We start from the raw sequence: 72,089 nt of genomic DNA on the forward strand, positions 1-72,089 counted from the left end.
TGCTGGCGCTAAGACCACACTCAATGAGCTGAATATGGCCATAAACAAACAGTAAAACCCTCATCCAGAGGCGGCGCTCCTAGTGTCCGGGGACTTTAATGCAGGGAAACTTAAATCTGCTTTACCTCATTTCTACCAGCATGTTAAATGTGCAACCAGAGGGGGGAAAAAAGCTCTAGACCACCTTTACTCCACACAAAGGCATGCATACAAAGCTCTCCTTCACCCTCCATTTGGCAAATCTGACCATAATTCTATCCTCCTGATTCCTGCTTACAAGAAAAAAATTAAAGCAGGAAGCAACAGTGACTCAGTCAACAAAAAAGTGGTCAGATGAAGCAGATGCTAAGCTACAGGACTGTTTTGGCTGGCTTCATCAATAAGTGCATCGATGACGTCGTCCCCACAGTGACTGTATGTACATACCCCAACCAGAAGCCATGGATTACTGGCAATATCCACAGTGAGCTAAAGGATAGAGCTGCAACTTTCAAGGAGCGGGACTCTAACACGGAAGCTTATAAGAAATCCTGCTATGCCCTCCAACAAACCATCAAACAGGCAAAGCGTCAATACAGACAGGACTAAGATTGAATCGTACTACACCGGTTCCGAAACTCGTCCGATGTGGCAGGGCTTGCAAACTATCAAAGACTACTAAGGGAAGCACAGCCAAGAGCTGACCAATGACGCGAGCCTACCAGGCAAGCTAAAATACTTCTATGCTCGTTTCGAGGCAAGTAACACTGAAACATGCATGAGAGCATCAGCTGTTCCGGACAACTGTGTGATCATGCTCTCCGCAGCCGATGTGAGTAAGACCTTTAAACAGGTCAAAATTCACAAGGCTGCAAGGCCAGACGGATTACCAGGACGTGTACAAACTGGAAAGTGTCTTCACTGATATTTTCAACCTCTCCCTGTCTGAGTCTGTAATGCCAACATGTTTCAAGCAAACCACCATAGTCCCTATGCCAAAAAACACTAAGGTGCCTAAATGACTACCGACCAATAGCACTCACGTCTGTAGCCATGAAGTGCTTTGAAAGGCTGGTCATGGCTCACATCAACACCATTATCCAAGAAACCCTAGGCTGTAACGGCTTTCTTCTTCCTCCTTCTCTGACGAAGAGGTGGAATAAGGATCGGACCAAAATGCAACGTGGTTCGTTCGATACATATTTAATTATGACGAAACACGAACAATACAAAACAACAAACGTCGAAAAACCAAAACAGCCCTGACTGGTGCAACAAACACAGAGACAGGAACAATCACCCACAAACACACAGTGAAACCCAGGCTACCTAAATATGGTTCCCAATCAGAGACAACGATAATCACCTGACTCTGATTGAGAACCGCCTCAGGCAGCCATAGACTAATCTATACACCCCACACAACCCCAAGACGAAACACACTACAAATAAACCCATGTCACACCCTGGCCTGACTCAATAAATGAATATAACATAATAAATATAGACCAGGGCGTGACATAGGCCCACTCCAATTTCCATACCGTCCCAACAGATCCACAGATGATGCAATCTCTATTGCACTCCACACTGCCCTTTCCCACCTGGACAAAATAAACACCTATGTGAGAATGCTATTCATTGACTACAGCTCAGCTTTCAACACCATAGTGCCCTCAAAGCTGGAACTAAACACCTCCCTCTGCAACTGGATCCTGGACTTCCTGATGGGCCGCCCCAATATGATAAGGGTAGGTAACAACACATCCACCATGCTGATCCTCAACACGGGGCCCCTCAGGGGTGCGTGCTCAGTCCCCTCCTGTACTCCTTGTTCACAAATGACTGCATGGCCAAGGACGACTTCAACACCATCATTATCAGCGGTAGGCCTGAGAGCTTCAAGTTCCTTGGCGTCCACATCACCAACAAACTAACATGGTTCAAGCACACCAAGGCAGTCGTGAAGAGGGTACGACAAAACCTATTCCCCCTCAGGAGACTGAAAAGTTTTGGCATGGGTCCTCAGATCCTTAAAAGGATCTACAGCTGCACCATCGAGAGCATCCTGACGGGTTGCATCACTGCCTGGTATGGCAACAGCTCGGTCTCCGACTGCAAGGCATCAGTACATCACTGGGGCTAAGCTTCCTGCCATCCAGGACTTCTATACCAGGCGGTGTCAGAGGAAGGCCCTAAAAATGGTCAAAGACTCCAGCCACCCTAGTCATAGACTGTTCTCTCTACTAAGGCACTGCAAGCGGGACCGGAGCACCAAGTCTAGGTCCAAGAACCTTCTAAACAACTTCTACGCCCAAGCTATAAGACTCCTGAATATCTAATCAAATGGCTAACCATACTATTAGCATTGCCCCCCCTCCCCCCTCTTTTACGCTGCTGCTACTCTCTGTTATTATCTATGCATAGTCACTTTAATAACTGTACCTACATGTACATATTACCTCAATTACCTCGACTAATCGGTGCACTCGCACATTGACTCTGTACCGGTACCCCCTGTATATAGCATCGCTAAAACTGCATTGTTGGTTAAGGGGTTGTATGTAGGCATTTCAATGTAAGGTCTAAACCTGTTGTATTCGGTGCATGTGACAAATAAAATTTGATTTGGTAACTTGTGGAATAGACACTGGATGGAATGCAGTTTTAACCAATCAGCATTCAGGATTAGACCCACCCGTTGTATAAAAGGTTGTAATGATGTCATTTCAACTAGTTATCATTCCATCTACCACCAATGTGTATGACATGGGTAACCAACAACATACTTTGTTAATGTACAGTGTCTATTTTGTATACAGCAGTTTTGTGTGTCTTAGACAATTTTCCCCTCGGGGACATTGAAGTTCATCCTATTTGTCCTATCCTATGTCACTGCCCACAGAATTAGTTCAGCAGCATTGTACCATTTGTCCAGGTTAAAATATCTGTGTTTTGTGTGGAAGAAATGATAAACACATTTTGGAATTGTACTAAAACATGTAAATCCCACTCTAATGGTACATGACATAGCAGGCTTAGAGCTCGATGCATCTGGCATCAGATTGATCCAACTCTCCTGAAGTGAAGTCCTTAGGTAGCGTGAGTGAGCATCATCAAACCTGCATGTCAGTTTCCATGCTATGTGAGCGTTATCTCTTAAAATGGATTTACTACTGTGACATTGACAAGTCCCCATAAATCAGTAGTTATTTCCTATCAGCCTTTTTTTTGTTATTTAACTAGGCATGTCACTTAAGAACAAATTCTTATTTTCAATGACGGCCGAGGAACAGTGGGTTAACTGCCTTGTTCAGGGGCCAAAAGACAGATTTTTACCTTGTCAGCTCGAGGATTTGATCTTGCAACGTTTTGGTTACTGGTCCAACGCTCTAACCACTAGGCTACCTGCCGCCTTGATACATACCTCTGAATGAATGTGCCAGTAAAATAAGTAGGCCTCCTATGGTAGCATGGTACTACTATATGTCTGCAATCTTCTTATCTTGGTATGGATAATTCCATATGGATTCTGTCAGTGTTTCCCTACATGGAGGTCCCGCCAGTGAAAGCCTACAATAGCATCTGGAAACACTCACTTCGTTTAACTGGTAGGTCAGAGGAACATTTGACAAGCTATGGGAACCCAAAAACATTTCAGGACTAATGGATGAGGTTCGACTGAACCTTAGAGAGGGTTTCTCAGGTACACTACATTAGCAGAAGTCTGTGGACACCTGCTCATCGAACATCTCATTCCAAAACCATGGGCATTAATATGGAGTTGGTCCCTCCCCTTTGCTTCTATAACAGCCTCTATAACAAACTGTTGCCACACAGTTGGGAAGCACAGAATCATCTAGAATGTCATTGTATGGTGTAGCACTAAGATTTCCCTTTGCTGGAACTAAGGGGCCAAGCCAGAACCATGAAAAACTGCCCCAGACCATTATTAATTACCCCCAAACTTTACAGTTGGCACTATGCATTAGGGCAGGTAGCATTCTCCTAGCATCTGCCAAACCCATATTCGTCCGTCGGATTACCATATGGTGAAGCGTGATTCATCACTCCAGAGAACGCGTTTCCACTGCTCCAGACTCCAATGGCGGCGAGCTTTACAACACTCCAGCTGACACTTGGCATTGTGCATGGTGATGTTAAGCTTGTGTTTGGTTGCTCACTTCAGCACTCTGCTGTCACGTTCTGTGAGCTTGTGTGGCCTACCACTTTGTGGCTGAGTCGTTGTTGCTCCTACACATTTCCACTTCACAATAACAGCACTTACAGTTGACGGGGCACTCTAGCAGAGCAGAAAATTGACAAACGGACTTGTTCGAAAGGTGGCATCCTATGATGGTGCCACGTTGAAAGTCACTGAGCTCTTTAGTAAGGCTATTCTACTGCCATTGTTTGTCTACGTAGATTGCATGGCTGTGTGCTCGATTGTATACACCTGTCAGCAACGGGTGTGGCTGAAATAGTCAAATCCACTCATTTGAAGGGGTGTCCACATACTTTTGTATATATAGTGTATGGTAGGGCTAGCCTGAGAATATACCTGTCTGTGATGAAGAGATTACCAACACAAGACCATTGAAATATACTTATTTCATATTTTTTATTTTACACAACATAACAACACAGCAGATGTTGTTTCTATGTACAGTTTTTTTGTGCCTTTAAACAAAGGCAATATCAATGTCATTGAAAAGAAAGCTTGAATTTGTCTTGAAAAAATATCAATTTAAGAAGAGGCCAAGTAACAAGTCTTTGATAGTTTTTTTTGTATTGTCTCTATATGCAGGAAATGTTATTTCCTTGTAATAGAAAGGCTTTTTGTGAAATCGCTCTTGTTCCTCTCGATCCCACATCCTGTTTCAGGGACAGCTGAATTCCTGTTGGTACTCCTGGCAAAAGGACAACTGTTATGCAAAGGTAAGGCACCAATGCTTTTCTCTTGCCACAACTTTAACAGTGGGACTATGTAATGTATAAGTGGACAGGTATGTTGGTTTTCTTTTTCTCAATGTTTTCCTTTTTCGTTTCTTTGTTGTATGGGTATGAAAACACTGCTGAGCTCTGGGCTCCGAGCCCTCCTGGAGATTTTCTCCATCGGAGGAAAGCAGGGATGCAATTCTGATTCCTACAAGGCAAGCATCCATTTTATTGTTGGTCTTTGAAAATAAAAGTAAACTGAAACCCGAGGAGAAAAAAAAGAAAATGGTTCAAAAACAGATTTCCCAACTCTCACACACACACACACACACACACACACACACACACACACACACACACACACACACACACACACACACACACACACACACACACACACACACACACACACACACACACACACACACACACACACACGTCACACAGTGCTTTCTAGAATCCACTCTGAACTGGAAAAGGTGGCCTTCACACTGTCTATATCTTCCTGTTGAAGTACAATCTCGTTCATGGACATACTCCGATTAGACCACATATTCCCAAATTGTGTTGTCCCAACATAGCAGTGGTGCTTGGACGAGTCCTCGTTTAGAGAGTACCTACGTTTGGCCCTCACCCCTTCCACCGGTAAGGTCAGGTACTTGGAAGAGGGTCTGGGGTGTGCACGTCTCAATATGGGGGTGTCCTTGACACTCGAAAAGGGTAGGGTGGAGTGGAATACTGGGGCGCACGGCTGCTCCAGAGCCGTGGAGTTGTTGCGGTTGGTATTCTGGGTCTCAGCGTTGGGGAGGGCCTCTATATTGGGCTCAGGGGTGGCAGCAGCAGCGTAGGGCTTTGGTGCAGGCTTGCGCTTTGGCTTCAGAGACCCTGAGGATCCAGGTGTGTTCCAGCTTTGGGTCACCTGGGACGTAGCAGTAGAACAGTCTGGGAGAGAGGTCTCGGACGAGTGCGTTAGCGTGTCTGACGCGTGGCCAACAGCCTTTAGACATCCTCCACCCCCTCCGTCTGACCCTCCCATGGCCTGCTTGGACACAGAGGGTGTGACAGTGCACCCCTGAGACTGCGCCCCGTTGGTCTGTGAGTGGACGTTGGTGACAAGGGTGCCTTTGCCCGAGTTAGTGGTGTTGCAGACCTTGTAGCGAATCATGAGGATGATGATGAAGACGAGGACAGAGGCCACGATGATGCCACCGATGATGATGATCATGGTGCCTCCCAGGAACTGGGACTGCATGAAGTGACAGCGCAGGTACTCAGACTCGGTGGTGAACTGGACACAGCCCACCACGCGGGTGGCGGTGAGTGAGGTGATACCGTCGTCATAGATGGCCAGAACACACAGGTCGTATGACGTCCCAGCAGCCAGGTTGTTGACTAGGAAGTTTTTGCTTGTGGGGGGAATCATTCTGAGAGGAGAGAAGGACAAAGGAAAGATATGTCAATGTGGATTTAAATGAAATGTGTTATAAAGACAATTCATGTCATTAATGCATACTCTTTTCTTACCAATTGTTAAAATGTACTTCTGTTTCTGGCAAGCAATTTCATATAGTCTTAAAACAATGCTAGTTGCTGCATTTGATAAATATTGTTATATAATATCTCATTATCCCAAAACTACAAGGCTAATAAAAATGAATATATTTTTGGAGAGCAATGAAACATAAAATGTTCAAAGACAACATAAACAACCTCAAGATGTTACAGCATTGTGTGTGCAATATTCCTGTATAACATTAGACAGCATACATTGACTAGGTGAATGCTAATGTTATTTATATTCCTGAATATTGTTTGACCTCTAATGTTGTCTTTGCCATTGTGGTGTTTTTTTATTTGGAAGAAAGTGGCCAAGAAAGCAGCATTTATTGGTGGCTAGCTGTGTTATTATCTCTCTTATTAAAGTTGGCCTCGCTATGTCTGCCTAGGACTGTTCACTCTAAGAACCAGCAAGGACTCATTTAATGAACAACGCTCTCAGGCCTGTCCATTCCTTCCCTCTTTTTTAACCATCTTCTGACAAATATTTGGAGAATTTAATGTTCTTAAATAACTGCCATAAAATTCTGAACAGTTAACACATTGATACATTCTAGAAATGGCTGACAAATGGAAAGACTAAGCCAGTCATGGTCTTTTTCGAGTGAAGAGATATCCATTTTTACATTTACATTTTAGTCATTTAGCAGACGCTCTTATCCAGAATGACTTACAGTAGCGAGTGTATACATATTCATCACTATACAAAAATGAGTTACAACAACATTACTTGGCAGAGATTGTCATTGTCATTTAAAAATGCTTAGCTTTATCGATCTTTCAAACTGTGACAGTCACAGAATAACCAGTAAATACTGTATTTATTTTCCCTTTCTTTGTTGTTTATGATTTTGCGATGGTCAAAACCACATGGAACTGACTGCATTGCCAAAGAAATTCAAGTAATTGAATCCTTTCATACAGAAGGCTTAGCTTATGGCAGGCACGTAACGTGGCTCTCTACCAGTAGAGTATGGTACATTGTCAAGAAAATTACTGTGCAGCTATTAAAATGTAAAAGATAAAAACAATGGCACCCAAAAAGTAAACAACACTTCCACTGATTCATTTACTATTAACATTTGCTGAGCCTGAGGTTGTCAAACCAAGATAATGTAGGCTGACTTCACATGCAGGTTGACATCCTTGACATCAACCAACAGTCATCGGGCAATGTGCACAGCACATCTCCATCCAGCCATGTCATCGAAATCTACAGCTAATGGAAAGTTTTTCTTATTTTAGTTTAAAAATATTTAAAATCACATGAGACACAGACGAGACATAATTTTAACAAAATTGCTATGTTAGCCTGGGTGTGTTTATTGGACAATAACAAGGAAATTGGGACCATTTAATTTGAATGAAGCTGTTTCTTTTATGCCTTAAGCACATCGGAGCCAGGTATTACCTGCCCCACAGGACTTTTTACTGGCTAAAATGGCCCAAGTTAGAGTGCTTTAAAAGAGGCTCATTCTCCTGATTTGTGTGCACATAAAAGCTTGCTGTACAATTTGCTTGATGCCCACATTTTTTAATCACCCCCCCATTGAGTAATAAATATGCTTGAAAGGAAAATGACTGTGTGCAGGTGAAACAACCAGAGGAGCAACTTTGGTTTTAGAAGTGGGGGGGGCATAATTATAATTTTTTCATCCAGTAAGTTAAACACTCCAAATAGCCTACCGAACTGCTCGGAGGTGTCCGCATGGTCCTAAATCATACCGTTGCCTCATTTTGTATCATATTCCAATTCTAAAACTTGGGGGGACAAAAATTCAATTTCAGAATGTGGGGGGGACATGTCCTCCCTGTCTCCAGTGAAAGTTGTGCCCCTGGAAATAACTATAGAGAAAACTGTAGTAAAACCGAAATGGCCTGTGCTTGTGGGATATATAGACAGGAGACATGCTATTCAAAAGGTCAATGTGATCCTTCATATACACACAAGAACACAAACTCAGTACTAGTGAGAGGGAAACATTTGATGTTGTAGTTGTGTGAAGCTTTAAATAAGTTATTTTTAAGACTATGTTAGTGGAAAATGAGGTTCAATGCAGAACCTGAAGATACGCTAATGTTAGAAACCCTTTAAAAAGAAGCCTGGTGTTGCCACTCCCAACTCTCTGAGGATAGATGCTGCAGGTGGCCATTACACGCCCTATGCTCAAAAGATATAGGACTGGTTTCCATTCATGCCTCTACAGGCAAAGAGAGCAAAGGGATGGATCCTTCCCTATTAGATCAACATAAAAAAGTGACAGATGTATTTGTTAATGAACCGCAGATGGTTTCTTCCTGCCCATTGGAATTCTCCAACTACATAAATCCATGTACTGCATGTGCCCATTGCAATTCCAGTTAGTTGTAGTTGTTGAGACTGAAATAGCCATTTTACTGAGGACCTTCAAAATTCAATAATATCCTATTTACATCACAGAGAAAACAGGCTGGTTATGTGCTGCTTCACGATGCAGAGTTCAGCTCATCTTAATCTATATGAAATCATGACTGAGAGACTGCTGTCTTTCTTTGATCCCACTGCCACACAGCCCGCCTGCTCTGAGCCAATGCGGGGATGTGAGTTTTGCTTTGCAGGGGTTTTACTAATTAATTTTCAAGGATTACAAAGGATCTAAAACAGATGTAATAACATTGGGATTTGGTTTTTGTAATTCCACTCTCATGTATTTTTTGAAAATATTTGTATGTTTACTCAATTCTGTTGTGCAAATACAATCGCTCACTGTACAACAGCCTAACATCAAATGTAATAGATTACAATCCCACAAATCTAGCATGAGCTACTAGCTAAACAGCTTTAAATCTCAGATTTTGGCTACCGTAATTGCAATTGAATATTGGTTGATTTTAAAGATGTTGAAAGCCTATAAAAAACATTTTGGGTTTGCATGGTGTGTGAATGTGATTGAGAAAAAATATATATTATGCACAGATGAATCTCCATGAAAACATCTCTGAACCAATACTATAAGTGCACTTGATTGAAATGAAATCACCACGAATTTCATACACAAATCCGGTCAATAAAATTACCAAGAGGGGATTGAACGGAACCTACCTGTAAACGAGAGAGTCATCATAACTGCCATTGTACTGAATCTGGAACATCCGGATCCCAGGTATATTCCTCTGGAAGTTGAACTTGATCAGCGCAGTGGAGGACGTGGCCTCGGCGATGACCACCCGTTTATCTGTGCTAGTTTTGGTGTCTCCAGTGTGGTTGCTGCCGTTGGCCCCAGCCCTGGTGGATGTGGAGATGTCCGAGGAGCCAGGGTCAGGCTCCTGGATGTTGTTGGTGCTGTTGGAGATGTGTGGGAGTTTGATAATCAGCAGCTCCACAGTCTGATGTGCCTCACCTGCCGGGTTGGACGAGATGCAGGTGAAGGATCCTGTGTCCTTCACTGTGCTGATCAGAATATCCAGGCTGCCGTTGGTGTACACAAGCGTTCGGGAGGAGTTTGCCACCAGCTTCCCCTCTGGGGAGATCCAGTGTATGGCAGGCTCAGGGTCCCCCCGGGCCTTGCACCTCAAGACCACCCTCTGGCCTTCCAGCACCCGCATCTCATGGGAATGCCGGGTGATGAGAGGAGGTTCACACAGGAACTCCTCCTCAGGTATAGACCAGAAGTAGCGTCCGGAGAGATGCTGCGGTGAGGCGCATGTCTCCAGATCATCCTCTCGGCTCAGGCGCCTCAGCCACAGCAGCTCACAGTTGCAGTGCAGTGGGTTCCCACCAAAGCTCAGCGCGAACGAGGGAGAGTTCATGATCCCAGACGTGGCCAAAACCTGGGCCCGCTGGAACAGAGGATCAGGAGGGAGTTTCTGTAACTTATTAGAGGTCACGTCCAAGCGGTTGAGCTTTTGGAGAAGAGAGAAGGTCCCCTCAGGAATGTAGTCGATCATGTTGTGGTCAAGGCTGAGGGTGGCAAGGCTGGTCATCCTCTGGATAGCTTCCCAGGGGATGGACTCCAGGTTGTTGTAGGACAGGTCCAGCTCCTCCAGGGCCAGCAGGTCATTGAAGGCCCCCAGGTGGATCAAAGTCAGCTGGTTGTTGTTGAGGATGAGGTGGTGCAGTTTGGACATGCCGCTGAAGGTGTCATTGGCTATCCGGGTTAGACGGTTGCTGTTCAGGTGCAAGGCGCGGAGGTTCTCCAGGTCAGCAAATGCATGCGGCGTGATGAAGCTAATGGTATTCCTGGACAGGGTAAGGTCCTGCAGCCTGGTCATGTTGGCAAAGTCTTTCCTTTTGATGCTGGTGACAAAGTTGTCGGCCAGCCGCAGCTCCACAGTGTGCCTGTCAATGTTCGGGGGGGCAAAGAGGAGCCCTTTTTTGGCACAGAGGGTTGCGAGGTTGGGAGATAGTATTTGACAGACACAGCGCTTCGGACAGATCTGGGCCTTCACTGCTATTCCGATAACCAACAGACAGACCAGCAGTTTTTCCATTGTAAGTCAGGTTCAAACACCTGCAACATAAGACAGAGAGAGGGAGAGAAAAATAGATAATTTATCATCTGAGCTGGATTATTTCATTCATTTCATGACACCAGCAGTGACACTGACAGCCTGAGTCAAAGATGCTCTGATACTTAGTTATATTTCACCTCAGTCTTGAACATCCATTTGTATAATGTGTCCATTTAGTAGGACAATACCCAGGAGTCAAAACTTGTTGAAATGACACCAGTATAACTAGAAATTGATTGAGGTCAGTACAAATTGTTGAAAGTACATCAGTACAACTAGAAATTACATCAGTACAACTAGAAAGTGGTTGAAATGACATTAGTACATCTATAAACTGGTTGAAATGATGTCAATACAACAAAAAATGGGTTAAATAACGTCAGTACAACTATAAACTGGTTAAATAACGTCAGTACAACTATAAACTGGTTAAATAACGTCAGTACAACTATAAACTGGTTAAATAACGTCAGTACAACTATAAACTGGCTAAATAACGTCAGTACAACTATAAACTGGTTAGATAACGTCGGTACAACTATAAACTGGTTAAATAACGTCAGTACAACTATAAACTGGCTAAATAACGTCAGTACAACTATAAACTGGTTAAATAACGTCAGTACAACTATAAACTGGTTAAATAACATCAGTACAACTATAAACTGGTTAAATAATGTCAGTACAACTATAAACTGGTTAAATAACGCCAGTACAACTATAAACTGGTTAAATAACGTCAGTACAACTATAAACTGGTTAAATAACGTCAGTACAACTATAAACTGGTTAAATAACGTCAGTACAACTATAAACTGGTTAAATAACGTCAGTACAACTATAAACTGGTTAAATAACATCAGTACAACTATAAACTGGTTAAATAACGTTGGTACAACTATAAACTGGTTAAACAACATCAGTACAACTATAAACTGGTTAAATAACATCAGTACAACTATAAACTGGCTAAATATTCGAACAGAAAGAAGAAATGTGTGTTTACATGAATCACTAGCCTGTCCATACACTATAGTTCCGAACAGAGCTGTTTACTTTTAAACACATCCCCTGCTGCTCTGCTCTCTACCCCCAGAGTGAGTAATGTTATCCCTGTGTTGGGGTCACTCACTCAGCATTAGAAGTGTGTGGGGTTGCCGAACAGAGGAGCTGTTTCATCTTGCTTAAGCCTGTTCTGTGGACTGCAGCAGACACATCTAGCACATGACCTTGATATGCGGGAAGGTATCACCGCCGTAATTACACTGAGGAAAGTATGGAATGACAAGATAAGTGTCTCGCTACTCTCTCAGCCTGGCTGGCTGCCTGCCTGGCTACCTGGCTGGCTGCCTGGATACCTGGCTGCCTGCATGGCTGCCTGCATGGCTGCCTGACTGGCTACCTGGTTGCCTGCTTGGCTGCCTGACTGGCTGCCTGGTTGCCTGCTTATCTGGCTGCTGTCTGCCTAGCTACAAAGGAAGGATGATGGGCAAATTAAATAAAGTCAATGTGATGAGGTGTGAAAAATTCTGACAGGAGAATTTAATTTCGTGCCATAGAGTGAATGGGATCATGTCAACTTAACGGTCTATCATCATAGTCAGCCAGACCATACTTGACACTGACACATGCCAAAACCACAGGCCTGTATGATGTATGAACATATGATTACCTCACATTTGGAAAAGGCCTCATTTAGCCTATCACATGATCTGGGATGATACATTATGTCATTTTTATGAAGGAGAAGAGGTACTCGTCACATGACAGGCTACTAAATGTAGGTAAAGAGCCAATATCTGCATCCAAAATAGCACCCTACTGTCCCTATTCCCTATATAGTGAAATACTTTTAACCAGGGTCCATAGTGCACTGTATAGGAAATATGGTGCTATCGGGGACACAGTGAATCACATGACATGCATGTCCAGTGAACTTGCATGGCAGCCTGTGTGATTTTCTAATTTTGTAGTTTTGTCTCCAGAGCACACAGGAAGGTCATACCACCACAGGGTAATGAAAGCAACACTGCTGCCCACTCACAGAGCAGACAGCAGGATCATGTTCATTACCACACTGTAATTCTTTACCATCGATTTTCCTTTCCAGGCTATACATACTGTTGTTTGTGTGTGCATGAGGGACTAGAAAGAACGAGGATGAGGGAGGGAAAAGGAGGAGGAGAGAAATAGGAGATCATAAGGGAGAGAGTGCGCTCTCCCTCTCTCCCTCTCCCTCTGCAGTCTGTATTGCATATACAGATCTGCAGTGGAACATTAAATATTTGATTCATAGCTCGGTAGATCTGATTCACAAGCCTGGATAAGGGCCTTCACAACAATATACAAGACGTGATGCATCATGGTTAACATGTGATGCTTAAGGAAGTGAATTGCCATGGTCAGTGGTGTAAAGTACTTAAGTAAAAATACTTTAAAGTACTACTACTTAAGTAGTTTTTTGGAGTAACTGTACTTTACTTTAGAATTTATACTTTTGACTACTTTTACTTTTACTTCACTACATTCCTAAAGAAAATTATGTGATTTTTACGCCATACATTTTCCCTGACACCCAAAATAACTAGTTACAATTTGAATGCTTAGCAGTAAAGGGAAAATTCCAATTCACATACTTATCAAGAAAATGTCCCTGGTCATCCCTACTGCCTCTGATCTGGTGGAATCACTAAACATGGCTGTCAAAAAAAAGGAAATTGTGCCATCTTGTTTGATAAATATAAGGAATTTGATGTGTAGAATGTACTTTTACTTTGTACTTTTACTCAATTATGACAATTGAGTACCTTTTCCACCACTGTACTTAAGTACATTTAAAATCTGATACGTTTAGACTTTTACTCAAGTCATTTTTTACTGGGTTACTTTCACTTTTAATTGAGTCATTTTATATTAAGGTATCTTTACTTTTACTGAAGTATGACAATTTAATACTTATTTCACCTCTGGCCATGCTGGAATGCCAGGACAAACGGAATGTGCCGTTTAAGGTTTAGCTTGCTTTCATAATTCAATATCCATGAACAAGGACCTACAATATCAATACAATATCATCTAAATCCTCTAGCTAAATCACAAGTCTAAGAAAGACAGGGAATATGTACAGTAGGGGAATGGCCCATCAATCAACACATTTTCTACATGCTTTGGATTGAAAACAAAGAATGTCACAACTATGCAAATATACCCATGCATATAAATTAGAAGCTGTTTTTACTGAGGCTAAAACCTTAATGCAATCTCTCAGTGACAGCCACGAGTGGTGGTTTAAAAATAGCATTGATACACAGAGAGACTGCAGAGAACCTTAAAAAAGCACTGTTTGATGATTCCCCATAAAATCAGATATGAGAATAGCAGTTAAAGTAGGAACTTTGAGACTAATGGCCTGACTCCCTGCAGAGACACAGTACATACACTCCTGTTTGCTCTGTAAGTCCCAAATAGCATCATTTTCCCTATTTAGGCACTACTTTTGACCAAGGCTTGTAGGGCTCTGGCCAAAAATAGTGCACAATATAAGGAACAGAGTTCCATTTAGGACACAGCCTCGTAACTGTGTCACTGGAAACCAACCAGGACTATTTTCAAACTGAGGAGACTGTGTGGCATATAGCCAGCGATACAGCCAGGAATGATTGCTAGTATAGCAGTTGTAATGAGGTAGTTGAGCTGAGCACACTATGACTCCCCGATCAACGTTGAGGAGTATGCCAAGATCATTCTTGGACACACAAACAGTATTGTAACATGTTCATGACATCTACTAGATACAGCACCTTGCAAAAGTATTCACCCCCCTTGGCGTTTTTCCTATTTTGTTGCATTACAACCTGCAATTTAAATGGATTTTTATTTGGATTTCATGTAATGGACATACACAAAATAGTCCAAATTGGTGAAGTGAAATGGAAAAAAATGGAAATGGAAAAGTGGTGCCGACATATGTATTCACCCCCTTTGCTATGAAGCCTCTAAATACGATTTGGTGCAACCAATTACCTTCAGAATTCCCATAATTAGTTAAATAAAGTCCACCTGTGTGCAATCTAGGTGTCACGTGATCTGTCACATGATCTCAGTATATATACACAACTGTTCTAAAAGGCCCCAGAGTCTGCAACACCACTAAGCAAAGGTCACCACCAAGCAAGAGGCACCATGAAGACTAAGGAGCTCTCCAAACAGGTCAGGGACAAAGTTGTGGAGAAGTACAGATCAGGGTTGGGATATAAAAAAATATCCGAAACTTTGAACTCCCACGGAGCACCATTAAATCCATTATTAAAAAATGGAAAGAATATGGCACCACAACAAACCTGCCAAGAGAGGGCCGCCCACCAAAACTCACAAACCAGGCAAGGAGGGCATTAATCAGAGAGGCAACAAAGAGACCAAAGAAAACCCTGAAGGAGCTGCAAAGCTCCGCAGCGTAGATTGGAGTATCTGTCCAAAGGACCATTTTAAGAAGTACACTCCACAGAACTGGGCTTTACAGAAGAGTGGCCAGTAAAAAAACATTGCTTAATGAAGAAAATAAGCAAACATTTGGTTTTTGCCAAAAATAATGTGGGAGACTCCCCAAACACATGGAAGAAGGTACTCTGGTCAGATGAAACTAAATTTGAGCTTTTTGGCCATCAAGGAAAAAGCTATGTCTGGCACAAACCCAACACCTCTCTTCACCCCGAGAACACTATCTCCACAGTGAAGCATGGTGGTGGCAGCATCATGCTGTGGGGATTTTTTTCATCAGCAGGGACTGGGACACTGGTCAGAATTGAAGGAATGATGGATGGCGCTAAATACAAGGATAATCATGGGGGAAACCTGTTTTTGTCTTCCAGATATTTGACTTTGAGGGGGTGAATAGTTATGCACGCTCAAGTTTTCAGTTTATTTGTCTATGTCTTGTTTGTTTCACAAAAAAAATATTTTGCATCTTCAAAGTGGTAGGCATGTTGTGTAAATCAAATGATACAAACCTCCCCAAAATTTACTTTAATTCCAGGTTGTAAGGCAACAAAATAGGAAAAATGCCAAGGGGGGTGAATACTTTCGCAAGGCACTGTATTGATGAGAGAGAGAGAGCAAGAGAGAGGAGTATGACATTGTATGATTTGTCCTTGATGCAAGTGGAGGCAGGATTATTCAACGAAGATGGGTATTCTTTATGTATGCAAGTCACATACTCAAATGCAATGCTCTGCTAGCAGGATGTTTGTTGTTTGTTTACGTATAAGCAAATTATAGGGTGTTACAGAATCCAGAATAGGAAATGCTGGAGAATTGAAAACATAACATTATCGCCTTTCTTTCATGATGGAACATTATGTGTTTGTCCCGAATGTGCAATTAACCACAAGAGTGTCAATGCAATTACTGCATTATTATTACATTCAACCAAAGTTCAGGAAGTTCATGCTAATTTATAGTCTGAAAGGGTCCTTTATTTAACACAGATTGAGGCAGATTTGAAAGGCATGTTTTACCTACTTTCAATTACTTCCATCTCATATTAAACTAGGAAACATCTGAACAAAAGTAGTATTCAGAATGGTCAAGTTCCAATTTATTACACAGCCAGACAATAACCTTTCATAACTGTGTAAAATAAAAATGCTCTTCTGTTTTACAGCATGCCTGCCTTCAGCCTTCTAACTAAACTACAGTGTTCATATTAAGAGCATTCTGCATTGCAAGACCACAATAACTATGGCTTATGAAATTAACTCTAGCACAGCACAGCACTCAAAAGACAAGCAACAATGGCTAGTTACTAATAATCATATTCACCTACACAGTCACACTCAATATTAAGGACAAGGTGAAGTTGTGCAAGAGGTACCGTTCTGTTTCTGTATCCTGTTCATCAATAAAACAATTGGCTGACTGACTGTGCAGTGGAGGGCAAACAAAACTTCAGGGGGAGCATTGGGGGAGCGATGTGTGGAAGACACTCCACCCGATGAATTATGCATATAGCCAAAAGATGAACACTCCTCTATAATTCACACTGATCAAATTTAACACACAACGCAAACATGAATATTTTAAGTCCTCTAAAAGGGGATGTTTCCATCACATTCAAAATCTGATCCTAAATGTTTAAGATATGTCAACACACGTGCAGGTGGTCTGGTGTACACAGAAAAGGGGGATGAGGAGAAGGATGAACGAGCCCTGTGGCTTGGCAGCTGGCCCTCAGGACAGTGAGAGCATTGACATGAATGTCAACTGGAATTAGGCTGCTATTGTGTCACGGTCCCTAAAATAACCACAGTCAAATCACATGAAGATGTTGATGTTTAACCTGGAATAACCCACATTGTTTTCATCACACACCAATTGCTCAATACATTTATTTTCGAAGTGTTATGGATATTTACCTCTAACCTCAATGTAACCGAAGCATAACCTGAAACCCCTAATAGCCCCTTAACCACTAACCCCTAACTACTAACTGTAAACCTTATCATAACCCCTAACCACTAACCCATAACTATAAACCTTATCATAACCCCTAACCACTAACCCCTAACTGTAAACCTTATCATAACCCCTAACCACTAACTGTAAACCTTATCCTAACCCCTAACCCATAACCACTAACCGCTAACCACTAACCACTAACTGTAAACCTTATCATAACCCATAATCCCTAACCCTTAACCCCTAATTGCTAATCACTAACTGTAAACCTTATCATAACCCCTAACCACTAACTGTAAACCTTATCATAACCCCTAACCACTAACCCATAACTGTAAACCTTATCATAACCCCTAACCACTAACTGTAAACCTTATCATAACCCCTAACCACTAACTGTAAACCTTATCATAACCCCTAACTGTAATGGCGTTCTTCGTTTGTCGAAAGAAAGTCGGACCGAAATGCAGCGTGTTGGTTACTCATGTTTTTTAATGAAACAAATGAATCGCGGTACATAAAATAACTGATATAAATGAATAACAACAAAACGGAACGTGAAACCTAATTACAGCCTATCTGGTGAAACTACACAGAGACAGGAACAATCATCCACGAAATACACAGTGAAACCCAGGCTACCTAAATACGGTTCCCAATCAGAGACAACGAGAATCACCTGACTCTGATTGAGAACCGCCTCAGGCAGCCAAGCCTATGCAACACCCCTACTCAGCCGCAATCCCAATAACTACAAAACCCCAACACGAAATACAACAACATAAACCCATGTCACACCCTGGCCTGACCAACTAATTAACGAAAACACAAAATACTAAGACCAAGGCGTGACACTAACCACTAACTGTAAACCTTATCATAACCCCTAACCACTAACTGTAAACCTTATCATAACCCCTAACCACTAACTGTAAACCTTATCATAACCCATAACCCTTAACCCCTAACCCCTGACTGTAAACTTTATCATAACTCCTAACCCCTATCCACTAACCCCTAACCGTAAACCTTATCATAACCGTTAATACATATAGAAGCCAATGCAAATATAGTCACCTTTCTAATAAATGCTCTTAAAAACCGTGGAGCAGTAGAGATACCTCGAAGGGAATCACATGGTGACGGGGTGCTAAAGGGTTCTCACAGTATCTCAGCTTGGCAGCCCTGCTGTGTACAGACTAGAGTCTCTGAGTGCAGGCCAGCATATACATGCTCTACTCTACTCTGGTCTGACATTTGGCATGGTAGCTTCTGTTAAACTGCAGTCATACTATTAACCCTCAGTGAGTGCTACCCAGAAAGGAGAGCAAGAGGAAAAAGAGAGGGAGTGATGGAGAGACAGAGCAAGACAGACAGACACAAAGAGACAGAAAGAGGGGGGGGGGGGGTGCTGAAGAGAGGTGGTTAATTTCCCAGAGAAAGAGTGATAGAGGAGGGTGTTACAAGGATCAGGGCAACACGGTGGCTTCATACTGTACTAACAGCCCACTTACATATTGATGTGTCTGTCTGCCTGTCTGCCTGTCTGTCTGTCTCTCTTTCTCTTTCAGTCTCTCTCTGTCTTTCTCTGTTTCCCTCTCTCTCTCGCTCTCTCTCTTTCTATCTACTCAGAAAGAGAGAGAGAGTGGGGTGGACAGTGTATGGATGCTTTTTTTATCGTAATAAAAGTGGTTGGCCTCAAAACAGAACATGTGCATGTGAGCATGCACATACACAGATGTACACATAGTAACATACACAAAATCACACATGCACATTGAGATAGTAGCTAGTCGCCATGTCTCCAATATGAATATACCTATCAAAACAATACATTCTAAATGATTTGTATGCATGCCCTGTGGTGGTATGTTTTCTCACCAATATGCACTGTTCCCGGCTTTGGCTTTTGTTGTAGTCATAGCAAGACATAATGAAGCTGCTGAGCAAGACTAGAAAAGTCTGATTCATTCTTTCCCCGAACAAATTACATAGTCATTTCTTTCAGTTTTGTTTGGAGAAACATTTGCATTTGCTATTTTTGATTGTCTCTCTGCATGGCGTTGACATCTTCTTGCATTGCAAAGTAGAATAGTATGAGGTGCTAAGAAAATATTTCCAAAGTGAACATAGCTTCAAGCTGCTTCTACACTGCTTATGGCTTCTAAAGCGCTACAGTATATACTGAGTGTACAAAACATTAGGAACACCTGCTCTTTCCAGGACAGATTGAACCTATGCTCCCTTATTGATGTCACCTGTTAATTACACTTCAATCAGTACAGATGAAGGGGAGGAGACAGCTTACAGAGCCAATTGAGACATGGATTGTGTATGTGTGCCAATCAGAGGGTGAATGGGAAATATAATAGTAATATATCCCATTTAGCAGACGCTTTTGTCCAAAGCGACTTACAAGTCGGCTGGGGCCACTACTTTTACATATGGGTGGCCCCAGCGGGAATCGAACCCACGACGCTTGGCGTTGCAAGCGCCATGCTCTACCGACTGAGCCACACAGGACAGACAAAAGATGTAAGTGCCTTTGAACGGGGAATGGTAGTAGGTGCCAGGTGAACCGGTTTGAGTGTGACAAGAACTGCAACATTGTTGGGTTTTTCATGATCAACATCTTCCCATCTGTATTTAAAAAAAAACAATTAAATAGGCAAGCCAGTTAAGAAGAAATTCTTATTTACAATGATGGCCTACCCCGGGCCAAACCCTGACACTTCTGGGCCAATTGTGCGCCACCCTATGGGACTCCAAATCACAGCCGGATGTGATACAGCCTAGATTTGAACCAGGGACTGTAGTGACGCTTCTTACACTGAGATGCAGTGCCTTAGACCACTGCGCCACTCGGGAGCAAGGCAAGGCTCCCGAGTGTGTCCACCAGTATCAAGAATGGCTCACCATCCAAGGAACATCCAGCCAACTTGACACAGCTGTGGGAAGCATTCGATTCAACATTGGTGCGCATCTCTGTGGAACACTTTGTAAAGTCCATGCCCCAACAAATTGAGGCTGTTCTTAGGGCAAAATGGGGTGCAACTCACTATAAGGAAGGTGTTCCTAATGTTTTATACACTCAATGTATGTTTTGTCTATTTTCAAACAGCTGAAGACGTAGCTTTACTTAGGTGAGGACTTTAGGGATGAAAATACTTCTTTTCTCAGCGATAAATGGCGGTGGCAGCATTTCCACAGAATATCTCACATAAATCACCATCTTAAAGAGGAAACATGAGCTGAAACCCAGCGCTGCATGCTGCAAAGGCTGTTCCCCCAAGAGCCAGGCAGCAGCATCCGCCACTGTGCTGTATAAAGCAGCAACAGCCTCTCCCTGCCCTGTTCCCTCAGAGACTTTCATCACAAGGAGACAATGGAGTGTTCTGGAAGGAAGGCGCTCTGAGTCACAGACTCTCTTTTACCTCTCTCTCGCCATCTCTCTTTCCATATTTGCTAGTTTAAATATACAATTGTTGTCTTGTCAGCTATTTGTGATGGTAAGTTGGGGGGTAAAAAAGTTTTAAAAATACATTGTCGACAGTATACCCATATCTTATTTCATTCGCACCACTTCCCTCTTCTCTGCAGCAATGCTTGAAAAACTTCAATAACAAGAGAGGAACAACACTGTTCAGCATGAGTAACAGCATGTGTGTGTGTGTGTGTGTGTGTGTGTGTGTGTGTGTGTGTGTGTGTGTGTGTGTGTGTGTGTGTGTGTGTGTGTGTGTGTGTGTGTGTGTGCGTGCGTGCGTGCGTGCGTGCGTGCGTGCGTGTGTGTGTGCAGGCCGACGTGCAGGCATGTGTTTATGTGCAAGCGTGAGTGTGTGTGTACGCGAGTGTGTACATGTGTACATGCATGGGTGCATGTGTGAACCTGTTTGCCTGTTCACTCAGGCCTTTTTAATTGTAAAGGAATATAAATCCAGCGCTGCATGGAATGAGATACATATTAATAAACAGGCTGAAGCAGCTCATGACACTGTGACAAAGCTTATCGAGCTACCGACCTGATTTCCCATGGTTCCTTAGACATGTTGTTTACTGGTCACTGAATCGCAGGTTACCATCCAGGACAGTTGAACCTGTCCCCTTCCCCCTGCCTGTGTTTCACAAAGGAGAATATGTGTGAGTGTGTTGGTGCATGCGTATGTGTGTCTGTGTGTGTGGGCATGGGGTGATGTGTAGCTGTTGTGTGGTCCAAGGCCTCCAGCAATAGACGCGCGTCAGTGGAGGAGCCGGAGGCCCCAGCATCCCATCAGGCTTTGCTGGGGAGAGAACCACCAGCGGGCCCATATGCTAAGCGGACGGCATGGTGGAGAGCCGTGGAGAGGGCAAGAGTAACAGGCTGCGTATATACAGTATAGCTGGCCTCCACCAGGCCCAATGAGCAGTCAGGCCTCCCTAAGTCCATCTTTCATCTCCCCAGGAGAGCACAGCCCCCCTGCTACAAACCCTCAGTCTGGTGGGTCTGATCAGAACAGACTGACACCACGCTGCAAGTGTTCGAGCCCGGGAGGAAGGAGCTCTCAGTGGGTGATAATGACGAGGAGAGGGGGTTCCAGAAAACTGCTGCCTCAAATCACTACTAGCCTCTGTGAACCCTGTGCTTTGAACAGTGTTGGGGGAACGAGGGTCAACGGCAGCTTTGATCTGAGTCGTGACCATGTCCAGAACACTCCAACTGAGAAGCAGGTGGTGAATAGATGGGTAGCCGCGAGGGTAATGGGTTCAAATACCTCGTCTTCCCTCTACCTGTCTCTTTTCACCTCTGCACCTTACGCTTAATTACATGCACTGTAAGCCTGTAAGATACTCTCCCTGAACTGTTCTTGGGTGAAGTTGAAATAATGGCACCAAGCTGAGCTGAGTAGCCAGCAGAAAACATCCATGGATAGGATGATCTGATGTGGGGATCTGGATGAAGACCCAGATGAGATGAGAGGAGGAGCGGATAGAGATGGAAGGCAGCCTCCAGCTTCCAGGCAGGCAGGCTGCTTAGATGGGCCGATAATGTGCTGAGTAGCTTCCCACTGGCCCCAGGCCTACTTATCGCCAATCACACAACCCTATCTCCTGACAATTAAACAAGACAGAATCCATGCCCAGAGCCTGGGACTAAGCCAGGAACTGACTGGCTGAATTGGATGTGAGAAGCCTACAGTACAGTAAGTAGTATGGTCTTTTGGCAAATTCCACTGTGGTTGCACATGCAGTATGAATGCTATTCACTGTGAGATTATGTTGAAGGTATTTTTTTCCCCCACTGACGGACACCGTACGTCTGACTGCAAAGGGATCCATTTCATTTTGTAACATGGTATAAGCAGCTTTTTTTATATATCCCGCTTTCAGAGAAGTGATATCAATTGCCCTGGATTTGTAATGACTAGCATGGAAAAACAGCTTAGCTCGCCATTATCATTACTAAAACAAATCCATTAGCAGTTTATATGATGACATCACACATATTAAACCACAATGGAGACATTTGTAAAGTAGCTATGCCTTATTACCAAATGATAAATCAATAATTAAGTATAAATTATTTCAATTTCAATTTTGTTACAGTCTCACATCTGGTTCAAATCCAGGCTGTATCAGATCCGTTTGTGATTTGGAGGCGGCGCACATCCGGGTTTGGCCCAGCGTCGTCCGGGTTTGGCCCAGCGTCGTCCGGGTTTGGCCCAGCGTCGTCCGGGTTTGGCCCAGCGTCGTCCGGGTTTGGCCCAGCGTCGTCTGGGTTTGGCCGGGGTAGAGGCCTTCATTGGAAATAAGAATTTGTTCTTAACTGACTTGCCTAGTTAAATAAAGGTTGAATAAAATAAAAAAATGCCAGCTTGCCTTTTACTTTGTTTTCTACTCATGCGACTAATGCCACACCTTTTCAAACATCATATTATGTTCACTGTCCTCTCCTAACATCAGACAAAAGATCCAAAGTCACAATTTGCATTCACCATCTTTGTATCTCCCCCAGGATTATGTGCCACACCATCTTCTAATAGTCTGTCAATGCGGTTTTCTGCTACAACCGACCAAACATTTGATGCAAGCTACAGTAACTTACCGCGAACCTCGCTAAGCATGGTTGGATTATATAACAATCACTAGTGAAAAATTACAACATTTGAACCCTAAAATTGAGCTTAAACATTATGTATCATTGTTATGTTAGGGCCGAGGTGGGACCAAGTAACTAACTATTAAGTCCCATGGTCCAAGTCTCAAGTCGAGTCCCAAGTAGGATGGGTCAAGTAAAGTCCAAGTCGTGCCTTCTAAGAGCAAGTCTAGTCGAGTCCCAAGTAGAATGGGTCAAGTAAAGTCCAAGTCGTGCCTTCTAAGAGCAAGTCTAGTCGAGTCCCAAGTAGAATGGGTCAAGTAAAGTCCAAGTCGTGCCTTCTAAGAGCAAGTCTAGTCGAGTCCCAAGTAGAATGGGTCAAGTAAAGTCCAAGTCGTGCCTTCTAAGAGCAAGTCTAGTCGAGTCCCAAGTAGAATGGGTCAAGTAAAGTCCAAGTCGTGCCTTCTAAGAGCAAGTCTAGTCGAGTCCCAAGTAGAATGGGTCAAGTAAAGTCCAAGTCGTGCCTTCTAAGAGCAAGTCTAGTCGAGTCACAAGACAAGTAAAGTCCAAGTCGTGCCTTCTAAGAGCAAGTCTAGTTGAGTCACAAGTCTCAAGACAAGTTTAAAAAAAGTCCATATATGCAATGACTTGTTCAATTACAAATCTTGTTCAACTACAAATCTTAGTCTATTTATTGGGGCTACTAGACAGCCCTTTGCACTATTTCATTTTTTTGGAGCTGCATATTTCTTTATGGTAATTCTCTCTCCCTACAATTTGATGTTTTTTCGAACTGGTTTGATTGACAGTTTTCTGGTCCAAACAGAGGACCTAGTGTGTGTTTCACGAGCCAATCTTTTGCGATGCTGTGGCGATTGTCTCTGGCTGCATGGAGAGTAATCGGCAGGAGACTGTGCCACAAAACGAGTGACAAAACATGACAATACTTGGCCAGATAAAATTATCAGTCTCAAGTCAAAGACGAGTCCCGAGTCTTGTGGTCCAAGTCAAGTCTCAAGTTATTTTATTTTATATCAAGTCATCAAATTTAAGACTCAAGTCAGACTTGTGTCCAAGTCATGTGACTCGAGACCACACTGTGCTAGGGAGGACAATGATAGAGTTGTCTATAACACTATGCATGTCCTGCTGCACAAACATAAAATGGCATGAGAATAATGTAACACAACATGTTATCTATACAGACTTAAACTTAATCTCCCCAAAGCTCCAAGAAAGGGGAGTACTTTTTCATTATGCTCTGAAATGAGTAATGGCTTTGGCATTTGAAGAAAATACAAAAACTCCCGATCCGGTCAAGTGCCACTCTCCTTTACAGAGTAAAAACTTTCTGAAGTTACATGATCTATGAGTAAACCTTGCCAGGTAAATGTTCCCTTACATTTTCTCTATGTGGATTCCCAGCGGAGATTAAATTCTATGTTGTGATCAATAAACTTAATCTCATCACCTGCCCATGCTAGCAGAAGTATAATTTCACCACCACGGAAGTGCTGCCGATCTGTGGCTATTATTCTTTCCCTTGTCATCTCCGGCTACATTGGGGAAAACGACCTCGTACATGAGACGGACAGGAACACCCCTGAGACGCTTCATAAGTGTGTGCGTGCGTGTCTGCCTGTGTGTAGTGTATGTGTGGAGCCTTCACACGTGAAACTGTGAAGAGCTGTGCTTTCCAACGCTGTATACATCCTCAATGTGCCTGAAACCATAGGCATGTAATACAACACACAGCTGCTACACATGTATGACTATTGCCTCTCTCTCTGTGTGCAGCACCTGGTTAAAAAGAGAAAACAGCCCAGCCAGTCGTACCACTGAATAATTCAAACAGTGTAGAAAAGACAGCACACTCTATACAAGATCAGGAGCCCTGTGCAATTAAAGAGACATGAATAATGCAAAAACAAATAAGCACTTAGAAATGCATGGAAACTCTTTCATGAAGGGTGGTGGGGATCGTGAAGCAATTAAATGTGTCCATTAATTTTGGATTCGTTTTTGTTATAGATGAGGTGGGCAGGCTGATGACCCTTAACAGACGCAGCAGACAGAACGTTATGCTTATGTAACGATGTGTGTGCACTCTGCCATGCATGCAGAACACCTCTGAAATTATGTTCCGTAGTGCACATTGTGTGTGTCTTTGTGTTCCCTCCCTCCAACCATCCCTTCAACCCTCCCTCCATCCCTTCCACTCTCCATCCCTCCCTCCATCCCTTCAAACCTCCCTCCATCCCTTCCACTCTCCATCCCCTCAACTCTCCATCCCTTCAACCCTCCCTCCCTCCATCCCTTCCACTCTCCCTCCCTCCATCCCTTCCACTCTCCCTCCCTCCATCCCTTCAACCCTCCCTCCCTCCATCCCTTCCACTCTCCCTCCATCCCTTCAACTCTCCATCCCTCCCTTCAACCCTTCCACTCTCCAGCTCTTCATCCCTCCCTCCATCCCTTCCACTCTCCATCCCTTCATCCCTCCCTCCATCCCTTCCACTCTCCATCCCTTCATCCCTCCCTCCATCCCTTCCACTCTCCATCCCTTCATCCCTCCCTTCAACCCTCCCTCCATCCCTCCCTTCAACCCTCCATCTCTCCCTTCATCCCTCCCTACAACCATCCCTCCCACCATCCCTCCCTCCCTCTCTCCCTTCGTCAATCTATTTGTTAATTTTTTCTAGTAAAATCTGTAAATCCTCTTGTCTGAGAAAAATAGGATGTGCGTTTGCTGCACGGCAAAGTCATGAGAATAACTTATAGCTTAATAGCTTAACCCCAAATCTTTCAACGTAGCGGGCCATCTACTGAGACCATCTGTCTGTTTGTGGTGCTAGTGTAGAGAGGAGGGCACACAGACACACACACACTCGCTTCCTGTCCTGTTCTCTCTCAAAAACACCCACTTCCTCCAGCCTGGCCTGTCTACCATGACGCCAGGGATATGAACATAAAACGTGCTACAGATGGACGGGTCCAGAGTTCAGAGTTATTTCTACAGTTAGACTGGCAGCAGCACATATATAGTGGCTGTGGTTCTGCTGCTCTCATGAAACTTGTATGGGATCCAGAAAGAGAAAAATGACCTAATTCCTGTAGCCTCATTATGAGACGAGACAAAGCAGACTGATTGTTGCATGAATATAGGATTTGTTATTATAGCCAGGTGGTAGACCATGATGTCTGTTGAATGTGCTGTTTGTTTGTTTTCCCAAGACTTATTCCAAGACGGTACTATACCAAGCAGCAAAGGTGCCTCATTTCCAACTGGGGGCAGCAGCCTCGGCCTAGGCCTAATCTGTCACGCCCTGGTCGAAGTATATTGTGTTTGTCTTTATTTATTTGGTCAGGCCAGGGTGTGACATGGGTTTATTGTGGTGTGTTTTGTCTTGGGGTTTTGTTAGGTATTGGGTGTGTGGCTTAGTGGGGGTATCTAGCGTAGTCTATGGCTGTCTGGAGTGGTTCTCAATCAGAGGCAGGTGTTTATCGTTGTCTCTGATTGGGAACCATATTTAGGCAGCCATATTCTTTGAGTGTTTCGTGGGTGATTGTTCCTGTCTCTGTGTTTGTTGTCACCAGATAGGCTGTATAGGTTTTCACGGTCCGTTTGTTGTTTTTGTATAGTTCATTTTTCATTCGTCATTAAACATGTCTCAAAAATACCACGCTGCATTTTGGTCCGCTTCTCCTTCGACAGACGAGAACCGTTACATAATCATTTATACTGGGTGGTTCGAGCACTGAATGCTGATTGGCTGAAAGCCATGGTATATCAGATTGTATACCATGGGTAAGACAAAACATTTATTTGTAAGAGCTGTATCCAGGCACTGCGTCATACATAAGAACAGCCCTTATCTGTGGTATATTGGCCATATACCACACCCCTTTGGGCCTTATTGCTTAGTATAAGATTCCTGTACTATACATTTGGATAAACACAGCTGTATGTATATCAGGCACACAGCTCGGGCACCCATGCATACCCCACAAGACATGCCACCAAACGTCTCTTCACAATCCCCAAGTCAAGAACAGACTATGGGAGGCACACAGTACTACATAGAGCCATGACTACATGGAACTCTATTCCACATCAGATAACTGATGCAAGCATTTCAGTACACTCGCAATAACATCTGCTAACCACGTGTACGTGACCAATAAAATGTGTTTTGATTTTGATCAGATTTTAAAAACAGATAAAAATACACCTTATAGAACAGTGGGACTGTGAAGAGACACACACAGGCACAGACACACATACACATGATAAGACACGCACCCTACACACACGTTCACCTTTATTTTGTATTGTAGATACTGTATGTGATGGTAGAGTAGTGGCCTGAGGGAACACATTTTTATACTAGAAAAATGAAATGGTAGCCTACTCTGCTGACATGGACAAACAGATAGGTTTTATTTATGTTGTCTGATACATATAATAGGCCTATGAAAAGGGGAGACACAAATACAATATGACGTTGGTCTCACCTGGAGGAGGAAATGATTGTCCAAAAACAAACAAAGGTGGCACTGACCCAATGAAAAAGATTATGCACACTCACCGGGGATATGGCCGCTGCTCTCTGCTAGTGCTAATATGATAGGCTACTGTTTGCTCAATTAAGTTAAGAATTTGTATAGCTAAAAGACAGATTCGAGTCTTTTCATTGTCATCTCTTTACAGCAATAGCCATTTGCTTTCCAAACAGTTTTTCCGCGATTGTATTTTAAATATTGTGATATGCCTGCCTCCCTGCTTTTCATTGACAATCTCAACTCAACAATCATCTATTTGGTATTTGCAAAGTGCGCTGCCTAAATGCTGGGCCCTTCTGACATTAGGCTATGCGATTTAAAATTATTCAAAGCTTTTTTTTGTGGAAGCTAATAATCCTCTGTGGCCAAATCATGCTTTCTGGTGTAGGAGCCTACTTGTTATGATTTTATTTATCTGTGTATAGACAGGAGTAAGCTAATTAAGCTTTATATTATTGTTTTGGCAATTTAATTAAATCTACTTTAGGGAAAGTTTAGCTTCCCCTAGCCTTATGGACACACACTATGCATCCTTTTAATGTAGCATAAACACAACCAGTCATGATGTTTTCATCTGATTGTCAGACAATCACTTAACAAAGGCGCTCCTGTAGACTACCTACGCACTCACAAAATAATTTCAGCATCCAAACCCCAACAGTGCAATGTGCATCCCGCAATTTGTTGAATGGAAAGAGACATCTGTTAGGAAACCTAGGTGTATTGTAATGACATTCTGTGATTGTCAATAGGCCTGCACTTGTAGCCTGATTTGATGCATCCACTGTTGTCCACATGCACCTCGGTCTAGGCCACTCATCTCCACCTTGTCCAGGAGCGTCTCAGCCACTCATCTCCACCTTGTCCAGGAGCGTCTCAGCCACTCATCTCCACCTTGTCCAGGAGCGTCTCAGCCACTCATCTCCACCTTGTCCAGGAGCGTCTCAGCCACTCATCTCCACCTTGTCCAGGAGCGTCTCAGCCACTCATCTCCACCTTGTCCAGGAGCGTCTCAGCCACTCATCTCCACCTTGTCCAGGAGCGTCTCAGCCACTCATCTCCACCTTGTCCAGGAGCGTCTCAGCCACTCATCTCCACCTTGACAAAGTGTAAGTGTTCTCCTCAAACCACAACATGGGGGCATGTTGTACTAATTGTGATAGGCTCATGTTTTACCGGTATGGCTTACTCCCACTATTTATTTTGCACACATTGTATGCAGAATGCATCTACAGTATGAGGCAGCTACAAGCAATTACACGGCACTGACTGACAAAACCTACTGCTTTTTGACTTAGTGAGATTAGGTCAAGACATAATATTCATAGATGTGTTGTTACTAATCTATGACTTTGGCTTGCAGAAATGCATCGAACGGCTTTTCAACATCATGTTTTATAATTCAATAATGATGTGCAACTGCAACCATTACGATTCTATTTGTCATTGATTTGTCTTTGATCCAATGGCAGGCATACTGTATAGCCTTTACCTGATGCCCCTGACTTTTTATTCCACTCACATTTCACTTCCTGTATTGATTCCACATTTAGGGATTAATGCAGGGCCTAATGGGCAACCACTCCAAATCTCTCTCCTCCTCCATTTGTGTGTCCACTGCCTAGCAGCAGGAGGCATACAAAGCAATCATATACAGATATAGAATCTTAATTTGATTGCCCTGTTGCAGGACAACTTTCCTGCAATGCATGATATTTTAAAATGTGTGGTTTATTTGAGGTTTAAAAAGGCTTCTGAAGTTTGTCATATCTACTATCTTGATTTGTATCAAATGTATCAACCCCTAGAAAAAATGTCCATGAATTATAATCCACATAATAATTCACATGTTCTGATTGGCTCAAATTAAGTTCCAACATCTGTATCACACCTAGGCATACAATCAGTCTATAGTTGACCCTGGATCTGCTGATACAAGGTGATCACACCTATAATCAGTCTATGGCTGTTCCTTGACCTGTTGATTGAATGCTATCACACCTATAATCAGTCGAATTTGTCTACAGGCTATAGCTCTCCTTTCCAGCTGATGTTGTTTTGGTTAAATCTCAATCTCAGTGCTTTCAGGTCAACTCAGATGTTTTTCTGTCTGAGCAACTGTTGCAAGGGCAAGGCATAATAATACCATGTCATTTCCAAACAGAAGCAGCTACTTATAGAAATCCTAACGGAATGGCATGGTTTGTTCATAATGATAGAAGCAGGTTTGAATATATTATGCTAAGAATGCAGTTTTTAGTGAACAGTGATAATCAGTGTCAGGGGCTCAACAGCAAAAAATTCAAAACAGGCTGCTAAAATCATCCCGATTAAATCCTGATTAAAAGGAAGATGCAGTTTAGCGTTATTAGAAGCTGACTTTAGGACCATGCGGACACCTGGGACCGGAGGGAAAGCTGTTAGTATGGTTGGCTGGCTTTTTGGCGAGCGTGTCGACATTAGCTGCAGGGAACAGTGCAACTCTTCCTCGAAACAGTGCAGAGGTAAAGATGGCTGTGGTACATGGCGTTGGCTAGGTAACTGCTGTTTAACTTGACATGAAACTAAACTAGAGGTTTAATCCCGGTGCTGAGCTCATGCGTAGCAGCTAATCCTTGTATGACATGTGTTTGTAGAATGTTAAGTCCCTTATTGACTGAGGTAAATAAAGCTACAGCAACAAGGTGTTAATGGCTGGAGTCCATTTTGCTGTTCTCCAAATTGCATGTAGAGTTTCTTAAATTGTGTAGAAATGCAGTAAATGAGCTCCCCTGTGTGTAGAAATGCAATAAAAAAATCATCCCCTGTTACTTTGGCACACCTGAGGCTTAGCTGAAATTATACTCTTGATCAGTGTATATTCACAGCAAAGGAGAATATGGAAATGTATCAGTTCACTGTTTGCCATAGTGACATCAATGACTGTCTAGCTAGCCTAACGGATACATCCATCCAGACAGACGAGCCGATGCCCTGTCCTTGAGACCAGACATGTCTGCTCTGGAAGCACATCCACAAACCGTCTATCAATGGGGGAAAAAACTGTCCTAAGTGTGGCCGCTGCCCCTGGGGGGGGTAACCGCGGGGAGTGCAGATGGAAGCAGAATACACCCCTCATTTAAGTGGGCCTATCTAATCCTGCTGTTCTACTCTCCTCTCCTGGTTGGAAACTATTTCAGCCATTCAGCGATAGGCCATGTCTGACATCTCATCTCAGACATCAATCTCTCTCCTCTCTCTAGTCTCCTCAACTCTCTCCATAACAAAGTTTTGCTGCCAGGTGGAAGGCTGCCAGGTGGGAGCCTCAAAAGAGTCTCTAAAGAGATGCAGGCTATTGAACAGGACATGGTGGGTCTCTGTGATCTATCTAGCTGGTGGAAGTGGTCTTCATGTTCTGAATTCTGATTCTAGAAGTCCATTCAGTGACTGCATGGCTGCTCTCTCAGCTTTCTCTTGGCTATCTACCTCAACTTTGTACGTCATTGACACACATCCCATTCTTCTGCTGAGAAGTAGGCCATCATATATGTTACCTTAGCACCCAGACGGAATGCTAGAGATGTCCCAACAAGGAGGGGAGCCAGAGTTGGAGCTCTGTTTAGCAGAGCAGAGCTGTAGGGGTTTGTGCCAAGGTCTAGATCAGTCATGGAGATCATATGATTAAACAAACCCTGGATTCAATTTTGTGGACAACATGCAGCTCTGTGTATATTTAACTCACTTAGCTATCTACAATAGTATTTCCCCAGTCCAACAGAGTTTTCTGTTGTAGTGTTGAGGTCAGGTCCCATATTAGCCTAGCATGCAATGCCTGACTGTTATAGGGCAGCTGTCATTGACTCACCACACAGAGTCATTGAGAGGTCATTCCACTCGCCTCTCAAAATACATTACTTTCTACCTGCCTCAAGCAAGCGCAACCTCTGATTCTACAGTCTGTGCCTGTGCTATCTCTGCCGGCCATCTTCACAACTTCATGGGCTTAATTCAAAGTGTACAATCCCCCATACAACAGCCTATGCTACATAGCCCTTCAAAGGACAGAGGTGGGCAGATACCATGCTCTCACAGAAAGATAAGATAGTGATAGATAACAACAGGCACAGCTACAGTATTACACGATTCTAATCAGAAATATTTGATGTTATAGCGAGGTTCTGTGTGCTGTGTGTTTTCTTTTTAATTCTCAAGATGAGAAAACATCAGCCACAGTGCGAAAGCCATACAGTGTCAGCTATAGGTAGCTGGTTTGTTTCCAAACTACATTACTGGGGTTAATTGGATCTGTGTGTGATGTCACCCTATTTCACTTTGCACTACAGCGGAGGCTACTGGCTGAGCAAGGCAAGCATTGTGATCTAAGGCTGAATCATAAACACAAACTACAAAGAATTCATGACCTGTATTGATTTTAATATAGAGGCACATTAATTCAAGCTCAGAGTTAAGTTCTCAACAAATGTTTTACCTTCGGAGACATATTTTTGGCTGCCATGTTGGGTATCTCTGTGTGTGAAGTAGAGAGGCGTGATAATTAATAAGGACTGTCTTTAATGGCCCTCTGGTCACTTATGATGTACGATGTGCATCCTGTTCGGGTTACACAGCCTGAATATGTATGAAAAGCCATAAAATGTCATGACAGATTACCCACTCCCACCGCAGTGTACTGTGCCTTGGCGTGTCTTTGAAAATGCAAGAAAAAATACAATCTGCAGTTGTGTAACTCCCATAAAACATGTTATACTGTGTATGCTAAGATCCAACACATCCTATTATTATAAATTCAGGAGAGAAAAAACAAAGGTTCTGTTTAGAATGTGTCCACAATGCATTAAAATGCAGCAAGGTAAATCCATTAGGAATTTCAAACACTACGATTTTTTAGCTTGATGGTGTTCATGCAATGTCTACAAGACCTACTACAATATGCTTTCTGTCAATTCCCATGCTAGAGGCAAAGCTACTGAGATATTTCTGTATTTAACTGAGAGTTGGGAGAGTTTAAAACTCGAACTCCTCAAATCTAAGAAATATTGTCCTTGCGTATCACAGTCTTGGGCCTGAGCAGTGTTAAATGTGCTAAAAGGTTGTTCTGGCGTGTACAGGCAGCCACAGCTCTATATCTCTGCAAGCTTGGCGCATAACTACAGCACACCATGCCATGCTGACATCCCATCCCAGCATGCAACATGTCACAAAGACTCTCCTCTCAAGCCATTACACATGCCACCACCAGCACCAACCCACCAATCAACCAACCTAGCTCATCAATCTGCCAATCTCCCCACCCATCCCACCCAGCCTCGATGAAACTCAAATGCATACTCCCGTCTGCGCTACGAAACAACATCCCAGCAAAGCTCTCTCTCTTTCCCTCTCGTAATCAATAAAACTGGTGCATGCTAATGATTATCTTCCTCTGAAGGTCAAGCAGACAACCTGCAAATGACTGGTGATGGAAAGCAATAGAAAACAGTGAAGGAGGAGAATAGAGATGGATGCACTATGGGCTTATCCAATATATGCAGGGCCTCATTAAAGGGTCATTATGGGAGTATTGGCACTGTCACTAACTCTCTCTCTCTCCCATTATCGTTCTCTCTCCCTATTTCTCTCTCCCCCTCTGTCTCTCTCTGTCCATGTATCTCTCTCTCTCTCTGCCATGAGACACACTCACTTGCTAGAGGAGAGAGGTAGGGAGGGATGATAGTGATTTGCCAAGCGGCTGAGCTAGATAGCTAATAATTCTACTGTCTCTGTAGAATGGTTATATTATCTGTATGAGAGCCCAATCAGCATGCCAGCTGTGGAAGGGTGTGTTAGTGAGTTTGTATGTTTGTCGTTGGTATATTAAATCTCTCTCTCAAGTTTGTATGTTTGTCGTTGGTATATTTAATCTCTCTCTCAAGTTTGTATGTTTGTGGTTGGCATATATTTCTCTCTCTCTCTCCCTCGCCCCCCTCTCCATGTCGCGCTCACTCTCTGTGTGTGAGTATTTATGTTTGTCATTAATTGGCATATTTTATCCCTTCACATATTTCAAATCTCCCTGGGAGGTAATTAGAGAGTGGATTAATATTGTTACTGTGAAAAACTAATATCAAAGCAATGCTAATTTACAATAACTAAGAATGGGCTTGAAGTTTTTCATGTATCCGCCTGTATCCGCCTGTGTGGCAAAAATTAGGAGATGAACTAAAATGCCGTATTTAAAAGTTAAAGGAGAAGGATCGGCTACAACGACCAACAGCCAACAGGTAGGCTGCTACATAATATTCTGAATGGAGTTATTGTTATGTTTAACTGTAGGATGAGAAAGCACATGTACTGCAGCCTCAATTAGCCTGGCTAGCTAACATTAGCTAAGTAGCATCTCCCAGTTTGCTGCAGTCCAAGACAGGCACTATGTAATCATATTTGAGGATAAATTACCTAGCTATGACAGCTATTAGTCAAATATAGGGCGAGTCGGCTTGGTTGGTTGCAGTCTCTCATCTCTCCCTCCCTGCTCCCCGTGCCACTCGCTCACAGTACGCCTGGATAACTAGTTGTGAAAGATAGAACTACTGTTAGTCACTAAGAACAGAAGGGAATCCCACACCAAATGAGAATGGCCAACAGAAGTAAAAAATGGATTGTGCTTAGACGTATTAGCCCATTGAATGTAGATATATATAAAGGTATTGCAGCATGGCAGATGAAGCCATTCTAACCGAGAATATAACCAAGGACCAAGCAAGGAAACCATTTTGTGATGTGTCTAACTACTCAACTCAACTATATACTGCAGTTCAGCTTGGCTCTGACTAACATTGTCCCACATGCTTCTCTGTCTCTCCTGACCTCGGTCCATGGTTGTTTCAGTGGCATAAGGCTCCTCTCTCTCCTGTCCTCTAATGAACAGATCTCCTCCCAGCCCTTTCTATACCTCTGTTTCCTCATCTCCTCCCTCCCTCCTGTCTTCCCTCTATTCCCCCTCCTCTCCTCCCTCCCTCTACTCCCCCTCCTCTCCCCCCTCCTCTCACCCCTCTACTCCCTCATCTCCTCCCTCCTCTCCTCTCTTCCCTCTACTCCCCCTCATCTCATCTCCTCCCTCCTCTCTTCCCTCTACTCCCTCTCATCTCCTCCCTCCTCTCCTCTCTTCCCTCTCATCTCCTCCCTCCTCTCTTCCTTCTACTCCCCCTCATCTCCTCCCTCCTCTCCTCTCTTCCCTCTACTCCCCCTCCTCTCCTCTCTCCTCTCCTCTCTTCCCTCTACTCACCCTCATCTCCTCCCTCCTCTCCTCTCTTCCCTCTACTCCCCCTCATCTCCTCCCTCCTCTCCTCTCATCTCCTCCCATCTCCTCCCTCCTTTCTTCCCTCTACTCCCTCTCATCTCCTCCCTCTCCTCTCTTCCCTCTCTTCCCCCTCCTCTCCTCTCTTCCCTCTACTCCCCCTCATCTCCTCCCTCCTCTCTTCTCGTCCCTCTACTCCCCCTCATCTCTTCCCTCCTCTCCTCTCATCCCTCTACTCCCCCTCATCTCCTCACTCTACTCCCCCTCATCTCCTCCCTCTACTCCCTCTCATCTCCTTCCTCTACTCCCCCTCCTCACCTCCCTCTCCTCCCCTCTCCTCCCTCCACTCCCTCTCATCTCCTCCCTCCTCTCTTCCTTCTACTCCCCCTCATCTCCTCCCTCCTCTCTTCCTTCTACTCCCCCTCATCTTCTCCCTCCTCTCCTCTCTTCCCTCTACTCCCTCTCATTTCCTCGCCTTCCTCTTTGGAAGGTGTAATGGTGAACAGCATCTGTCCACCTCTCCCAACCCCACTGCTTATGAATATAAGCTTAGAAATAAACTCATAGTGACACTCTGGCCCTGTTTCATCTCCCGCTGTGCAAATTATGAAGTGTTTAATTGAATCTTTACGGTTTAAACATTTATCTTTTAATGGGAGTCAAATAAGTAGCCTGCACTAGCACACCTCTGTAGAAGATCGGTATAGGAAGCTCAATTCAGCAGTGGAATGATGCAAAGAAGTGTAAAGAAGAATTTAAATTGTAATCTCTCTCCCTTTCCCTCTCTCTCCCCTTTCTCTCTCTCCCTTTCCCTCTCTCTCCTTTTCCCTCTCTCTCCCTTTCCCTCTCTCTCACTTTCCCTCTCTCCCTTTCCCTCACTCCCTTTCCTCTCTCCCCTTCCCCTCTCTCCCTCTCTCCCCTTTCCCTCTCTCTCCCCTTTCCCTCTCTCCCCTTCCCCTCTCTCCCTCTCTCCCCTTCCCCTCTCTCCCTCTCTCCCCTTTCCCTCTCTCCCCTTCCCCTCTCTCCCTCTCTCCCTTCCCCTCTCTCCCTCTCTCCCCCCTTTCCCCTCTCCCCTTTCCCTCTCTCCCTTTCCCTCTCTCCCCTTCCCCTCTCCCCTCTCCCCCTTCCCCTCTCTCCCTCTCTCCCTTTCCCTCTCTCTCTCCTTTCCCTCTCTCCTTTCCCTCTCTCCCCTCTCTCCCCTTCCCCTCTCCCCTCTCTCCCCCTTTCCCTCTCTCTCCCCTTTCCCTCTCTCCCCTTCCCCTCTCTCCCTCTCTCCCCTTCCCCTCTCTCTCTCTCTCCCCTTTCCCTCTCTCTCCCCTTTCCCTCTCTCCCCTTCCCCTCTCTCTCTCTCTCCCCCTTCCCCTCTCTCCCTCTCTCCCCTTTCCCTCTCTCTCCCCTTTCCCTCTCTCCCCTTCCCCTCTCTCCCTCTCTCCCCTTCCCCTCTCTCCCTCTCTCCCCTTTCCCTCTCTCCCCTTTCCCTCTCTCCCCTTTCCCTCTCTCCCCTTCCCCTCTCTCCCTCTCTCCCCTTCCCCTCTCTCCCTCTCTCCCCTTTCCCTCTCTCTCTCCTTTCCCTCTCTCCCCCTTCCCCTCTCTCTCTCTCCCCTTCCCTCTCTCCCTCTCTCCCCTTTCCCTCTCTCCCCTTTCCCTCTCTCCCTTTCCCTCTCTCCCCTTCCCCTCTCTCCCTCTCTCCCCCCTTCCCCTCTCTCCCTCTCTCCCCTTCCCCTCTCTCCCTCTCTCCCTCTCTCTCTCTCTCTCCTTTCCCTCTCTCCCGTTCCCTCTCTCCCTCGCTCTCTCTCTCCCTCCCTCCCTCCCTCCCTCCCCCGTTCCATGTATTCTTACCCAGTTTATAGCTTCACAATAGCACATTGACATTAGGTTTGACAAAAGCCCAATCTAACGTTATGTATTATATAGAGTTTCAGTCATGCACTGCATGTAACTGTCTCCAGACTCCTATTTGACAGAGCAAATACTGGGGAGTGGAGACTGTCCTATCATCCTTTCATCTGTCCTCATGGGTTTATTCAACTCAATGCCCTAACTAGCTGGGCTCCTCCAGACACTTTCCTCATCTCTAATGCAATAAATACTTGAAATATCCCCACCACCACTACCAAGGCATTAACGTTATCTCTATCTCTCCCGAGATATTCGGCTCCCTTAATTATTCATCTGTAATATTCTAGCAACTCTTTGTTCTTTTCCGTGTGTTTGTCTTTAAGTGCACCAGGGAAAGAATATGATACATTACAAAGTATTATATCAAATTGTAACTTAGGGTCACAGAAGATATGAAATGAACCTGGTTGAGTGCATGCTCAGAGGATGCTCAGAGGATTTAAAAAAATTGTTGGTGTTTGATCAATCGTTGTTTTAATGAAATGAGAGAGATGCAGGAACCTACATTTGTATTCAGCACAACTGTCTGCAGGCGTATAACTGGTATGAGCCCATCCTCAATGAAGCAAGAGACACCATTATAGTATCACACTGTGGCCTCTATGCTGAATACAGATGTGCACAAAGCTATTCCAATTCATTACTGTGTGTGGAGCAATATAAGAGGTGGCTCTCAGAGAACACTCAGATCAGATGCACCATAGAACCTGAAACCCAACCTCCGTTATCACAACGCGTCAGGAATATCTAAATATCCTTGGAATCTAGATTTAGATTCCTATTCAGTCCGTAGCACAGAAAATACACTTTATAGCGCGGTTGACAATGTTCCAACAGTCACAGACTGCATTCAATGTAAAGGTTGCATATGCCGGGTCAATCTGAAAAGACCTTTACTTTGGCGATACATATTGAAAATACAGACCAAAACTCTTATTTTGCCTTGATGTTGTTATTCGATCTCATCTCTGATAAATACACTGCATGTCTGAATTATGGCAATTCCCAATAATAGGCCAAGTATGTTATAGATCATCGCCACAGAATTAGCCATTCTGTCAATCCACAGCACTCGTCAACCTTTTATTGCAGTGGGCTAAATCAGGGTCACATTGAGAATCTACTTTGAAACAGAAGAAAACACCTTACACACATGGTTGTACCATGTCAGATATAGAGTTGAAATGTATTACATTTTGAGTTTTGCATCCTAATATTACACTTTATGTACATCACAGAAGACTGAAATATAACACAACTGTTTGACATGGAAACACCAGATTTTCGACAGTAAAATATATATATATATACATAAATTATGAAATTATGATAAATATGAAAAACATTCCACCCATGAGGCCACTAGGTCATTTGACTACAGGAAGGGGTTGTTAATAATAGAACACAAGCCAGCCAGGACAGATGGCTGCCACCTCATAAGAGTTGGGGATTAGGGTTCCATGCTCCATCTCACTAAACGTGATGCATGACATACACACTGTACACTGTACCAGACTGGCTACCTTAACGTGCATCATTAGCAGTATCCTGAGTATGGTGCCAAAGGAACATCACTATTCATGCATATATTCATATCCACCAGGCAAGCTCAATCAAGCCCTGCTGAAGTGATAGAAAGAAACCCATTTGAAGGTCTGGTACAGTGGTCAATCACTAGCAGTATCCTGAGTATGGTGCCAAATGATAAACCCTAATAACAAATCAAATAACATTGTATTCATCACATGCACCGAATACAATTTGTGTAGACTTTACAGTGAAATGTTTGCTTACGAACCTGTACAACAATGCAGAGTAAAATAAATAAATCATTATATACAGTGGGGCAAAAAAAGTATTTAGTCAGCCACCAATTGTGCAAGTTCTCCCACTTAAAAATATGAGAGAGGCCTGTAATTTTCATCATAGGTACACTTCAACTATGACAGACAAAATGAGGAAAAAAATCCAGAAAATCTCATTGTAGGATTTTTAATGAATTTATTTGCATATTATGGTGGAAAATAAGTATTTGGTCAATAACAAAAGTTAGCAAGTGTAAAAGTGTGTGCGTGTGTGTAAGTATGTTTGTTTGTTTGTGTTGTATCGGTATGCGTGTGTGTTATGTGTGTGTGTGCATGTGCGCATGTAGTGTTTGAAGAGAATGTGTTAGGGATTTGTGTGGGAGTGACAGTGTAGTGTGTGTGAGTGAGTGTGTATATGGTGTGCATATAAAGTCTAGTCAGTGTGTATATGGTGTGCATATAAAGTCTAGTCAGTGTGTATATGGTGTGCATATAAAGTCTAGTCAGTGTGTATATGGTGTGCATATAAAGTCTAGTCAGTGTGTATATGGTGTGCATATAAAGTCTAGTCAGTGTGTTTATGGTGTGCATATAAAGTCTAGTCAGTGTGTATATGGTGTGCATATAAAGTCTAGTCAGTGTGTATATGGTGTGCATATAAAGTCTAGTCAGTGTGTATATGGTGTGCATATAAAGTCTAGTCAGTGTGTATATGGTGTGCATATAAAGTCTAGTCAGTGTGTATATGGTGTGCATATAAAGTCTAGTCAGTGTGTATATGGTGTGTATATAAAGTCTAGTCAGTGTGTATATGGTGTGCATATAAAGTCTAGTCAGTGTGTATATGGTGTGCATATAAAGTCTAGTCAGTGTGTATATGGTGTGTATATAAAGTATAGTGAGAGTGCGTAGGGTTGGTGCAAGATAGAGTCAGTGCAGATAGTTTGGGTATCATTAATTTAGTAGTCTGGCTATCACACTGATACACACACACACACACACACACACACACACACACACACACACACACACACACACACACACACACACACACACACACACACACACACACAGCTGTATATAGCTATACATCAGCTGTGTAATCACAATAAGACAGTTGTGGGAACAGACCCCAGGTGGTCAAACCAAATCAAAGCACCAATGATCTATATGGTTTAAACCACTGATCTCTTTGTTGGTTGCTTGGAAAATGCAATACATAAAACAGCTATTAAAATCAATGTGTGGTTTGGCTAATTGCATTTAAACTGAAATCACAAGAAGGTTATTTTTTAAATAATCTGCCCTTTAGAGTAATATGATTTAGAAAAGGAGGTGGTGCTGCTGGTAACACTGTGTGGCTGTGCTGTAGTGAGCCAACATGGCTCTGTAGTTTCCTGTAGCTCTACCTCTATCACAGTCAAAGCATCATTCCCAATTGGCATATATCACTCCTCACCTCTCCACCTGAAAGCTGATGTGTGGTGAGCGTTCTGGCACAAAAATGGTTGCCGTTCTTCACCCAGGTGGGTGCTACACATTGGTGGTGGATGAGGTGAGTTTCCCCATTACTATGTAAATCGCTTTGATTACCTCAGATGGTAGAAAAGCACTATATAAATCCAATAAATGACTTATTGTTACTATACAGAATAGCTCTGCAGCTTGTGTCTGTAGTTCTGCCTCTGTCACAGCCAAAGCCACGTAAAGGGCTTTTCCCATCAGTAGTGTGTGTAATCTTGTCAAATGTGCCATATGTACAGCAGTGCACGGCAGGTCCGTGTGTTGCTGGGCAGATTAGGGCCAGGCAGAGGAGAGGATATACCCACCTACTCACACTAATCTCATCACACTACAGGAAGTCGGCCCAGAACCTTACACACTACAATTTACTGACAGTCACAAAAAGCTGATAGCTGCCCACAAAGCATTAAGATTATATAGATAGTATTATGATATGTTTGTATTTACAAACACCTAATCGGCTAAGATAATATTGTGAATATTCATGTTTTACCTGAAAGTGGCTAGACTACACATCATGAAAGAAGATAGTATATTAGCTTGCAAAGAGTGTGCAAAGCTGTGATCAAGGCAAAGGGTGACTACTTTGAAGAATCTAAAATATTAATTTAAAAAATTGTTTTGTTTAACACTTTTTTGGTTACTACATGATTCCATATGTGTTATTTCATAGTTTTGATGTCTTCCTATTATTCTACAATGTAGAAAATAGTACAAATAAAGAAAAACCCTGGAATGAGTAGGTGTGTCCAAACTTTTGACTGGTACTGTATGTGTCATGAAGGTGTTTTTATGAATGTATACATCTGCCTATTTCATAGCAAATTATTGTTTTATCCCTTCTACTCTCGCTTCACTAAATACACTCTCACATCCATACATCTACTTCTGGTAATATTTTCCCAAATGCAAATTGACCAATAATGCACTACCAGGACAGCTCTGCTGATTCTGTTTTATCAAATTAAAGCTATAACCCGCCCAAAATGTGATGTTGGAAACTAGAAATGGAAAAATAGAATGAAAACAGAAAATTGCATCAACTGTGAATAACTTGCCTGGTTCGGGACCCTTCTTGGTAAATACTGTATTTACAAAGTCCTGGGATATTACTAAACCATTTTTTCCCTCAGTGTTGATTAAGACAGATGAACTCTCCTGCCCTATCAACAGAATACATATGTTTCTTAGTGGGTTTAAATTTGAATTTCTATGTTTATCCCATGCTATAGAACAGGGGTATTCAAATCCGAGCTGGAGGTTCGGAGTACTACTAGTTCTCTGTTCTACCTGATAATTAAATGCACCCACCTGGTGTCCCAGGTCTCGATCAGTCCTTGATTAGAGTGGAAGAATAAAAATCAGCAGTGGAACTCACTAACTTAACATTTCCTATACATAGCCCATGCTAATCGAACATCCAACCATCCCATCCCCCTGCTCATGTGGTTGGCAGGTCTTCTGAGATGAATTGCCTTTTTGGTCTCAATACATAACTATTTCATGGGTCTTGTTCCCATAGACTCACTTCCTGTGGTTTTACATGTTGTCTGAAGGTAAACTGAGAAATCATTTATATACAAATACGTATGAGCACATCCCTGGTGTCTCTGATGGAAAAATAACAGAACATGAAGTTCTGCTGTCATTTAATTTGGGATTTATCCCAGTGCATATCAATCTATCAATATTATAGTAACTGGGGATCAGTGCCTCATCAGTCAAATGTGTAACCGCATGACAGACTCACTAGCCTCCACCACTGAAACTGTTACCATTCCTGACTGCCACTTTTCTCCTGTTTAAACCAGCGGGTGGTTGCAAGATCAAAACAACCCACCGCTGTCACCTTGACAGCTCATTATCACAGACAAACACCCCTCAAAGTCCATCCCACTCACAGACAGACAGAGGAGCCCATTCTAGTCACCACATTACAATGACACACTGACACAACGCTCACCCTACATAAACAACTAGAGGAACAACAAATGAAGGAAATGAAAACATTGAAATACCTGGTGGTTTGGATTAGTCGTTCCCAGCTGGAGTTTTCTCCTACGCTATGAACTGTGACTTCTGAATGGTTTGGGATCCTCCAGAAGCGTTAGGACTCCACAGATACCTTGGCAACGATCTATGTCAGTCTGATTCTATGCTCTCTTCAATAAGGTACATTGGATACCAGGGTTTTGTCTATACCATAAGTAAAAACTCCCCGAAAAACTTGCATCCATTAAATATCACAAACCAATATTTATTTTTTAATTTGAAATCCAAAACAACAAAGGTTAATTTACCTATCAGTAAGGTAAAAGTATTGTGTAATCTTTCAAGTTAATGCTGGATCATGGATTTAGGATCAGTAAAGGGATCTATTGCCATACTAGGTGTCTAGCCAGTCTGTCATGTGTTAAACGGACCAGCGGGGTTTATCTGAACTATAAGATGTTATTTACATCCCATCTGGATATACAGCTTATACAGAGTCTAGCAGACCTGGTCCTCTGATTGGCATTTCATTCAATTATTCTTAATTAAATGTACATATCCAGCAATCCACTTTGGCACAATCTCTATTAACCTCGTGCTTAAAGGCAATACTGCCTGGTGACTTTTAAAATTGACTCAACAATTAACTCCTTGTTTAGCAATTAACAAATCATAAAAACTAATACATCCTTAAACACTACGAACACAGTAGGTAATTAAATGCTAAGAATAATGATTACCACAAAATCCAATGAGAACATCACATAAAGGTCAGATAGATTATAAATACATCTCTCTCATAAGCCTCATATCAAAGCTGTTTTGGGAGCAGAAAAACCTACAGTACAGTATATTTGAGCAACCAGATAATATGGTTTCTGTCCATGGTTCCCAGTTAATGAATGAGCTTGAAACATTTACATTTTAGCATAATTTCCAGAGCAACCTACAGTAGTGAGTGCATACTAGGAGGTCGACCGATTATGATTTTTCAATGCTGATATCGATACCGATTATTGGAGGACCCAAAAAAAGCTGATACCGATTAATCAGCTGATTTTTTAAAACGTATTTATTTATTTGTAATAATGACAATTACAACAATACTGAAATAACACTTTTAGTTTAACTTAATATAATACACCAATAAAATCAATTTAGCATCAAATAAATAATCAAACATGTTCAATTTGGTTTAAATAATGCAAAAACAAAGTGTTGGAGAAGAAAGTAAAAGTGTAATATGTGCCATGTACTGTAAAAAAGCTAACGTTTAAGTTCCTTGCTCAGAATATGAGAACATATAAAAGCTGGTGGTTCATTTTAACATGAGTCTTCAATATTCCCAGGTAAGAAGTTTTAGGTTTTAGTTATTATAGGACTGTTTCTCTCTATACCATTTGTATTTCATATGCCTTTGACTATTGGATGTTCTTATAGGCACTTCAGTATTGCCAGTGTAACAGTGTAGCTTCTGTCTCTCCTCGCCCCTACCTGGGCTCAAACCAGGAACACATCGACAACAGCTACCCTCGAAGCATCGTTACCCATCGCTCCACAAAAGCCACGGCCCTTGCAGAGCAAGGGGAACAACTACTTCAAGGTCTCAGAGCAAGTGACGTCACCGATTGAAACGCTATTAGTGCGCACCCCGCTAACTCCGGACTTGATGGGCTTGAAGTCATAAACAACTCAATGCTTGAAGCACAGCGAAGAGCTGCTGGCAAACGCATGAAAGTGCTGTTTGAATGAATGCTTACAAGCCTGCTGCTGCCTACCACTGCTCAGTCAGATTGCTCTAACAAATATCAAATCATATACTTAATTATAACATAATAATACACAGAAATACGAGCCTTATGTCATTAATATGGTCAAATCCGGAAACTATCATTTCGAAAACAAAATGTTTATTCTTTCAGTGAAATACGGAACCGTTCCGTATTTTATCTAAAGGGTGGAAATCATAAGTCTAAATATTCCTGTCACATTGCACAACCTTCAATGTTATGTCATAATTACGCAAAATTCTGGCAAATTAGTTCATAATGAGCTGTTGCAAACTGTTGCATATACCCTGACTCTGCATATGCAGGTTTGCATATACCCTGAACTAAATATGCAGGCTTAATAAAATATACTTCTGTGTATTGATTATAAGAAAGACAATGATGTTTATGGTTAGGTACATTCGTGAAACGATTGTGCTTTTTCGCAAATGTGCTTTTGTTAAATCATCCCCCTTTTGGCGAAGTTGGATGTCTTTGTTAGGAATAAATAGTCTTCACACAGTTGGCAACGAGCCAGGCGGCCCAAACTGCTGCACATACCCTGACTCTATTGCACAGAATGCCAGAGAAGAAGTGACACAATTCCCCTAGTTAAAAGAAATTCATGTTATCAGGCAATATTAACTAAATATGCAGGTTTAAAAATCTATATTTGTGTATTGATTTTAAGAAAGGCGTTGATGTTTATGTTAGGTACACGTTGGTGCAATGACAGTGCTTTTTTCACGAATGTGCTTGTTAAATCACAAATTTCGCGAAGTAGGCTACGATTCAATGATAAATTAACAGGCACCGCATCGATTATATGCAACGCAGGACAAGCTAGATAAACTAGTAATATCATCAACCATGTGTAGTTAACCTGTTATTATGTTAACCTAGTGATTATGTTAAGATTGTTTTTTATAATATACGTTTAATGCTAGCTAGCACCTTACCTTGGCTCCTTGCTGCACTCACATAACAGGTAGTCAGCCTGCCATGCAGTCTCCTCGTGGAGTGCAATGCAATCGGCCACGATAGGTGTCCAAAAATGCCGATTACCGATTGTTATGAAAACTTGAAATTGGCCCTAATTAATCGGTCGACCTCTAGTGCATACATTGTCTTACTTTTTTTGTACTGGTCCCCCGTAAGAATCGAACACATAACCTTGACGTCACAAACGACATGCTCTACCAGCTGACCTACCCTGTTGTGTGCACTCTCCCATGCAGAACCCAGATCAAGAGCGAGGAGCTGTCCATGGTTCTGACACAATAACACTTCTAGCCTCCCAAACTTCTGACACAATCTCACTTGTAACTGTCCATGGTGCTGAACTCTTGACCAAACTATAACAGTCCCCGCATCGCCAGTTTCATTGACAGCATATGATGCAAAAAAGACACATGGATATGCAACATTTGGTAAACACAGCATAGAGCATATACTAGATCATGGTAAAACACAACATCTCTAGAAAGGAAACTGGCATCTTGGGTTACACTAACTAAGCATAAATGCGTCACATGAATGTTAGCTGAGTGCTATGTCTAGTTTAATGTTCGACTCTATCCAGGTTTCTTCCCACCAGAGCTGTCAAGTCACACATCTGCTAACACGTATCTGTCTGAGACATACATGTCTCATGTCTCATGTATCAATAAATGTGTTCAAACCTGTCATGGTATTTCTTCACACACACACAGAGGAGAAAAGAACATGCATATCAAAGGCATAAAGATGGTGTGGTAGAGGACCGTAAGTACTTGCTGATCGTATGCTCTCTGTAAGAACAAGTAATATTGGCCGTAAATGTGTTCAAATACTGTATGTCATGGTAACTCCTCACACATGCACCCAGAGGGCATATCAAAGGCAGTATGCTGTAGTAGACTAGAGGATACAGTATGTACTTGTTGAGCACCCAGGTAGAGTGTGGTGCTAATCCTGCCTGGGGGAGGATGTTGTTTTGCAGCGTTTGATTCCCTCAGTTACCCTATCACAGTAACAGCAGGATCATCACACCGTGCTCTTTACTTCCTTGGCTCAGGCTCGCGACATCACGGGGTCTTAAGCACTGCTAGTGTAATTAAAACACGTCTCAGAGCTACAGGGACCGCTGCCACCACATCTCCAATGGCCCAAATCACTCACAGATTGAAAAAAAAGACAGATCTTTCAAATGATATTACAACAATTGAAGAAGTCCACGGGTCTAAAAATGAAGACATAATGCACTATACAATATTTTATTTTGAATACAGGCCAATGCGTTTATCAAAAATACATTCCACTCTCCACTCCACCCGTACGTCTATAGGTTGTAGGATAAAGCTGCTGTCCGTCTTCAGTGCTGCCCAGCCCCTCAGAGCTCCAGCAGGCAGCAGTATGGACGTGGAGGTACAGTAGCATAAATTGAATTATAGCACCACCAGCCACTGGCAGGGGAGCTGCAGCTCAGTTTACCTATATACTTGGTCAGAGGATATGGAGTACAGAACAGCCTTACATACAGTACATGGAAAACATTACATAACTACTGTTTATTAAGTGAAATTAATTATATAGCATATCACAATGTGCGTTCAAAAACAAATGAATATTTCAACCATTTCTAAGAGCGTTTAGGAATTGACAGGGGCTGCTGAACTGTCTACCTATTTGTTTTCTATTCCCCTGCCATCTAGAAGTAAATGTGAAAATCAACTTCATATATGGTAATAATAGTGCTTTGCCCATATGCTTTCATGTGACAGGTGTGAGATACATGTCAATGGATAAACATGCGCAGGTAAGCCTCATCAGAACACAGAGACGTGTCATTGTCTCCTCATAATGACGCCATAAAATAGCACACGTTTGACTATAAAGCACAACAAACACATTGTTGACACCAACACCATGGCAGCTACCCTGCCACGTTAAGGATGACATGTCGTGGGGTCTGAAGTATTGAAATATGTCGTGTTAATCAGATTCGATTTATAGAAGCGCACGTGCGTAAAGATAGCCTACCCGATAACCAGCGTTGCTGAAATAAAATAAACGGCTTGTGATATGGAATTCAAATGGGCATTGACGTAGTCTATTGTGCTCACTAGATGCCATAGTTTTGATGCACAAATGGTACCACAAGTACAGAACGCTAACTCAAAACACAAATACGCGCGCAAGAACACTGCGTAAATTGTGAATTTCCTGGGACACATTGTTGCCATTCTAAATAACATCCATGCATTGCCTTTACCTATACATAGCAAATATGAACTCCATGTCTCACCAAAGGATTATTATAGAATAATGTTGCTCATTTACGTATGATCTCTATACATGTAATCCCAGTGCATCAAGCATATGTGGGTGGTTATGTGGGCTGCATCAAGCAGCCAGACAGTGGTGCCATGGTAGTTAGCATGATGTATCGCCTAGGATAGGGCAAGAAGATGACGACGCCTGAATCCTCTATCATCATTTGAACCTATGCCAGGGTTGAAGACTATTGTAACATGCATGGGTAGCCTACATTTAGTACACACATTTCATGGGGGACATTTAGCGGAGTTATCTATCAAGCTGAATTGGCATGGTAACTCAGCTTGCATATAAATAGAGGTGATTTCAATCTAGCTCCTCGTGACAGGGTGAGGCAGTAAAAGAGGGTGCCTGCGTTAACACACCCACACACACACCATCATTACCATCACATTTTGGACCCCAGGAATAGTGGTGATCCTAATAAATAATGGGGATCCTAGTAAAATGCCAATATACCACATTCACCCAAATCAAGATAATGATAGAACAGGCCTAACGATACATAGGCTCGGTTGTGGTGTTTTGTAGGCTATGTATAACATTTCAACCAGCGACCTGGCCAAACAAATGATACCACTGCATAATTTTGATCTCCACCCATACCCTCAAATTCATAATATTGCAGTCAGACAGACGGAATTCCTTTAAACGACCAATATTCATTCAGGCTTATTTTTGACCTTGCGATGTACCTGAATACCTGGTTAAACTGCTCACACCTAGTTTTCAACAACGTCCTGCAGGTTATTCTGCTTTGGAACCTAATGGGTTCAGCCTTGACAATAGTAGCCCACATCTTAACACGGTTTTGTTCTATATGTTGACAAACGACGAACCAAAAAAAAAACACAAAAAGGACGGATGAAAATGTACAAACATTCTTAACATCTAAACTGTAAAAGTTTACCTTGAAGAAGGAACGCCAGTCCTGATCTGAGCACCGATGGTCAGGGGAATCGAATTTTCTCACATTTCATATTTTCCCATGTTCCTTTTTGTTTTGCTCCATTGGATTTTGGCTAAATTATATCGATACAAGGTGCGCTGGATTTCATAGCGCACAATTCCGCACAGACCATCTATTCAGAGAGCCCGAGTAATATGCCATTGGTTTGTACCCCTCAGAATCCAATCCACTTGTGCTTTTCTTCCGAGTTTAAAATAAAGATCCAAATAAACCAACACAGAAAGAGTCAAATTCCAACGCGGTTCGACAGAATCCTTTGCTGAAAAACGGGCGTTTGGTTTTCCCTCAGACTCGCTAAAGCCCTTGCCATTCTCCTGCCGCTCGTCGACACACCTCACAACAGTAGAGGCTTTCCTCCGCAGTAACACCGGCTTGCTCTATATAGCCGATCGCACGTCTCTGCAGCCGAGTGCGAAAAAGTGGCTGCTATGGGGAACTCGGATCAACTCTCAGCAGGGAGACCTTTGCACCTCTGCACCTTAAACGCACTTCCCCCGCTGTGCCTCTACACCGAGTTAATCCACAGTGACTGAGTGCTGCTTGCCCTCCATCCAAGTTATCAAAATGCTTGCTCCTACAGTCCTTCTTCAGTGTATTCTCAGCTATTCAGCCCCGCAACAGCGCATTATTATCCAAATATATGCTGCTCAATGGAGTTTCGATTTGAAATCTCGACCAAAAAGAAGGGACGCACATTACACTACACACATGAGCGGTTCTCCCCTTATTGCCATCGTTGTGCTTCCCTCCCCCCAAATACTTAGCTCTACCAGTCGAGAAGATTTAATTAACAAACTCAGAGCTTTAGCAGCAGTTACTGGGACATGTGATGTCATGTGATGTTTGCTATTTTCCCTCTCCTTTCGATTGGAAAAACATGGGAGGAAGTCATCACGGATTGGCTCATACGCACGTTCGTTCGTACTCCTTGATTCAGCCTTTCACTCTGTGGGACTTGCTAAAGAAGTGCTGGTGGTAGAGCTTTTGCAGGGAAGACGAGATAGTATTGCATTGAACAAAAGAGGTAGGCCTAAAGAACGACGCCACATGGGCAATAGAACCGCTCCGATGTCAAACAATAGGATCCCGTGCATAATCTTGGAGGAAACTGACTGCACGCACCCGACTCTTTTGTTGCATAACTTTTACAATTGACAATTATTAATACATCTGTTGTATTTTTTGCACTAACAATTAAGAGGGATACTGACTATAATATAGTTTATAGTCTTCGCAGACGTTATGCCTTTACGTAGTTTATAAAACATTTGCTAAATTTAGCAACGGCAACTGAAGTCTATCGGGTAACTGCACGGAATATCGCAAGGGTAGGATATTGGCTCCTCTAACAACGCACCTGATGTTTACGTATACCCCGCCATATCCTATTCATTCGCATAGCAATGCTGATAACATGGGAGTCTGACATCATTTTTGAGTGGGATACCAGGTTTCAGATTACTTCCAAACGGTGTGTGTGTTGTGTTACTGCAGTTGTAAAAGCGCACGTCACAATGCTTCTCAGTTGAGACTTGAGCTCTTACAATAAATACATTTCATTGGATGCGACTCAATGCCTTCAAGACAAGGATCCCCACTCAGAAAGAACATGCAGACGGTATCTACATCTACAGTGGAGTTATTATGACAATAGTCTGGACATGTTCTACGAACCTGTTTTAACCTTGTACAACCTACCTGTTGAAATTTACTCCGTTTACAAGGACTTCATCAACGCATGTTTACTGCAATGGACTTGATCAATGCAAGTTTACTGTAATACTCGAGCTACTACCTTGAGGGATTTAGCACTACGGACAGCGCAAACATATATACACTGCTTCAGCGAGCGATTCAGTACCATGGACAGAACTAATCTCTACACAGTTATTTTTCAATACTGGAGTTTCACGAGCGATTCAGCCCCAGGGACAGCGCCAACTTCTTCAATGGCATCAAGGGACTCGAGTACAGAACTTTAATATATTTGTTTAACATCTTAAAGGTTTCTGCATTTTCGAAGCAAATTCTTGTCGCATTTGTATTACAATTATACTGGAATGATGTAGGGCTATAGATTCCAGCTGCCATGCCTCATGAGCATGCCAGTGTAAACTAATGTTCGATGAGGTTTAAGATTCTGCAATCTCCTAACTTTGGGAAACTCTGCAACAGTGTTTGACAAACTCGGCCCTCGGCACGCCAAGGGGTGCACGTTTGGGTTTTTGCCTGAACACTCCACAGCTGATTCATATTATCAAAGCTTGATAATTAGTTGATTATTTGAATCAGCTGTGTAGTGCTATGGCAAAAACAAAAACGTGCACCCCTTGTGGTCCCCAGGACCGAATTTGGGAAACCCTAAACACTAGTGGATACCCCTATTCCATATTCTCTCATTGGTGCTTATTATACAACACATTTTACATCAGATACTTGTACATTCTATGTCAATGAGATTCCAGGGCCTCTATTTGTATTGATTACATGGTCTCTACTGGGGATTCTCAAGTCATTAAACCATCAAAAGATTACCCATTGATGGTTATTCTAATGAGTTACCCTGCGGACTGTCTCAGTGTCGGTCTGCGGTGCCTGCCACTGACAGATGTGGTGAGAAGGGGGAGCTGTTGTAATATGGAACAATGCCTCACAAAGAACACTTCCGGGAAGAAAACAAATGTATTTGACCGACATACTATATCTGTTATATATATATCCCATTTAGCAGACGCTTTTGTCCAAAGCGACTTACAAGTCGGCTGGGGCCACTACTTTTACATATGGGTGGCCCCAGCGGGAATCGAACCCACGACGCTTGGCGTTGCAAGCGCCATGCTCTACCGACTGAGCCACACAGGACAACTATTATCAAACTATTGTGAAACTTTAGTATTTTTTGTCTGAAAACAGTACACCAGTGGAGGCTGGTGGAATGAGCTATAGGAAGACATGCTCATTGTAATGGCTGGAATAGAATTAAAGCAACGTAGTCAAATGTGGGTTCAATATGTTTGATGTGTTTGATACCGTTCCATTTATTCCATTGCAAGGTACAAGAGAGGGTAGTGCGTATGGCCCAGTACATCACCGTGGCGAAGCTTCCTGCCATCCAGGACCTCTATACCAGGCGGTGTCAGAGGAAGGCCCTAAAAATAGTAAAAGACTCCAGCCACCCTAGTCATGGACTTTTCTCTCTGCTACCGCACAGCAAGTGGTACCAGAGTGCCAAGTCTAGGTCCAAAAGGCTTCTTTACAGCTTCTATCCCCCAAGCCAGAAGACTCCTGAACAGCTAATCAAAGGGCTACCCAGACCCCTCTTTTACACTGCTGATACTCTCTGTTTATGATCTATGCATAATCACTTTAACTCTACCTACATTTAAATATTACCTCAATCACCTTGACTAACCAGTGCCCTCGCACATTGACTATGTACCGGTACCCCCTGTATATAGCCTCACTATTGTTATTTTACTGCTGCTATTTAATTATTTGTAACTTTTATTTTCTTTTTTTTACTTATTTTTTATCGTACCCATTTTCTTATTTTTTTTTTGCCTAAAATGACATACCCAAATCTAACTGCCTGTAGCTCAGGACAGGAAGCAAGGATATGCATATTCTTGATATCATTTGAAAGGAAACAATTTGAAGTTTTGGGAAATGTGAAATTAATGTGGGAGAATATAACACATTACATGTCATAAAAGATAATAAAAAATAAAAAGCACTTTTTTCTCGTTCTCATCATCTTTGAAATGCAAGAGAAAGGCCACAATGTGTTATTGCAGTTCAGGCGCAATTTCAATTTTGGCTTCTAGATGGCAGCAGTGTATGTGCAAAGTTTTAGACTGATCCAATGAACCATTGCATTACTGCTCAAAATGCGGTATCAAGTCTGCCCAAATGTGCCTAATTGGTTTATTGATACATTTTCAAGTACAGTGCCTTGCGAAAGTATTCTGCCCCCTTGAACTTTGCGACCTTTTGCCACATTTCAGGCTTCAAACATAAAGATATACAACTGTATTTTTTTGTGAAGAATCAACAACAAGTGGGACACAATCATATGAAGTGGAACGACATTTATTGGATATTTCAAACTTTTTTAACAAATCAAAAACGGAAAAATTGGGCGTGCAAAATTATTCAGCCCCCTTAAGTTAATACTTTGTAGCACCACCTTTTGCTGCGATTACAGCTGTAAGTCGCTTGGGGTATGTCCCATTCCTCCTTGCAAAACAGCTCGAGCTCAGTGAGGTTGGATGGAGAGCATTTGTGAACAGCAGTTTTCAGTTCTTTCCACAGATTCTCGATTGGATTCAGGTGTGGACTTTGACTTGGCCATTCTAACACCTGAATATGTTTATTTTTGAACCATTTTCCATTGTAGATTTTGCTTTATGTTTTGGATCATTGTCTTGTTGGAAGACAAATCTCCGTCCCAGTCTCAGGTCTTTTGCAGACTCCATCATGTTTTCTTCCAGAATGGTCCTGTATTTGGCTCCATCCATCTTCCCATCAATTTTAACCATCTTCCTTGTCCCTGCCGAAGAAAAGCAGGCCCAAACCATGATGCTGCCACCACCATGTTTGACAGTGGGTATGTTGTGTTCAGGGTGATGAGCTGTGTTGCTTTTACGCCAAACATAACGTTTTACATTGTTGCCAAAAAGTTCAATTTTGGTTTCATCTGACCAGAGCACCTTCTTCCACATGTTTGGTGTGTCTCCCAGGTGGCTTGTGGCAAACTTTAAACAACACTTTTTATGGATATCTTTAAGAAATGGCTTTCTTCTTGCCACTCTTCCATAAAGGCCAGATTTGTGCAATATACGACTGATTGTTGTCCTATGGACAGAGTCTACCACCTCAGCTGATCTCTGCAGTTCATCCAGAGTGATCATGGGCCTCTTGGCTGCATCTCTGATCAGTCTTCTCCTTGTATGAGCTGAAAGTTTAGAGGGACGGCCAGGTCTTGGTAGATTTGCAGTGGTCTGATACTCCTTCCATTTCAATATTATCGCTTGCACAGTGCTCCTTGGGATGTTTAAAGCTTGGGAAATCTTTTTGTATCCAAATCCGGCTTTAAACTTCTTCACAACAGTATCTTGGACCTGCCTGGTGTGTTCCTTGTTCTTCATGATGCTCTCTGCGCTTTTAACGGACCTCTGAGACTATCACAGTGCAGGTGCATTTATACGGAGACTCGATTACACACAGGTGGATTGTATTTATCATCATTAGTCATTTAGGTCAACATTGGATCATTCAGAGATCCTCACTGAACTTCTGGAGAGAGTTTGCTGCACTGAAAGTAAAGGGGCTGAATAATTCTGCACGCCCAATTTTTCAGTTTTTGATTTGTTAAAAAAGTTTGCAATATCCAATAAATTTCGTTCCACTTCATGATTGTGTCCCACTTGTTGTTGATTCTTCACAAAAAAATACAGTTTTATATCTTTATGTTTGAAGCCTGAAATGTGGCAAAAGGTTGCAAAGTTCAAGGGGGCCGAATACTTTCGCAAGGCACTGTACATAGCTGTGCACTCTCTTCAAACAATAGAATGGAATTCTTTCACTGTAATAGCTACTGTAAATTGGACGGTGCAGTTAGATTAACGTGAATTTAACCTTTCTTCCCATATAAGCTTTCTGCACACATGTCTATGTGTAATGGCTGTCTATGTGTAACGGCTATAGTAAGGATCGGAGGACCAATGCGCAGCGTGGTACGTGTTCATGCTCTTTATTAAAACAATCAAACACTGAAACAAAACAATAAAAGACACGTGAAATAACCAACCGAAACAGTTCCATGTGGAACACACAGACTCAGAAAATAAACACCCACGAAACACAAGTGGAAAAAGGCTACCTAAGTATGATTCTCAATCAGAGACAACTAACGACACCTGCCTCTGATTGACAACCGTCCCGTGGAGGGGGGGACAACGATCCCGGTTAATGATGTTATGCCATGTTGGAAAGGTGCACATACATCTGGCAAATCAATTAAAGTGCTACTGTTAAGAGTAATGTGAAAGTCTCCTCCTTATGATTTTACAGACACATTTTACAGGTCCTTTTCCTGATGGTTTGATGAATAAAAATGGTCACTCTCAGTGTTCCTTGGGTCTATGCCATCAACATGATCTCATGAAGCTGACAGCACACATGCTTTCCTTACAGCACAGGAAATATTACATGAAATATTATGGTATTTCATATGTTGTGTACAATGAAAGAGATACAGTGAAACCTGAAAGTCTCCTCATTATGATTACACATTGGAACTGAACTGTTCATGAAAAACCAATCAATCATTCTCTGACACCAGGGGATTTACATAAGAGGAACAATTGATCATATTTTAGAGAAAAAAATGAAATCACATAACCAGCATTGTGATACTACTGTGTATCAGTATAAATTACATATATTGTAGTCACACATCCTGAGCGAGAAGCAGATCATCGGTAGTTTCACAGTAGTTAATTGACTGTATATCATTGTATTTTATTCTCTCCCATTCTATACATTGGAGATACAGTGTAAACAATAACCCATCAGATTTTCTCAAAACAATTGATACAAGTTTATGGTGAATTACATTGCAAAGACTAATTGTATAGACAATGCTGTAGAGACAAAGTGCATGGCTATTTTAGAGTAAACTATATCAATTAGATAACTAACCACATCACTACATCACGTGGTTAGAGAGTCAGCGAGATAACCAATTGCTGACACTTGAAATTGTTCGCCGTCACGACTTCCACTAAGTACAGGCTGACTGGTTATGATTAAGGCTAGGCACAATACTGCCCCTTTGGAGGAATTGCATGCCCATAGTAAACAGAACAAAAATCTGTCCAAAATTGCTAATAAATGCATATAATAATTATTATTGAATAGAAAACACTATAAAGCTTCCAAAACCGTTTGAATTATGTCTGTATGTAAAGCAGAACTCACAGGGCAGCCATTCTCCCAAACCCTCTCTCTCTCATCAGGAAAGTTGTTCCAACTTTGACGTCATCGCACCCACCCTTCCCAACCAGCTACGGATCTGCGATCTGTTTCTGTGTCTTCAGCGCGCTGTTTTCATTCAATGAGACGTGGAACGGAGCAAATCGCGGGAGCTTTGACCGGTTGGCGGGCAAAATACTGAGGTGTCACGGGAATTTAGCTGGCATCCTGGCACAAAGGGTCTCTTTCTTCCACATCGTCTGAGGAGAGTTGCGTTCTTTTTTTTGAATCGCCAATTGTTATGTACGTTAATAACATCCTAAAGCTTGATTCTGCACTTAGTTTGACAAGTTTAGTCGACATATAATATATAATTTTGAAGTTTTGATGCGCAACTGTTCGTGATCAGAAGTCCTTTTTGGTGTAATTCACCTGAAGCTGTTAGCATATGCTAATACAAAGACACACGAACTGAAACCAAACGTTATATTAGGTAAGTATAACTCCTTCCACTACATTCTGATCGAAGACCATCAAAGGTAAGGGAATATTTATGTTGTAATTTTGTATTTCTGTTGACTCCAACATAGCAGAGAAATATTGCTTATGTCTGAGCGCCGTTTCAGATTATTGAATAGGGAACGAATTCTGTAATGTTAAAAATAAATGTAACACAGAGGTTGCATTAAGAAGCAGTGTATCTTTCTAAATATATGTAGAACATGTATATTTAGTCAAATGTAATGCTGTTATCTGGCGTTATCTGTCGGAGCTATTTATAATTTCTCCGGACATTTCTGTAGCATTTTTTGAACATGGCTCAATGTAAATGGAGATTTATGGATATAAATGGCATATTATTGAAAAAAACATAAATGTACTGTGTAACATGTCTTATTACTGTCATCTGATGAAGATTTTCAAAAGGTTAGTGAATTATTTTTCTTTTAATCCTGCGTTTGTGATTGTGCTTTTTGCATGACAATGTGGCTACATATTGTATGTTTTCCTAGTGGTGGTTTGATATACATATGTGCTATGTTTTCGCCGTAAAACATTTTAGAAATCTGACTCGCTGGTAGATGAACAAGGTGTTTATCTTTCATTTGAGCTATTGGACTTGTTAATGTGTGGAGGTTAAATATTTCTAAGAATATTTTTGCATTCTGTGCGCCATCTTTTGAGTTGAGCTTGGGGGGGGGGGTGTTTTTCCTTGGGGAACGTGTAGCGTGAACAAGTTACACCTATACATACTTGGAAACAGGCCATTTTATGCAGTGTATGCTGTGGCAATACCTTCACATGATGAAATAAAAGCCATATTAGAAGAATTTACACTAACATGTATGTGTGCTCCTCATGGAAAGACATATCACAACGAGGGTGGGAGATTGGGAATAATAATCCACTAACACTGTAAATCACTCACCTGTCCTATTAATCAGACACACCTGCATGGTGCCTTCACTCACACACCTGTGGTCTTCATCTAATCTGATTTCCTTAATGGTCCAATGCAGCCATATTTTTATCTCAATATAAATTAATTTCTGGGTAACAATTGTGTACCTTACTGTGTTAATTTTTAAAAAACATTTTAATCTAAAACAAACAAAAATTGCTTCTTAGCAAAGAGCATTTTCTCAAGCAAGAATTTTGCTAGGACTGTCTGAGAGTGGTCTGAGCAGGGAGGGGAAAACTGAAAACTACCGTAGCTGTTATTAGCAGAGAGGTTTTGAACTCTCTTTCTTATTGGTCTATTAACTAATTTACCACCTGGTAAACAGCTCAAACAGCTCTTACACTAAAAGGACATTATCATAATTTTCATAAGTTCAAAGTATTATTCCAATCTCATAGTGTGGAAATATATAAAACACAGGAAAATCACATCTTTGACTGCACTGGGCATTTAAACGTGACGTTTTAAATGCATGTACAGTAGAAGTCAGAAGTTTACATACACTTAGGTTGGAGTCATTAAAACTCATTTTAAAACCACTCCACAAATTTCTTGTTAACAAACTATAGTTTTGGGAAGTCAGTTAGGACATCTACTTTGTGCATGATACAAGTACTTTTTCCAACAATTGTTTACAGACAGATTATTTCACTTATAATTCACTGTAACACAATTCCAGTGGGTCAGAAGTTTACATACACCAAATTGACTGTGCTTTTAAACAGTTTGGAAAATTCCAGAAAATGATGTCATGGCTTTAGAAGCTTCTGATAGACTAATTTACATAATTTGAGTCAATTGGAGGTGTACCTGTGGATGTATTTCAAGGCCTACCTTCAAACCCAGTGCCTCTTTGCTTGACATCATGGGAAAATCAAAAGAAATCAGCCAAGACCTCAGAATTTTTTTTGTAGACCACCACAAGTCTGGTTCATCCTTGGGAGCAATTTTCAAATGCCTGAAGCTACCACCTTCATCTGTACAAACAATAGTACGCAAGTATAAACACCATGGGACCACGCAGCCGTCATACCGCTCAGGAAGGAGACGAGTTCTGTCACCTAGAGATGAACGTACTTTGGTGCCAAAAGTGCAAATCAATCCCAGAACAACCTTGTGAAGATGCTGGATGAAACAGGTACAAATTTATGTATATCCACAGTAAAACAATTCGACAAGGAAGAGGCCACTGCTCCAAAACTGCCATAAAAAATTCAGAATACGGTTTGCAATTGCACATGGGGACAAAGATTGTACTTTTTGGAGAAATGTCCTCTGGTCGGATGAAACAAAAATAGACCTGTTTGGCCATAATGACCATCGTTATGTTTGGAGGAAGAAGGGGGAGGCTTGCAAGCCGAAGAACACCATTCCAGCCGTGAAGCACGGGGGTGGCATCACCTATAGAACATTTGTGGGCAGAACTGAAAAAGCGTGTGCAAGCAAGGAGGCCTACCTATTGTTGAAGCTTGTGGAAGGCTACCCAAAACATTTGACCCAAGTTAAACAATTTAAAGGCAATGCTACCAAATACTAATTGAGTGCATGTAAACTTCTGACCCATTGGGAATGTGATGAAATAAATAAAATCTGAAAAAAATAATTCTCTATACTATTATTCTGACATTTCACATTCTTAAAATAAAGTGGTGATCCTATCTGACCTAATACAGGGAATTTTTACTAGGATTAAATGTCAGGAATTGTGAAAAACTAAGTTAATTTGTATTTGATTAAGGTGTATGTAAACTTCCAACTTCAACTGTAGTTCTGTCCTTGAGCTGTTCTTGTCTATTAATATTCTGTATTATGTCATGTTCATGTTTTGTGTGGACCCCAGGAAGAGTAGCTGCTGCTATCGCAACAGCTAATTGGAATCTTAATAAAATACCAAATACCAGATAATGGTAATAGAGAATGTATATTCCCCAAGGGACTTATTTCATGGTGCATATTTGGTTCGGCTCCATGTTACATTGGTTTATTTTTGCATTGGTTGTTTTTCCTCTATTTGGTGGTCGAAATTAATGGAGAACATTGAAAAGAGGGCTAATTACCCTGATGGAGAATAACCAGCTTTAATTTTATGCAACAACCAAACAGGAATATATTAGTGACAGGTAGGGTATATGAGATATGCTTTCTCCCTTTGGTGTGTTTCCTAGGTAATGAAGCTACTGATTTGAAAATAGTTTTTACTTTGCCCTTGAGCTAGTGCCTGCATGAGCTGTTCTTCCATACGACTAATTTATATGCAGGTGAGTAGCTTCTTTATATGTTCCAGGGATGCAGCTGGAGCTGGAGTTTGGTATATCCATTGTATCCAACTATCTAACTAGGACCATCAAGACATAGCCATGTAGTCCATAGATCCCCATATCAAAACACTCTGTCTGGCAGGCACGTGCACAGATAGGGCTCAACCAGTGCCCAAGCACCTGCCCTTTTGCCCTCTTATGAAAAAGTGCCCTTGCAGCTCAGTGGATTTTATTTTATGAATTATGAGTTGATTTGAGTTTCATTTTTTATTTTTTAATAAATATATAACGAATTCCACATCAAACTAGCTAATTTCATAAGCTCTTGAATTTCAAAAACCTTCCCCGCTCTCTCGACCCAAAGGTGCACTGGTCTGACTTGCATGCAGTTGCCACTGGCTGCATGCGCCTGGCAGGGAGACATGAATACCGGTAGGAGGCTACTTTTGAGTTGGATCGATCATGTGTATCTCACTGTTAGGGGAAAAGAATAGGGCAATTCGACTGCTTGCTAGTAAGAGGCATATGTCAGCAGTCGAACAAACTCAAATCAAGTGAAAACTATTTTTTTTCAATAGCATAGCTAACTAGCTAGCATATTTAGCCTATATCATCGTTCGCTCTGATCAGCTTATAGCCACTCTTTTCCTGATGTCAATCATCTCTCATTGTCTCTAGGCCTAGGACTCACTGGCACTAGCTGGCTTACAATGTGTGATGAATGAGTGGGTTGTATCAGAAAATAAATAGGCCTATAAATGTTGATACGCTGCAGAGGCAGTTGGTATGTTATGATGTTATGATTTTCGAGTAATGAATTATGAAAGTCAATTTTATTTTTGGTGGTGGGGTGTGGGGCAGCACTATTTTATTTTGAGCATTTTCCCCCCAAAGGTCTGTGCATGGCCCTGCTGTCTGGGTTTTAAGTCTAACTGTATTTGAATAGGAAGATGAGATTACCTTTACACTGTACTCATTTGCATTTTGCCCTCCTGCTGTGCAGTCTCTGTGGTCTTTCATGATGTGCCTTTATTGTAGCTGCCCAGCAGACTATACAGGACCAATCCAGCATCATTAAAGCATGTGTGTATACTTCATTGTGTGTACATTGGCTGAGCAACTGAATATGAAGTGTTTGAGACAGCTGGACATGTGTGGTCTGATTTCTGATTGGGGGGGTGTGGGGTGGGGTGGGGTGGGGGGGTGTTTAGCTCAATGTGATACGGACGCCATTTTGTTCTGTTTTTCTAGTCTGCAGTACATTATGCTCCCTGCATGCACACACACATGCAGGCATGCAAGCACACAAAGCCGCGCGCACACACACACCTGCTGGTAATCCATCAGTCTTCTGATCCGGCAGAGAGAGAGAGAGAAAGAGAGAGAGTGAGAGAGCAGCAAGAGCAGCCCGGCATAAACCTCCTTCAAGTGATATAGTCACACGCTTATCTGTGACACAGACAGCTGCCAGAAACACAGGCTTACTCCTAGAGACAATGGAAACAGAATCCCCAAGTGGATTCGAAAGACAAGAATCCTCTGCATAACATTATCCCCATCTACTCCTGTCACCAAGCCAAATTCCTACGTTCATGGAAATGAAAACATGTTATAAACATTATCCACACATATTGAGAGCTGGAAGCTGCCTTGTTCATATTCAAATATATCTGGAATCAAAAACGTGTAATAAGGTGCAATAATTCGCAGCACTTCCAGCACATTAATTATTTCACAATGTTCCACCACACTCCATCCATGAACATTTGGGGATGTTTTCACTCTCTACATTTGTTTTGGGAAACCCTCATTACAAGTTGCCAGTTAGGATGGGTACATCATTAAAATCTTGTAGTGCCCAAAGCTCCACTGAATGCAACAAATGAGATACTGATCATAGCAATGTGTTTTTTTAATGCAATGTTCCCTAACACTCTTTGCCCCAGACATACAACACAGAAGGCTGAACTCCTCACCAAACTTGAAGGTTCTACTGTTAAGTGAGGTATGTGTCCTGGATTAAATCTTCCATTTTTCAATTTTAGTCATTTAGCAGTCTAAGGAATCGAAAACACAACCCTGGTGTTGCAAGTGGCATGCTCTACCAACTGAGCAACACAGGATACATGTGTTTTGTCTGCCAGTAGGACAAGTCATTGGATATGTCTGTCATCATTACAGGGCAGATGAGGATTCCGGAGCCTGGACTAACACAAGCACACACGCCCGCACGTGAGCAGTCGTGCATGCACGTACGTACGCACGCACACACACACTGGAGAAAGGCTGGAGAGGGGCTGGAGAGGGGCTAACATCACATCAGACCGTTAAAGAGCAGAGAGGAGAGTGGCTGACAGCGAGGCTATACTCACATCACAAGTACAGTGTGCGTTACAATCAAACCAACTGCACAACACTTTCCAGGAACATTGTTATTGCAGCTGAGAAACACAGCTGATCATCATGCCCACACTACCTTTTTCTCCTTTAAAAGAAAAGCACCCAGACCATTTTTACATATTTTGGAGCATGGTGTAACTATCCCATTTGTACTTGTTTATACAATCTCAAGCCTCTTACCTTGAGCTTGTGTTCCTCAGTATAGTTAATTTCAAGCAGACAGATAAGATTTGGTCATTGAAATGGGCAGTAATCTGTATGATGTTGTCCTATAGTGAAACACAAGGGGACATGGCTTTGCTATGCTCAGATTAGCTAGACAAAAATGAATTTACCAGACAAACAGTGCTCAATTTAATACCAATTAAAGGTGGGTAATGGTGTGAAATAAAGGGAACAAAGACAAAGCAGGCAGAGAGAAGACTACTCACCTGTGTGACTTCTGACTCTTTTGTTGTTTCAAAAAGTATGTGACCAGTTTACCTGTTAGGCAAGAGACACAACAGAACACTGTATAAACCAACACCAAGTCTAGAATGCCAGGCCTTCAAACTAAATTACTAATTAGGTATCTGTGGTAACACAAAAAACATGATGCTACTCGCAGAAAACGGTTAATTGTTTTCACTGCATAATACCTAATGTCCACATCCACATTCAAAGTGGTATGAGTGCTGTTCAGACATGGCCCATGCATTTAGGGAAGGGGAGGCAGCTGAGTCTCAGAAGAAAAGGCAAGCTGTTTCACCTCCATCAAATACAGAATCTGCGTCTGAAATCGCACCCTATTCTTTTTACAGTGCTCTACTTTTGACCAGGGCCCATAGCTCTTGTCAAAAGTAGTCCACTATATAGGGAGTAGGGTGCCATTTCGGACGAAGCAAGGCCTTGGTACTTGCTTTTGTTCCTCTTGCTTTGTTTGAGCAGAGTGTGGCTCTGTACCAAGGTTCTGTTACGTCCGTCGTCAATTGAATGAGATCAAAGTGCAGCGTAGAAAGTGTTCATCGTACTTTATTAAATGAACACCAAAAAACAACAAAATATAAATGAACGTAAAGCTCTGTAGCGCTAAACAGCAACTATACAAAGACAAGATCCCACAAACTCAGTTGGAAAACAGGCTGCCTAAATATGATTCCTAATCAGAGACAAGGATAGATAGCTACCTCTGATTGGGGACCATACCCGGTCAACAAAGAAATAGAAATCTAGAATGCCCACCCAAATCACACCCTGACCTAACCAAATAGAGAAAAACGTCTCTCTAGGGTCAGGGCTTGACAGGTTCCAACACAAGTCCACCAGCATACTACTTGGAATGATGTAAGGTACAGTATTTGGGCATGCATTCTGAGTTGGGTGCTAGTAAGGACATTGTAATGTGATAATCAGAGAGCGACATGCTAGGAAGACTAAGACATTTTAGAGGGGAAAGTTGATGTCTTGGTTGGATTTGGTTAATCTCTCCACTATTTTATTTCATGCATTGATAGAAACAGGAGAGCGTGTCTGTTCTGAAATCCACTGGATCGTCGCTTATATACCAGACCATTTTATTCCTCAAAGACAACTGTGAATACGCCCCATACTGTGCATCTCCTGTACCGGAGTGCCAAGTCTAGGACAACAAGGCTTCTCAACAGTTTTTACCCCCAAGCCATAAGACAACTGAACAGGTAATCAAATGGCTACCCGGACTATTTGCATTGTGTGCCCCCACCCCCTCTTTTTTACGCTGCTGCTACTCTCTGTCCATCATATATGCATAGTCGCTTTAACCATATCTACATGTACATACTACCTCAATCAGCCTGACTAACCGGTGTCTGTATGTAGCCTCGCTACTTTTATAGCCTCGCTACTGTATATAGCCTGTCTTTTATATGTTGTTTTATTTCTTTACCTACCTATTGTCCACCTAATACCTTTTTTGCCCTATTGGTTAGAGCCTGTAAGTAAGTATTTCACTGTAAGGTCTACACCTGTTGTATTCGGCGCACGTGACAAATAAAGTTTGATTTGATTTGATCTGCTTGACCATTGTAGTTTACTGGCTGTATAGACCATTTTAATGTCAATGCCAATTCACTTTAGTCTCACTCGCCAACAGTACAGACTATACTGTACGAATTCTATGTTGCATTTTGAACGAGAGAATAAATGCAGAGGAATGTGCAGCAAAAAAACCTAAGCCACATCTTCAACAAAATGCAGCCAGATAACGAAGGCAGGAAGAATGTGAACTGAGCTCAATGGGAATGATAAGGAGAGTTTGTTCTAACTATTCATCAAGCAGTGTTAAAATACACAATATCACAAGTCACATTTAAATAAGATGTCAATAGATATAGTCACCTGTCACTCATTTCAGATCACTTATTTCCCTATGAGGATTTATCATTGTTTCTTAGGACTAAACCAGTATGGCTGGTAGTTTATTCTTGAAACTTAAACTCCTGAGTTTTAAACATTTCAGATTATCCAGCCTTGATGAAACAGGGATATATTTGTTATGGGCGTCTCGGCCAACTAGTACAGTTATAACAGCAATGGAAATAAGAATTTAGTTTCCCCGTGAAGAAATGTTTTTATTATAATAGTATTGGTGCAGCCTGGTTGATCACAGGAGCTCAGTGCCGCACTGTTAACCAGCCCTGTCCCTCTGAATGAATCAGAGTCACCTTTATTCACCAAGTACATTTTCACAAACCCAGAAATGTTTTCTATTGCTGATAGCAATAGACACCAAATAGAGATACAGAAACAGACAGAGGAATTTGCATAATGTTTACATACATCATATGCAATAAAGAGAAACTGTAGGAATGTATAATCTACAGGATAAATAATACATCTAAATCACAGGAGGTTGGTGGCACATTAATTGGGGAGGACAGGCTCGTGGTAATAGCTGTAGTGGAATAGGTGGAATGGAATCATATACATCAAATACATGGTTTGATGCCATTCCATTTACTCCATTCCAGACATAATTATTAGCCGTTCAAACGGTTTTGGTCATGATTGACCTGAACCGTTTGCCAGAGGAGAGTTTTTGGAAAAGGGGGTGTACCCGGTCAGCAATTATCTTTCCTGCACGCTTCCTTGACCTGGAGTCGTGCATGTCCTCAATGGCAATGGAGGGGAGGTGGCAGCCGATGACCTTCTCTGCAGACCTTGAAGACTCTGCAGACCTTGCCCTTGAAGACTAACAATGTGCATTAAATTGTTTTTTTGCAACAAAGACCCTTGTTAATTAAATAGGGATCTACGGTGATGAAACTGAGTTGATTTGGGGATATTGTCTCTATACAGCCATGGGTGAAATGGTGATGGTAAGGGAGAATGGATGAACAGAGACATGAAGAATTGGAGCAGATAATGAGTTTATGTTTGCTAATGTAATCACTGGTAGGAAGGCCACTTCATTCAGCTAGTGCTCTGCTATGCACTTAATGTATCTGGTTGAAGCAGCATTTGGATACTCAACAAAACATGCAACAAGAAAAATACATGGCCAGTGAATGAGACTCATTCAAAAGGAGCAAACCCATTCAGACGCCTTGGGCAGCTGTCCTGAGCCACAAGGAGAGCTGAAAAAAACATGAGAGAAGGAGACAAAGAGAGGGAGAGAGAGAAAGAGAGAGAGAGAGAGACAGACAGAGAGACAGAGACAGAGAGGGATATAGAGAGTGAGAGACAGACAGAGAGAGAAAGAGACAGAGAGAGAGTGAGACAGACAGAGAGACAGAGACAGAGAGGGATATAGATAGTGAGAGACAGACAGAGAGAGAAAGAGACAGAGAGAGAAAGAGACAGAGAGAGACAGACAGACAGACAGACAGACAGACAGACAGACAGACAGAGAAAGAAAGAGACAACAAGAGAGAAAGAGAGCAAAAGAGAGAGACAGAGACAGAGATTGAGATAGATAGTGAGAGAGAGACAGACAGAGACAGAGAGAAAGAGAGAGAGAAAAAGAGAGTCAGAGAGAGAAAGCGAGCGAGAGAAAGAGCGAGAGAGAGAGAGAGAGAGAGAGAGAGAGAGAGAGAGAGAGAGAGAGAGAGAGAGAAAGCCTTAGAGAAACCTTGACAAAGTACAGGCTCAGTGAGCACAGCCTTGCCATCGAGAAGGGTAGACACAGGAAAACCTGGCTCCCTGTAGAGGAAAGGCTGTGCAACCACTGCACAACAGCAGAACCTGAGACGGAGCTGCATTTCCTGACAAAATGTCAAAAATATTAAACAATTAGAGAGTGTCATTTCCCTAAATTTGAAGCCCTTATTCAAGCTTTCAAAGACCTCTCTGATGAGAGTAGGCTACCCGTCCTGTTGGGGGAGGACACAGAGAGCTGTGGGTTGGCAGCACACTACATTGCTGCCTGCCATACGTTGAGGGACAGTGTCTGACCAATCAACCTGCACATGTCCTCTACTGTATGCTTATTGTTATTGTTCAACATATGGTTATTGTTGTTACTGTTGTCCCATTGACAATTTGGAATCGTATTATTTTCATATTGTAAATATCCAAAGTAAGCTTTGGCAATATGTACATTGTTACATCATGCCAATAAAGCAAATTGAATTGAATTGAGAGAGAGAGAGAGAGAGAGAGAGAGAGAGAGAGAGAGAGAGAGAGAGAGTTGGTGTTTGCATTCCAGGCAGCTCTGACACACATGGTCAGCTTGGCTGGGGATAAAGGGAGGGAGGGGGAGAGAGAGAGAGAGAGAGAGAGAGAGAGAAATAGAGAGACTGTGTAAAGAGAAAGAAAGTGAGGGCAGAAAAATAGATACACTGATGAATAGCTCCACACACTCGTCCCAATATGTCAAGCAGCTAGGGTCTGAACACCACAACACAGCATGGGTCAGAGTCAGACCAGGCTTTGCCTTTGTAAGCTATGCAGGTTGGCATGTATTGTCATGAATCTTTCCTGGAGGCAGCTATACATAGTGGTCAATAGCTGGCACAACCACAAAGTAATAATCCAACTGTAAATTAAGACCAAAAGCTGTGGTATCGTCAATTTTAACATTACAGCTGGACAATCTGGCAGAAATCGCTCAGTTCTGCCACCAGGGCAAGATCATGATAATAAACGTCAACCTGCATCAGCTACCCGCCTGGTATGTTGACACAACATATCCCTCTACCACTCCCCTCCCCCTTTGTAACCCCTAGAATAAATCTGAATGAAATAGAGTGATCATCTCAGCCTTACTGGGACCACACTGCAGGATAATCAAATGACCATCACCCTCACTCAACAGTCAGACAGCATGACAGGCAAATGACCATCACAAGGGAGTAAGAATGACATGCAGTCAAATGACCATCACAAGGAAGTCAGCATACCATCACACTTAGACAATAATCCACCCGACATAGAGTCAAATGATCCCTGTCATCAACCAACCCACAGCCTCCTGTACTGGTGTCCCCCAGGGCTCTGTTCTAGGCCCTCTCCTATTCTCGCTATACACCAAGTCACTTGGCTCTGTCATAACCTCACATGGTCTCTCCTATCATTGCTATGCAGACGACACACAATTAATCTTCTCCTTTCCCCCTTCTGATGACCAGGTGGCGAATCGCATCTCTGCATGTCTGGCAGACATATCAGTGTGGATGACGGATCACCACCTCAAGCTGAACCTCGGCAAGACGGAACTGCTCTTCCTCCTGGGGAAGGACTGCCCGTTCCATGATCTCGCCATCACAGTTGACAACTCCATTGTGTCCTCCTCCCAGAGCGCTAAGAACCTTGGCGTGATCCTGGACAACACCCTGTCTTTCTCAACCAACATCATGGCGGTGGCCCGTTCCTGTAGGTTCATGCTCTACAACATCCGCAGAGTACGACCCTGCCTCACACAGGAAGCGGCGCAGGTCCTAATCCAGGCACTTGTCATCTCCCATCTGGATTACTGCAACTCGCTGTTGGCTGGGCTCCCTGCCTGTGCCATTAAACCCCTACAACTCATCCAGAACGCCGCAGCCCGTCTGGTGTTCAACCTTCCCAAGTTCTCTCACGTCACCCCGCTCCTCCGCTCTCTCCACTGGCTTCCAGTTGAAGCTCGCATCCGCTACAAGACCATGGTGCTTGCCTACGGAGCTGTGAGGGGAACGGCACCGCAGTACCTCCAGGCTCTGATCAGGCCCTACACCCAAACAAGGGCACTGCGTTCATCCACCTCTGGCCTGCTCGCCTCCCTACCACTGAGGAAGTACAGTTCCCGCTCAGCCCAGTCAAAACTGTTCGCTGCTCTGGCCCCCCAATGGTGGTACAAACTCCCTCACGACGCCAGGACAGCGGAGTCAATCACCACCTTCCGGAGACACCTGAAACCCCACCTCTTCAAGGAATACCTAGGATAGGATAAGTAATCCTTCTCACCCCCCCCTTAAATGATTTAGATGCACTATTGCAAAGTGGCTGTTCCACTGGATGTCAGAAGGTGAATTCACCAATTTGTAAGTCGCTCTGGATAAGAGCGTCTGCTAAATGACTTAAATGTAAATGTAAATGTACTTTAAGCTTGTTCCAATTTACTGAAGTCCTTTGTTGAGCAATGTTAAATAATTTACGTTTTGAGAAAATAGTTCCCTTACTTGAAATATTTCACCCCAAAAATGATTTGTTGGAGCGTTAGAGTATGTGTTGGAATTTCAAAGTGGCCTACTATAATCAAGTTTTGTTCAACAGGTGGCCAGTCCACCAAATTACCTATCAGAAAGAGTCCAGCTGCCAGTAGGTGTCACCTGCATGGTATCCTTTGGCCTATGGTCTGTGGATAATTCCACAGTAGCCTCTCTTCAGATTACACACACACACACACACACACACACACACACACACACACACACACACACACACACACACACACACACACACACACACACACACACACACACACACACACACACACACACACACACACACACACACACACGGGGTTCAGTGGCATTGCACTCACCCTTGGAGGATCAAAATACACTTTCTGCTAATGAGCAGTTCAGGTGGCAGATGAGAGAGTGAAATAGAGATGGATGGAGAGAGAGAGCGAGAGAGAGAGTGAGGGAGGGGGTATATGGGGAGAGGTAGATGGAGAGAGAGTGAGGGAGGGGGTATATGGGGAGAGGTAGATGGAGAGAGAGTGAGGGAGGGGGTATATGGGGAGAGGTAGATGGAGAGAGAGAGCGAGAGAGAGAGTGAGGGAGGGGGTATATGGGGAGAGGTAGATGGAGAGAGAGTGAGGGAGGGGGTATATGGGGAGAGGTAGATGGAGAGAGAGAGCGAGAGAGAGAGTGAGGGGGGGTATATGGGGAGAGGTAGATGGAGAGAGAGAGCGAGAGAGAGAGTGAGGGAGGGGGTATATGGGGAGAGGTAGATGGAGAGAGAGTGAGGGAGGGGGTATATGGGGAGAGGTAGATGGAGAGAGAGAGTGAGGGAGGGGGTATATGGGGAGAGGTAGATGGAGAGAGAGTGAGGGAGGGGGTATATGGGGAGAGGTAGATGGAGAGAGAGTGAGGGAGGGGGTATATGGGGAGAGGTAGATGGAGAGAGAGTGAGGGAGGGGGTATATGGGGAGAGGTAGATGGAGAGAGAGAGCGAGAGAGGGGGTATATGGGGAGAGGTAGATGGAGAGAGAGTGAGGGAGGGGGTATATGGGGAGAGGTAGATGGAGAGAGAGTGAGGGAGGGAGGGGGTATATGGGGAGAGGTAGATGGAGAGAGTGAGGGAGGGAGGGGTATATGGGGAGAGGTAGATGGAGAGAGAGTGAGGGAGGGGGTATATGGGGAGAGGTAGATGGAGAGAGAGTGAGGGAGGGGGTATATGGGGAGAGGTAGATGGAGAGAGAGTGAGGGAGAGAGTGAGGGAGGGGGTATATGGGGAGAGGTAGATGGAGAGAGAGAGCGAGAGAGAGAGTGAGGGAGGGGGTATATGGGGAGAGGTAGATGGAGAGAGAGAGCGAGAGAGAGAGTGAGGGAGGGTATATGGGGAGAGGTAGATGGAGAGAGAGTGAGGGAGTGAGGAGGGGGTATATGGGGAGAGGTAGATGGAGAGAGTGAGGGAGGGGGTATATGGGGAGAGGTAGATGGAGAGAGAGTGAGGGAGGGGGTATATGGGGAGAGGTAGATGGAGAGAGAGTGAGGGAGGGGGTATATGGGGAGAGGTAGATGGAGAGAGAGTGAGGGAGGGGGTATATGGGGAGAGGTAGATGGAGAGAGAGTGAGGGAGGGGGTATATGGGGAGAGGTAGATGGAGAGAGAGTGAGGGAGGGGGTATATGGGGAGAGGTAGATGGAGAGAGAGTGAGGGAGGGGGTATATGGGGAGAGGTAGATGGAGAGAGAGAGCGAGAGAGAGAGTGAGGGAGGGGTATATATGGGGAGAGGTAGATGGAGAGAGAGAGCGAGAGAGAGAGTGAGGGAGGGGGTATATGGGGAGAGGTAGATGGAGAGAGAGTGAGGGAGGGGGTATATGGGGAGAGGTAGATGGAGAGAGAGTGAGGGAGGGGGTATATGGGGAGAGGTAGATGGAGAGAGAGAGCGAGAGAGAGAGTGAGGGAGGGGGTATATGGGGAGAGGTAGATGGAGAGAGAGTGAGGGAGGGGGTATATGGGGAGAGGTAGATGGAGAGAGAGTGAGGGAGGGGGTATATGGGGAGAGGTAGATGGAGAGAGAGAGCGAGAGAGAGAGTGAGGGAGGGGGTATATGGGGAGAGGTAGATGGAGAGAGAGTGAGGGAGGGGGTATATGGGGAGAGGTAGATGGAGAGAGAGTGAGGGAGGGGGTATATGGGGAGAGGTAGATGGAGAGAGAGTGAGGGAGGGGGTATATGGGGAGAGGTAGATGGAGAGAGAGTGAGGGAGGGGGTATATGGGGAGAGGTAGATGGAGAGAGAGTGAGGGAGGGGGTATATGGGGAGAGGTAGATGGAGAGAGAGTGAGGGAGGGGGTATATGGGGAGAGGTAGATGGAGAGAGAGTGAGGGAGGGGGTATATGGGGAGAGGTAGATGGAGAGAGAGTGAGGGAGGGGGTATATGGGGAGAGGTAGATGGAGAGAGAGTGAGGGAGGGGGTATATGGGGAGAGGTAGATGGAGAGAGAGTGAGGGAGGGGGTATATGGGGAGAGGTAGATGGAGAGAGAGAGCGAGAGAGAGAGTGAGGGAGGGGGTATATGGGGAGAGGTAGATGGAGAGAGAGTGAGGGAGGGGGTATATGGGGAGAGGTAGATGGAGAGAGAGTGAGGGAGGGGGTATATGGGGAGAGGTAGATGGAGAGAGAGTGAGGGAGGGGGTATATGGGGAGAGGTAGATGGAGAGAGAGTGAGGGAGGGGGTATATGGGGAGAGGTAGATGGAGAGAGAGTGAGGGAGGGGGTATATGGGGAGAGGTAGATGGAGAGAGAGTGAGGGAGGGGGTATATGGGGAGAGGTAGATGGAGAGAGAGTGAGGGAGGGGGTATATGGGGAGAGGTAGATGGAGAGAGAGTGAGGGAGGGGGTATATGGGGAGAGGTAGATGGAGAGAGAGTGAGGGAGGGGGTAGATGGGGAGAGGTAGATGGAGAGAGAGTGAGGGAGGGGGTAGATGGGGAGAGGTAGATGGAGAGAGAGTGAACGGCTGAGAAGGAGAGATATAGATGGAGAGACGGAAAAGAGGAGAGCACCAACAACATACCCTGTCACCTGTCAGTCTACCCCGGACCCGGTATGAGTTGTAATGGACATTAGGTGGGTCGGTCATCAGGCAGGCCGGAAAGCTCCTCTCGGTGACAAGCAGGGAGAATGAGCCATTCTGACAGCCACAGCCCTCCTGTGAACCCCTCTCATTGAAAACCTGTGTCACAGAAACATTGCACTCTCCGCTCCAAGCCTCCATACACGCACGCACGCACACGCACACACGCACACACACACACCCTTGAAATAGATCAGTTAGTCATGTATGGAGGAGAACGTGATATGGGGAAAGGGGTTCGGGGAAGAGACCTCCTGTTCTATTCTAATCTCGGACCACCTGTTTTTGAAGTTAAATTGCTCCACTCCTTCAGCCCATAGCCCGGCTGTGACAATACCAGTATCACAATATTTTTTCCATGACAAAAATCAAACACAAAGCAACCACACTCTTTGGTCCTTTAAAAACCTGCATTATGTAAAATATTGTGTGCTATAGCTTGGAAAATAAATACATGTGACTCCTCATGACAACATAATGATTTGCTGACAACGTTAGGCTGTTTTCCTAAAGAATTTAAATCCACTTGGTGATTTGTTTCCTTGCCACATTACAAACGAGTATCGTGATGATGGTATCATCCTGGCTCTGGTTTCGTCCCGACACACGCGTACGAGCACACACACACACACACACACACACACACACAC

At 43.1% G+C, this 72,089-nt stretch overlaps 1 protein-coding gene across 1 annotated transcript; it reads right to left on the minus strand.

Annotated features, from left to right (window-relative positions):
* Window positions 1–5,316: 5,316 nt before the first annotated feature.
* On the minus strand, window positions 5,317–49,157 carry lrfn5a (leucine rich repeat and fibronectin type III domain containing 5a). Its single transcript, XM_064955601.1, has 3 exons — window positions 48,542–49,157; window positions 9,557–10,964; window positions 5,317–6,341 (listed from the first exon to the last, which is right to left on the minus strand). The coding sequence occupies exons 2-3, from the start codon at window positions 10,942–10,944 to the stop codon at window positions 5,357–5,359; spliced, it is 2,373 nt and encodes a 790-aa protein (XP_064811673.1). The 5' UTR covers window positions 10,945–10,964; window positions 48,542–49,157; the 3' UTR covers window positions 5,317–5,356.
* Window positions 49,158–72,089: the final 22,932 nt, after the last annotated feature.

This window comes from Oncorhynchus masou, chromosome 32 (assembly GCF_036934945.1).
Source record: "Oncorhynchus masou masou isolate Uvic2021 chromosome 32, UVic_Omas_1.1, whole genome shotgun sequence".
Lineage (NCBI taxonomy): Eukaryota > Metazoa > Chordata > Actinopteri > Salmoniformes > Salmonidae > Oncorhynchus > Oncorhynchus masou.

Bases quoted from the DNA above. Each gene is read 5' to 3' on its own strand.
- lrfn5a (XM_064955601.1), bottom strand. From the start codon at position 10,944: ATGGAAAAACTGCTGGTCTGTCTGTTGGTTATCGGAATAGCAGTGAAG. The intron at 6,342-9,556 runs GTAGGTTCCGTT...CTCTCCTCTCAG, and splicing joins GATGACTCTCTCGTTTACAG to AATGATTCCCCCCACAAGCA.